The following is a 72,089-nucleotide window of genomic DNA, read 5'->3' on the forward strand; positions in this document are numbered from 1 at the left end:
TAACCGGACCGGGCCGAGTATAAAGATAGTAGTATAAAGAGTTATAAAGGCCGTAAAGGCGAGCTAGGCTTATAGTAGTACCGCTTCGATACTTTAACTAGATATTAAAAGCGCCTTTAATACTATCCCTTACTCCCGTCTCCTTAAGGTACTTAAAAGGAAAGGCTTCCCCTAGTAGCTTATTACCCTAATCGATAGCTTTCTCTAAGACTATATAGCTTAGGTATTACTTAATAATACAATAGCCCCCCCCGCGGTACCTTTACGAGGGTATACTATAAGGCTCCCTAATCTCCCCTATCCTTTTCATCCTTTATATATCTACCCTTGATAAGGAGCTAGAAAGGGTTCTTAAAATAATAGTAGTATGTTTTACTAAGAACACGAATATTATTACCTTTAGTACAATAAAATTATAGACGCAGTACCGCTTAGCTACTATATAGCGAACTTAAACTACGAGATAGCGAGCAGATTATAATTCGAACTAGCTAAGTATATCTATATCCTTTTTACGAAGTTACGCTAACCCTCCTATACCCCGCTCCCCCTTAGTATTATTTCGGTGCCGGTAACGGAGGCGATAAGGCTCCTAGGCGTTTAGTTTAATAGGAAACTTAATTTCCGGCGATACGCTAAAAAGGTAAAAAGCCGACTAACTACCTAAATATACGCCCTTTTAAGACTTAGTACGGTAATATAGAGGTATAGCTTCGCGGATATAAGAGGATTATACCTTATAGTAATAAGACTAGTAGTTACCTATTACGCCTTAACTGTTTATAAGATAGGGGCCGGCCCCCGGTATAGCCCTATAGCGGTATTTATAGCGGTATAGAACCGATACCTCCGATTATTAGCCGTAGTCTATAGGGCTATACCGGTTAGAGTCCTCGAAAAAGAGACCTTTATCCCCTCCCTTAACATATACTTCTTAAGCCTAAGCGCCCGAAAGATCCTCCGGATATAGGAAAAGGGGACTAAAAATAAGATATTAGCCCGAGTATACGCTATAGCGAGAGCCCTAGCGATACCGAATCGGTATTATAGGACCTAAGCTACCCTTATATGGATAGTATAGCTTACAGCCCTATTAACCTAGGCCGGAACATTACCCTTAAGGAAGGCCCTTATAAGGGAATGGGGTTAAGTCTAGACGGAAGCATAGCGGCCCTATATTTACGTTATAGCGGTACCGAGCCGCCTCCTCATATAATACGCCCTCCGGAAATATAAAAGACTCCTTAAGCTATAAAGCTCCGTACTTACTTAGATTAGATTAAAAAGACTAGGCCTATAAGCTTTCCTAGCTAAAGCGAGGGTACCGGGCTTTTGAATATCGCGGTGCCCTTACCGCGATAAAGGGGCAGAAATAGCAGAGTATATAATACTCTAATACTAGGACATAACCGAGGATAAGCGTAGGGAGCTTTTTAGGGCTATAGAGAGATTGCTCACGATTAAAGGGGATCTATATAACGTACTAGACTATAATATACAAGCTGGGGTAATAGCTAAGTGGTTTCTATACTAGAAGAGACTTAATAACTTCTGCCTTACCCTTAAAGTTATAAAAGCCTATAAGAGCGTGGTAGTACCGTAGCGGGAAAAAGGTAATTTAATAGTCCGGTTTAGTATTAAATAGGGGCTCTATAACCCGGGACCCCGGCGGTATTAAAGCGTTACTAGCCGAAGCCCTTTACTCCTTACTAGAGGTATCCCCCCTTGGAGGCGCTAACACCGCTCTTAATATACTTAAGGCCCTAGAACTAGATAGCTATACTATTACCGCGGAGGCGCTATAGCGAAATCGAAGAGGGACTATATACGTGATAGTCTATTAGAATACCTAGTATACCCTTTATATAACGAGTTTGGCAAAGAATATTCTATAGAATTACCTTTACCGATAAGGTGCCGCTATAGCCGTGACGAGAAGGTACCGCCCGAGCGATGGCCTGTTTAAAGGATAAAGCCGCCCTGTTTAGGCACTCCTTAGCTTATAAGCTATTAGTACGGTACTACGACGATATCGAAAAGAGACTACTTACCGTAATAATATTACCGTTACCGATAGCCTTTACTAATAGGTAAAGACTATAAACGTCTATAAGACGTTATGTTACGGCCAGCAGACCTAACATGCACTAAGGATATACTGGTGTGTAACGTACTGGGGCGGTCAGCGCACTAGGGCGTAACCAGAAGATGACTCAGGATAATATCACGTGCTAAGTCACGTGATGGATAACCGGTATAGTGTGCACCCGCATAGGGAACCTATTAGTATAGGAGGATCACTAAGATCACCAGGGGTCACTTAGTCCGAGAAGTGATCCGGCATAATCCCGAACCAGGAGATTACCAGGACACCCGTGATCCCGTAGATATATATGCCAGCATATCCTAGGTCTTACTTCTATTAGAGAACAAGACATCGATTAATCTAAGTCTTCACCTAGACTATTAGTCTACGCTCGACTTTACCTTATAAAGAAGACGCCTAGTCTTTACGACGTAACTACGACTAGATACTACGAATGATAGTTACTGCTCTTTAGTTAATATCCTCTTCTTATTTTAAACTAAAACCCCGACACTAGTCCCCTATCGTCCGCTATACTATAGAGGACCGGAAGCCGTCGTAATATTTTGATTGATCCTGTTCGGTAAGCTGACCTTGATAGCTAATAAGTAGTACGCCCGAAGCAGAAGCTACTCCGCCTAAGGAAGAAGAAGTCACTTTATCTAAAGAAGAATTATCGTCTAAAGAATCTAGTTCCTCTAACGAAGAGGAAGGACTAGAATAACCTTAATAAGACGACGAAGTAGCTAGTAACCACTCTTCTAATATATCGAATAATAACCGTACCACGAACGCTATAAGTACCGCGACGCCTACCACTACCATTAAAGGAAGTAACGACCTTTAGTAGATTCGCGATATAATTACTTAGCTTTAGGGGGAGAATACGACCCTAAGAGCTTAGTTAAACTATCCTGGAATCGGGGCTAAGTATAGATACCCTATACCCCCTAAGTATAATAAGACTTAGGGATAGCTTTAGAGCTTTATTACTTAGCTTAGAGGCTACCTCCTATTCTACTAGGATAGTATCCGTATAGAAGAAACTAAGGTACTTTATACCGCGGTACTCCTTATAGGAGATACGCACGAATAGTTCGAGTCTATCTATAAAGACTACCTAGAGAATATAGGAATAGAGATCCTAAGGAAGCCCGGGACCACGGTAATTTTCGAGAACTTCGATATATTTATCGAGAGACTTAACGCTATCTTCGGCTAGCCCGATAAGGAATAAGTCGTGGCCGAATAACTAAGCTAGCTATGTTAGACTAAATTAGCTACGGACTATACTACGAGATTCTAGTAAATCTCGTTAAGACTTAGCTACCTGGATAAGCCCCTTATAGATCGGTATTATTAAGGATTTAAGGAAGAAGTAAAGGATAAACTATACCGATTAGACCGACCTAAGATATTTAGCGAATATACCGTGATAGTAATTCGTATCGATAACCGGAACTATAAACGATACCGTTAGAAGAAGTATTAAATAAGCGTTCTGTTCTATATGGCTAATTCGAAAAAGAAATAATTATACCCACGCTAGTTCAGAAACACCTTATATAGATACTATAGTAGACTTATAAAGCTCGATAATATTAACCGATAGAGCGATAAGCAGGGTAAAAGGGATATAACGAAAGTTAAGTGTTATAACTATAATAGGCTAGGTTACTACGCACGCGACTATTATAAGCCTAAGAAAGAACGACCGTAACGATAAGTAAATACGATTAAGAAAGAAAGACCCTAGAAGGAAATTAACGCTATTAGATATCTGGAAATTTATAGGGACGAAATACTATATATTAACCTCTATTAGGTAACCTGCTACGATAACTATTATCTAGTATACTAATTAGGGAAAGACGGAGCTAGGTATTACCCTAAAAGACCCTAGAAGATACTCGCTATAGTATCTAGTAACGAGTACGATAACGATTATAGCCTTAAGATCCCCGACTAGGATAAGGATAAACCAGCTTTATAAACTATCGCAGAAATCCTTTAAAAATACGGATAGACGAAAGAAGAAGCTAAGAGGCAGAAGTAGATCTTAGAAATCCAGAAGGAAGGAGATCGTACCCGAGGGAGAATCGCTAAACTCGAAGAGTAGGATTAGGAAACGGAGTCCGACAAAACCCTGGATAATAACACGAACTTCTAGTGTTAACCTATAAAAGTAGCCGACCCGATTAAGGAGGAAACTATCTAGCTACGGATACTCGACCAGCTTACGGAAGAACCCCTTAGACAGACCTACTAAGTTCGTTTCACTAAACTTAACTTCGATAACGCCTATTATAGGATACCCACGAACACTAGCGGGGAATAGCAGCAAACTGCATATTAGCGACCTCACCGCGCTTAGGAAAACCAAGACACTCTTACCGACCTAATAACAAGCCTACGAGGATCGGATAATTAACCACCTAGGTATAACTACTACGGGTACTGGTTAGATAAATATAATACTATTAGCTACGTAGCATACGCTTCTAAGAAAATCCGATAACTAGAATAAGACTAAGGAGCTTAGGAGTTATATTTCTAGACCCTTAATAAGCGCCTACGATAGATAGAACGGCTTTTAATCTAGTACGGGTTCTTAGATAAGGAAATATCCCTCGAATACCGAGCTAAATAGGCAAAAAACTAAGAGTATACTATCGCTAGGAGTATACGAGAGGTACTCGATAGATATACTCTATAACACGTAGTAGTATAGGGCACTATTATATTAAAATACGACTTAATAAACACGAGATAAACGCACGATTAAATATAGGCGTAGCAGGAAACTTTATCTTACCGGTAGCCGTGAGAAAGTTCTCTATTCCCTGGGTTAGAAAACACCTAGAAGAGGAGTATAAGATTACTCCGTATACGAGAAAGAACTAGTCCCACGAAGAAGTTATTATTAACTAGGAGACTATACACCTTTAGGTTAAAATCCAGAATAAGACTAGAATAATAAAGTTCGATATATACGATATAGGTTATAAGGATATTATCCTTAGCGAACTATAGTTTAACGAATAGAATCCCGATATAGACTAGAAGCTTAGCTAGCTCCGGTGGAGATTAGAGAGTAAGTAGGACACTATAAAGGAAACCTTACCTAATCCCGATATCCGTCGAAAATAGTAGAAAGACTTACCGACGAAGGAGCCTTAGGGAGACTTAGATAGCCGCTAGAAGTCAGGGACTAAGGCGAAGGAAGTACGAAAGACTTTAAGATAGCAGCGATAGTATAACCACTAACACGTAACTAATATTATTAAAGGAATCTACTAGATCGTCTAAGCAGAAAAAGGACTAGTAATAAGTAATCACGATAGACTTACTAAGGTATTACTAGAATACCGTAAATACGGAAAACTATTTACTAAAAATCTAGAAACCGGATTACCGAAACACCGATACTATAATTATAAGATACCCCTAAAGGAAGGGATATACCTAAAATTCTTCCTAATTTACGGGCTAAACTAGAAGGAATTAGATACCTTAGAAGAATATCTTGAAGAGATACTAGCAAAAGGCTATATTAGAGTATTATAGTTACTAGCAGGATACCCGATCCTATTTATACTAAAAAAAACGGTAAACTACGACTATATATTAATTATTAATAACTTAACGATATAACTATTAAGAACCGCTACCTATTACCTCTTATCTTAGAAATACGAGATTAGCTAGTTAGAGCATAATAGTTCACGGCACTTAACTTAAAAGGAGCCTATAACTTAATTAGGATTAAGGAAGGAGAAGAGTAGAAGATAGCGTTTCGGACGAAGCGAGGATATTTCGAGTACCTCGTTATGCCTTTTAGACTAATAAATACGCCGGTATCGTTCTAAACACTTATAAACGATATCCTAAGGAAGTATCTAGATTACTTTATTATAGTATACCTAGATAATATCCTAATCTTCTCTAAGATACTCGAAGAATACTAATAACACGTTTATATAATCCTATAACTCCTATAAAACACCGACCTATTAGTCGAACTAGAAAAAGTTTAATTCTACACGTAAAAAGTTAACTTTTTAGGTTATACGATATAACCTAATAAGATCTATATAGATAAGGCGAAAGTCTAATACGTCTCTAAGTGGCTATAACCCTAGAACGTTCGCGATATTTAGTCCTTTCTCGGACTTATAAACTATTATCGACGATTTATTAAGGATTATAGTAAGATTACTATCCCCTTAACTAAAGTAACTAAAAAGGGACTCGACTTCGAATAGAACAAAAGAATAGAAGAAGTATTCTAAGCTCTTAAAGGAAGGGTTACTAGCGAACCTATCTTAGTAATACTAGACCCCGATAAAGAATACGAACTCGAAACAGATATATCCGACTAGGCTCTAGGAGTATAACTCGGACAGCGCGACGTAGAAGGAAGACTATACCCTATAGCCTTTATATCCAAGAAACTCAGTAGACCAGAACTTAACTATCAGATCCACGACAAAGAGCTAATAGCTATCATCAAAGCCTTTAAAGAATAGAGACCGTATCTGTCAGGGATAAGACACCCGGTATAGGTCTACACGGATTATAAGAACCTCGCGTAATTCACTACTACTAAGGTTCTTAATAAACGACAGATCCGATAAGTAAAATTCCTAGCCGAATTTAATTTCTATATTTAGTATATAAAAGGGAGCGAAAATAGTCACGCAGACGCACTTAGCCGACTAGAGACACCTAACGAATCACCTAAACCGTAAGCTATACTCTAATAGGAAGGAGAAGTTCTTACTCTAAAGGACAGAGAGGTAAATAGCATTAATCGGATAACCGATACTATATTTAAAGAAGCGCACGCCTCGCCGATACATAGATATCAAGGAATTTATAAAATATACCACCGAGTACGCTAATAATACGGCTACACAGGAACTAAAGAACGAGTTAGGGACTTCGTTCGTAACTACGATATTTACTAGAAAGTAAAGAGTAGCCGATATAAACCTTACGGACTACTAAAACCACTACTAGTAGTAGACGAACTATAGAAATCGATTATAATAGACTTCGTGATAGGATTTCTAGTATCTAAAGATCTAGTAATAGGAACCGCCTATAATAGTATATTCGTGATTATCGACCGATTCACGAAATACACTCTTTATATTCTATATATTAAAAACACTATAGTAGAAGAACTAGTAAGTATCTTTATCGACCGCCTAATTAGGGATCACGGCGCACCGAATAAAATTATCACGGACAGAGATAAGCTCTTTACTAGTAACTTCTAGAAAGCAGTTATAAGCCAGCTAGGAATAAAATATAAGTATTCGATAGCGTTTTACCTTATAACGGACGGATAAACCGAAATTATAAACTAAGTCCTAGAATAGTACCTACGATACCACGTAGGGTACGAATAAGATAATTAGGTATAATACCTACTACTTATATAGTTTATATATAATAGCTCGTTAAACGAGTTAATAAAGAAAACACCGTTTAAAGTAAATTACGGATATATACTAATAGTATTTAGAAAACCTTTAGAAGGACTAGACGCACTAAGAGCGATAAAAACAGTTGAAAATATAAAAAAACTACACGAAGAACTACGAACCGACCTGGAGATAGTCAGAACACGAATAAGCAGGTACGCGAATTAATCAAGGATTAAGGGACCAACCCTTTCAAGGGGGGACCACGTCTACCTTATTCGAAAAAACATTAAGATATAATAACCAAGCGAGAAATTAGATTTTAAAAAATTAGTACTATTTAAAATCCTAGAGAAAAAGTCAGATATAAACTATATTCTATTATTACCTCCGATAATAAGGATATATAATAATTTCTATATTTCACTACTTAAACTAGCACTAAAAAACGTAAAAATAATATAAGACACGATCGTGGTTAATACTAGCGACGTGTATAAAGCAGAACGAATCCTCGATTACCGAGAGACGCTAGATAGCACCGAATATTTTATAAAATAGAAAAACTACGACCACGGCGATAATATATAGGAACCTAAAGAAAACCTGATTAATTATAAGTAACTCCTAAAATAATACCGATAGAACACTATTAGGACCTAGAACCGGACGCCGTAGTCTACGTAAAATTAATATCCAGAAAATCACCTATATCCTGCGATAGGATCAGATTCCAGTCAATCATATTAACCGCACCCGCCACCCGCGTATCGACTACCGCTTCGGACTCCTCGCGATCCGCCGCCTCCAAAGCATTAAGGGACTTAAGGCCACGGGCCACTATAGTTATACCCTTAGAACGAAGAGACTCCCTCTAATAACGGATTCGGGCTAGACGGGCTAAAGACTTAGAAGCCTCTTTCTATGCCTTCTCTAACGCGCGATAAGTAGATAGAAGGGAAGCCTCGGTCACCTCCTCCTCCGCTTTAAGACGCTTTATTTTCTTATTAATACGTGTTACTAGGGAGAGCGGTTAGTAAGAAGAAACGGCTCGCGGAGAATAGGAAGACACCCACGAGAAGATAAAGGGATACCTAAACTATCGTATAAGCGACCACGACGAATATATTCCTTATAATAAGAGATACTCTCGATTATAAGGCACCGGAGGCCTTTCGACTCGTAAAAGGAATAAGGCATAACTTCTACTCCAGAAAACTTAATAGTACACGATAACTTAATTCGATACTACGTCTTATGAGAAAGCTACGACTTCTATATACGACCGGACATAATAATTAGCTATAAGAGAAAAGAAGAAAACCCGGGGTAAGCGACTTATTTATACGACCGCTAGGATAGCGCTTAGAAGGGGGAAGGTAATATTACGGCTAGTAGACCTAATATACACTAAGGATATACTAGTATATAACGTATTAGGGCGGTTAGCGTACTAAGGCGTAACTAAAAGATAACTTAGGATAATATTATATACTAAGTCACGTAATAGATAACCGGTATAGTGTATACCCGCATAGGGAACCTATTAGTATAGGAGGATCACTAAGATCACCAGGGGTCACTTAGTCCGAGAAGTGATCCGGCGTAATCCCGAACCAGGAGATCACCAGGATACCCGTGATCCCGTAGATATATATACCAGCATATCCTAGGTCTTGCTTCTATTAGAGAATAAGACATCGATCAATCTAAGTCTTCACCTGGACCATTAGTCTACGCTCGACTCTACCTTATAAAGAAGACGCCTAGTCTTTACGACGCAACTACGACCAGACACTACGAACGATAGTTACTGCTCTTTAGTTGATATCCTCTTCTTATTTTAAACTAAAACCCCGACGCCAGTCCCCTATCGTCCGCTATACTATAGAGGACCGGAAGCCGTCGTAATACGTTATTACTATTTCTTAGTAGCGGGGGGGATTTATCGACTAGGTAGAGTACCTCGATAAACTAGTAGTAGCTTAATAGTATAGGGACGACTTATATCCTTATAGGAGTATCGGCTATTAGCGTACTAAAAATAAGTAGTACTAGTGTTTATAGTATTAGTATAAGCTTTAATGTTATCGGGGTAGGTCCCTAGACGCTTACTATAATATAAGTAACTGCCCTATATTAGCCGCCACGATATTACTTCGGCACTACTAGGGTATATATACGGTATAACACGAACGGTGCCTTAATTATAGCGGCGATTATTACTATTAGGAGAAGGTATTTACGTCTATTAGTACGTTACTACTATAGCGCTACCACGATATAGGGATACTTATATTACGATAATGCTAGCGAATGATATAGTAATTCTTATTGCTATTACTATTATACCACCTAGTTAGCCCCGCGCTACTATAACGCCACCCACGAACTATAGACTATATACCAGAATTATGTAGGAGAATTATAAAGTGAGAAGTGAGAAGTGAGAACTAGAGATTGCTCTTAATTAGTACGACGCCGTGATAGTAGGCCTGCGAGACCGTAGGCAGGAACGTAATAAGGAATACCTATAATAAGCTCTATAGCGTTATAGGAAGAAAAAAGGAAAAAACTCTCTATTAACTATTTACTAGTCTTTACGGATATAGGCGGAGCCCTACCCTCCCTGCCTGCTACCGGATATAGTAGGCACCCCCCTCCCCCCCCCTATAAGGGAGGCAGGAACGCCTACCCTACCTTTTCTCCTTATTAATTAAATAGAAGGAATAATAGGTATAATCCCCGGGGATATAGGGAGGCCGGAGATAGCGTGCTATGGCCGCTATACGGCGGAGATACTACGGTACCTTTCTAGCCCCGCCCCCTTACTAATAACCGGCCTAGGCTAACCCGAACTATAGCCTACTATCTTTCCTGTTGGCTATTAGCCTAGAGGTGTAATCCAGATATATAGAAGGGACGAACCGAGGCTATATGGGCCCCGTAGTGGCACTACTCTAATTAAGGACGCGTATAGAGGTTTTCCCCGGGACCTCGAGTTTTCCCCTCTATAGCTACCCGAGAAGGACCGTATAGTCTAAACTAGGCTCTTATAGTAGATTAGATAAGATAACAGAGTAAGAATAATAATAATAATAATAATTACTAAATATATATATAAAACGGCTATAAATATATATATTATGGAAGTAATTAGGTTTATAGGTTATATAGCTATATACTATAGTATAAAGTCTCCCGAAAAACGCCGTAAAAAGACGAAAAACGGGCCTAGACGGTAGTACTACTACGAATAAAGCAGGCTACTAAGAGTAGTCGGAAAACAAAGCAGGCTAGCTTTAGTGTATGATAAGTCCTGTCCAGGTAAATCCCTGGCCAGCCAGTATTATTGGACCTAGGGCTTCTAGGGTCTAAAAGAGCGACCTTTACTCTAGTATATAAGGGTAGAATAAAGATATCTTCTACTAAACTAAAGGGGGACCGCGCCGAGGGTATATCCCTCGGCCGGCCCGGTCTAACTATAACCCGAGTATCTATACTATGCTATTCCTGTGTATAGTCCGGGCGCTATACGTTCCCTATCCGTACGGATAGTGCTAGAGCTATACATCCTTTATCCGCGCTAATAACGCCCGTGCTATTCGCTCTATAGCAGAGCGGATAGTGCCTACGCTATCCCCATTAAAGGCGTATTATATACCCCGGGCGATAAAAGCCCTACGTCCCGCGGGCGTTAACCTACACGGAATCGATAACGTAAGGCGCGTAGACTCCTATATTTTAGGAAGGCGGCGCCGCCTAGTTATAACCTAGTAACTATGGGCGGCGATAATGATTATAGTAATATAATAAATTACGCTAACTACGCTAATTACTACTCCATATACTAAGATAAACAAGGGGGAAATAAATTACTAGGTAATAATAAGCAGTAAACTAGGAGAGTTAAGAGAGAGAAAAAAGTAAATAAGAGAAAGGACGCTAACTAACCGAATATATCCTCTCGGCGTATCCTTACGCCCGTGCCTAAATACTTATCCTAAACCACTATATAAAGACCCTAGTACTTGAACTACACGCCGAACTTAAAGTACTTTATAATACCCTATTAGGCGATCGCCGTTTTCCTCTATTATCTAGCCTTCGCTAGTTGGATCTTAGTAACCTTTACCGGCTACGGGTTAGTATCTAGGAAACCCTAATATAATACCTCGCGATTAAGGATAATAGCTATATTATCCTCTATAAGGCTAGCTTTTTTATCCTTAATTATTAGCTATAAGATTGTATAAAAGACTATAATACCCTTTTTACTATAGGAGTTATAGTAGCGCGCTATTACTATAAACCGCCGAATAACCACCTCGGCGAGGTCCGTATTATTAATATACCGTTTTACTAAATATTCGCGCTTATTATCTTCTAGCGCGCCGAGTACGTCTAACTTAGCGAGGTATACTAGCTTACCTATATACTAAAAGCCTATAAGTAAGCTTAGCTTAGCGGTATTCTAAATATTATAGTTAACTATATACTCGTTAATAAACGCGGCCGCCTAGATAACGACTAGGAGCGGTAGCATAGTAGTATAGGAGCGCTAGTTAAGCTTACCGAATATCTAATCTCTGTACGCGAACTCGGTAAACTATACTAGCTAGGAGGGGTCGCTTAGGCTAATCGCGAAGCTCTTCGCGGCCTAGGTATATAGCACCTTAAGGCTAGACCGGGCAAATATTTATTTAGCTAGAGGCGTTAATATATAACCCTAATAAGGGTATTTAGTGCCCGTAAAAGGTAAGGAGGCGTTAGCGGTGCTTAGAATAGCGCTAAGTCGGAGCCCGGCGAGGATATTAGCTACGCTATAGATACCTAGCGCGGGGGTAGTCTATAGTGATTATAGGAAAGCTTAAATATTAGCCGCCCGAGGTTTAATATTAGCCGCGTAGTCGCTTATCTTACCGATAAAATCGGCGCCGCTAATCTTATTACCCTATAGTATTTCTAGGGAGTTAGTTAGTCTAAGGCTTAGGGATACTAGTCTATAGACTATATATAGGATATGGACGGGTACTATAATATTATGTAGCTATAGGGGAGGGGTGCTAAGGATTAGCGTCTAAGTAATTACCGTGATATTGCACGGTAGCGGGGAGCCTAAGGGTATAACTATAGAACCTAAACGGCGGTTAGTAGGGGGATAAGGGAGGAACTAGCCGTTTATAGCCTTAGGGGCGTTATAATAAGCTATAGTAAGGTACTACTCGAATATTTAGAAATACTAAGGCTAATTAGCGATATCGATATTATTATCTAGTAGAAAATACGGTTAAGGGTATAAAGCGACGATTTATCGCGCGACGTCTACGGCGATAGTATACTCTATTTCCTCGGTTAGGGTAAAGACTATATAGCGGAGGCGATGGTTAAGGGAGTTATCGTATCCAGCGTTAACGGCTTACTAGCGATACCTTACTATAATGCTTTTATTATCACGTTGCTACTATTTCAACACAAAACTAGTAGATTATAGCCCTATAATAATATAGTTCTTCTTACTAAATAGAGTAAGGGCTTTAAAGTAACCGTTTAATATAAGTCCCTTACCCGATTTTCCCTTAGTAAAGTACCGGGAGAACTCCTACTAGAACTCTTAGTCCTTAGATCGATATACCCCGGATAGGTATTCTATGATATAGTATAAGGGTATACTAGGTATAAATAAGGGGAGATAGATAGGGAAAAGAGAAAAAAAGCGAAATATAGTATATATATAATACTATAAGAGACTAGAGGGGGAGATAGGGTTTAAACTACGGGTAATCGGTATTATATAAATAAGTTAGGAAAACACGATACGGCCTAGAGTATTCGCGATAGTAAGAGATAGGGAAAGGCTACCTAGAATATTAGGTATAAGAAGAATTTTATAGTCGGTTAAGTAAGCGGGCTAATCTAGTAGAATATCGCGGTTCGTGTTATTTTTATTATTCCGCTCTGTTTTTTTTCGTATACCTACCGTTTGAAGATTAGATAATAACCCTTATACCTTCCCTCGCCCGAGTCTAAGGCTATTCGCTATATATAGATAATGTATAGTTACCTTGGGTAAATCGGGTAACTCGGGTTCTTTATCCGGTACCTAATAAGGCCGCGAGGCTATACTCGAGCCCCTTAAAGCTTCTTTGCCCTGAGTATTCCTTAACCTATCTATTTCTTTACTATCCCCTAGCTCCAGGGTTTTATATAGCGTTATTCCCTTCGCCGTGGCTTATAGTATCTCTAAGGCCCTTTATCGTGCTTTAAAGGCTTTAACTATTTCCGGTATATCTATCGCCTACTTCGGTATCTATATATTCTATTAACTAAGCTATCCCTTTTATCGAATTAGATACTCGGTACGGGGCTTACCGCGGCCTTTTCGAGTAGTTCTTTTATCTAGGATAGCGTTGATTTTATAGTACTTATACGGATCTCGCTATTTATACCCGTTATTATCCGGGTCGTTAAGGCGAACTAGACCGCTATTAACTTCCCGGCCCATGAATAGATCTAAGCCCGGTTCCTTCGCTAGCTAAATGTAGGTAATACTAATAACGGGGTGGATATTAAGCGTAGCGGGTAGATCTAAACGATATACAAGAGGTAAGACCTACTCCTTAACCTTAAATAGACCTATTTATTACTAATCGAGTTTAGTAGATAGCTTACCGGGTAACGAGCATCCTTAGCCGAGCTTTACGAATATAAAATCCCCCGGTATAAACCGGATACTACGGTATATCGTATTATATAAACGCTTTATATATATTTAAGCTAATACGATAAATAACTTAGTGTTTTCCTAAAATGTGTCCAAAGTAAATGACGGGTTAGCGTCTCTGATTATATTAAGGGGGCTATTAGTTCGGATACCGTATAGTAGTTTATTTAGCGAGTAGCCTAGGACTTCGCTAAAGGCGTTATTTAGATTAAACTATAGCGTAATAATTCCCTTTATCTATAGAATATCTGGGTAAGTAGCGAGAAATATACGAATAGCGATCTTAACCGTTTAGTTCTTTTATTCTAATAGCCTATCCGTCTACGGGTACTACGTTATTAAAAACCTAAGTAATATACTAGCTTTCTAAAATACAGTCTAGAAGACTAAAAGAAACTTAGGGTTATAATCCGAGATAATACCTTTAGGGATACCCTAGTTCCCGAGCTAAAGGAATTAAAAGAGAATATAAGCCTAGTTATCCGCCGTATAGGTACTATAACCAGGGATAAGAAGGGTAGCCTGTATAAATTTATTTATTATTATAAGGAGGGAGTCGAATAAAAGGAACCCCTCCCTTTACTAAGAAGAACCGGCTAAGGGTACTTTAAGTAAGCCGATCATAAAGTGTATAATAATAATATAGAATAGTATAGGGGGAGTTATAATTAGCTATATTTCGATAAACGGGCGTTAACGATTAGTCTAATTAGTAGCGTATATTAAGTACTTAGCGATATAAGACTTAATTTTTTTATAGAGCCTAGGAATAGCGAATCGGCTAACTAACTCATACTAGGTTCTTTTAATACCGAAGTAATAGCGCTTATTATAGGCGGCCTAGATAAACTCCTAATATAGGGAGAATAGTGTATAGAGATAACGCTTCCCGATTTATTCTAGATAGTAAAGGAGGCTATTATCTAACTTAAAGGGGATCTTAACCGGCGAATTATAGTTCCGTAGCTAGGTAAGGATAAGTCCTGATTAGTATCGTTAGCGTAACTATCGCTACTTCTTTATTATAAGTCGGCGTTTATCTTAAGCTTAGAGAAGTAATAAATAGCCTAATCGCGCTAAATCCGTTTTAGCTCGCTATCGTCTTCCGCTTCCGGAGGGTCTATTATACATAGCCGTAAAAGGGTATTAGCTACGATATTTATTTTACCGGGGATACACTAATAGTCTAACTAAAACTAACTAAGGAACTCCGAGGAGAGGATAAGCTTTATATTTAGCCGGGTCTTATTAATACTAGATAGCGTGGTCGACTTAATAATCCTAAAATAGCAGTATAATCCGTGAGAATAACGGTCGGATTATAACGGGCAGACTAAATAATAGTTCGGGTCTTATAAATAGCCTATACTAAGTAGGCGACCTTTAGTTTAGTCGGCTAGTATTTTCACTCGGTAGCGTTTAGACCCTTACTAATATAGAGTACCGGGCGAATAAGGGTCTTACTAATAATACCCTTAGCTAGCTATTTAGCTTTATCGATAAGCTAGAATAGTATAGCTAAGAACACGTACTCCTTAAAGGCGTTTAGGTAGATAAAGAGAATCGTCCCTAGGTTATAGTAGAAAAGGTAGATATTAGAGGTAAGAGCGTCCGTAACGTCCTTAAATAACGCCGATTCTTCGGCCAGAAGTTCGAATACCGTATATTTAGTATAGGCCTTATACGCTTACCCCTTATCCTTACCGAGTTAATACGCTTTAGTAAGTAGAGTAATCTTCTATTATTAAAGGGAGGCGATTTAGTAGGCGAACCTCGGGATAAGGTACTATAACTATCTAGTTATACTAATCTATTACTTAAGCGATTAGAGCGATATTAGAGAGCGGATCTTCTATAAGATGTTAGTGCGTTCCTTTATATTAGAGAGGCCTAATATATCGACCTTAAATCCTAGAAGCTAGACTAATAGGTAGCCGATAAAGGATTTACCCAGGGAGATAGAGATCCGCTTTTAATTAAATAGCGATAAAATAATCTTTAGATACTAGGCGTATTCTTTTTCGGTGTTAGAGGCTATAACAATATCGGTAGTAAAGGCGGTAGCGAATATCTTATACGGTTAAAGTAGCTTATCTATATAGTGTTAGATATAGACTAATAAATTGCGGAAGCCTATAAGCGTAACCTTCGAATATTCTTATCCCCGATATAAAATAATAGTAAATCTTTTACGATACGGCTTATATACTAGGAATTAGTAGAAGAAGGCTTAGGCGTTAATAACGGAGATAAACTTTTTCCCCTAAAGGCGGCGGATTACCGTATCTTATAATGGTATCGGGTACGTGTTATAAATAATGACTTTATTTAGGGTATAGAGATTAACTACTATCCGGCCTTTATATCTCCCGTTCATGTTTCGCTATATAATAAATACTAGGGCTCTTAATAGTATAGGCTATATCGGCTACTCTATTTATCCTTACTTATAGCATTGATTAAGGGTTTTATCTAAGAACTTTTAGTCGTTATAACTAAGGGGGTATAGCTTCTAGCTAATCTTCTAATTATACTATCCGTTAACTAAAAGGACCTTTATAAATTCTTCGGGAGGTATATTAATAACGCCTTAGTCGGTCTAAACCTTCGGATACTTCTTAACGATCCAATTAAAGCGGCTTACGGAGTAGTTACTATATCGGTAAATTATTACTCCCTTCTTAGTAATCTTTATAGGGGCGTTTAGGCTTTTAGCGATACCTAGCTTACCTTAAGGCGTAATATACCCACGGAAGATATCCCCTTTACCCTTAGTAGGCGGTTCCTCCTCTATACGCCTAAACAGGATATCTTAAGCGTTATCACGGTTAGTATACTAATAGCCATCCGCGTAGAATAGCTTTATATAGCTTAGCTTAGTACCTTATACGATAACTAATAGTTGGTCGTTAGCGTTAAATATAAGTATTATAGCTTAGTCGTTAAGGATATAGTTCGGGGAGCCTTCTATGTCTAGGAAAAGCTCTAGGGAGTTAAGGCTAATATCGGGTTTATTAATCGGTATAAACCTATACGCGTATATATGTATTTATCTAAGTGAAGTTTGTGATACTTTATAGGGATATCTAACTATACGGAAAAAGCAGTGGAAATAAGGGTGGATACATAGGAGCGAGGTACTCCACACGTCTAATATCATGTAGTTTATCACACCTCGATAAGGTGGCTATGGGCATCTGACAAAAGGAGAGGCGTCTTCGCCTAATATACTAGCGGTTATAATAATTCTATTAGTATACTATATACCTAGTTAGTCTTAGTACACGTAGTTCGTGATAGCGACTACTAGTATACTACGTATTTATTTAATTTTAGTATATATACTTCGTACCATTAAGGGCGGCTACGCCTAGTACGCTAGCGTTCGCTAGGATAGTATATACCTGTTTAGTCTTAGTATATATAGTCCGCGCTAGGCGGCGGTATATAAACCTTACCTAAAAGCTTAGTTACTACTATTTAATAAGCCCTATCTAGGTAAATCCCCTGCTAGCTAGTACTATTAGACCTAGGGCTTCTAGGGTTTAAAAGGGCGACTTTTACCCTAGTATATAAGAGTAGAATAAAGATATCTTATACTAAACTAAGGGAGGACCGCGCTAAGGGTATATCCCTTGGCCGGTCCGGTCTAACTATAAGCCGATTATCTATACTACACTATTCCCGCGTATAGTCCGGGCGCTATATATTCCCTATCTGTACGGATAGTGCCAGAGCTATATATCCTCTATCCGCGCGAATAGCGCCCGCGCTATTCGCTCTATAGCAGAGCGGATAGTACTTACGCTATCCCTATTAGAGGCGTATTAGTGTAGTATTAGATTGTATAACTTAATTCGTCATATCCTAAACCTGGCTATAAAGAGGCCTAGGAGCTAACCCTAATTAGAACTATAATATATATTAGCTATCTAGGTAGACTTTACTAAAAGACTCTCTTAACGTAATAGAATATTAGTAATATCCTTCCAATTATAGTAATCGACTATTAATAAATCGCGCTATCCCTTAATAGCGATTTTATTTCTATCACGATTATGCAGACGGGGCGAACCGGGGCCATGTCGGCCCCGCAGCGGCACCACTCTAACCAAGGACGAGTATAGAGGTTTTTCCCGGGATCCCGGGTTTTCCCCTCTATAGCCACCCGAGAAGGACCGTATAGTCTAAACTAGGCTCCTATAGATTAGATCGGATAGCGGAGTAAGAATAATAATAATAATAATAATAATAATAATTATTACTATCACGATATTAAGTCCTTTCTCTAGCGATCTTAGTAAGCTTAGTAAGTAAGAGCTCGTTTAGCTAATAGTATAGCGGGCATTACCGACTATCCTAGAAAGCTAAGAATATAGCTCCTTTAATAATGATAAAGGCGAAGATACTCTTATTAACGGCTCTAGTGATATATAGGAAAGGATAGTTACCGATGCCCGAGCCGTTTAGCACTCTTTAAGCAATCGTCGTGGTTATACAGACAAGACGGCTTATATTCTATTAAGTTCTTATTAAAGGCGTGGGTTCAGGATCTAAGATAAGCTTACTACTTTACCGATACTCTTAGGGATAAGTATATAAAAGCCTTCCGCTAAACCCTATAACGAACTAGTATATTTATTATCTTTAAGGATATTAATTACGATATAAGAGACGCTTGTTCTTAATATAATACTCTAATCTTATAAAAAGAGCTAGATAATCTAACAACTAAGAACTCCTTTACTAACTTTAAGTCTCTTAACCATAACTATAATATATCCAATATTAGTCCCGTCTATAATAAGTCCTAACTTTATAGTCGTCTTTAGTAGGCCTAGCCCTTACTTACGTTATAAGCTCCTTGCCTAGTTCGATCCCTCTTATAGCTACTCTAAAATCAAGGCGACAGGATAGAGGATATACAGCGGGTTTAGAATACTACTAGGGATATAAGTAAAGCCTTAATCTACCGTATTATTAGTATCTTATTACGTGCATATACATGTAAAATATACTAATTTTTAAGATAGGTCCTTAGCTTATATATACTCCCTAATAGTATATCTCGACGCGTTATTAACTCTATAATAAGGCTAAACGTATGTATATTATATATCTATCTTAATAAGAAACTAAACGATATATCTAAATAGACTAAGGTATATTATATCCCTCTAGGTGTATATCTTACATCTTTATAAGAAAATACGTATAGTTACTGTTTTATAACACGTAGGAAGATATTAAGTATATAGCTTATAATCCCGACTCTATTATTATATACGATAACTTTAATTTTATAAACCGTATATAGGACCTTACTAGCAGTAAGCAGGATCACTTCGTTAACCTAATAACCTCGCTATTAGTAAGCTGCCTACGCTTATACGGTCCGATTATATAGCGCTAATTCAATCTTTAATATCGCTTCACGAAGGCTATAACGCTTAAACTCCTCTGTAGGAAGCCGACAATTAATAGGGCGTCTCGATATTTTATATCTCTCGCCCTCTCTAAGTAGTTTACTTAACTATAGCTACCTACTTACCCTACAATTGTTGTAGTGGATTACGGTGATAGTCATATATTCAACTTAGCCCTATCTTTCAAAATATGGGTACTATTAAAGGTATATATAATCTATATAAAGAGCTTTGAAAGAAGAGATTGCAGTTTAAGCCCGGTAAGCGTATAGTTCCTCTATATAGTGGTGAGAAGACTATCGTATCTATCTATCGTATTAAATAGTCCTAGATTAATGTATCGGATCCGTGGGAGAGGAAGGACTAGATACTTACTATTCTAGCATTTTTCTATATTAAACTTAACTATATCCAGATACTATTTAGGATATTCTAGGGCACCGAAGACTACTATATTTAGTCTAATACTACTATATCTTCCGATATTCAGTTCTTTAACAGGTCTAAGTCTATTATTTAAAGGGAGATAAAATACTATTAAGCTCTACTAGGTCTCTTATATAGATTCAGGGCCCAGGCCCTATCGTATATTATTACTAAACTACGGGATCTTAGCCTTAATCCTCCTACTAGCCCGCTATACTATATTAATACCGTTTAAGAGGCGATAATACGACTTATAGTAAAAACCCCCGATAAGCTTAACTATATCCTAGACCGTATCTAGTACAAGGTCTTTACTATTAATAGTTAGACTAGCGAGAGCGCTTAATATTCTAATAGGTCCATTAACGTCGAGTATAGGAGTTATTATCGGTTAATATGGAGTGTCGAAGTACTCTTACTACTATACGAGGCTATTCGTAACGGTGATTACGGCCTTCTCAGTGGATATTATTCTATAGTTACTAGTTATATTCTAGGGTAGGAAGTTACCTAATTATAGCCCTAAGATACTTTATTATATATAACTTCTTTAGGTCTCCGATAACTATACCCGTAAGGTAATACTTAAGAGTAGTATAATCCGCTACGTAACGGCTAATAGCGAGTATAAGAGTATCGATTTACTCCTCGAGTATATTAACGCCACGTATATATTAGATATCATGTATTATATTTATTATTTATTTATTATTTATTACTCTGCTCTCGCTTAGCTAAGCTAGGCTAGCTACCTAGGTAATAGTCCTTCTCTATTTTTCGAGGGGAAACCGTTAATAGATAAAAACCCCTGCGCTTTTATTATATATGGAAGTTCTATTATAGGTGGCCGCTACGGTATTACTCCGCGGCCCCGTTCTTATCGCTATTCGAAAACCGGATCTTACCTCCGGGCTAGTAGCTAATACGGGTTAGCTAGTTAGTTTAGTAGGTGCCGTGTCGGGTTATACACGCCTTTAATACGCTATTGCCACGGTTACTCGCCGCCGTCCTTTCCTTTATTCCGGATCCAGCGAGGTTATTCTCCCCTCGCCGTGGCACCCTTTATGCCCTCCCTCTCTTCTATAGGGGAGGGGGCGCGCCTACCCCCCCCCCCCCCCCCCTTTACTGCTTCCATTATTTATTATTTATTCCTAAGCCTTTTTTATATACCTCCTATTTATAGTAGCCTTTATTTAGTTATATACCTCTATTACTTGCGCTATATAGGCTCTCCGGGGTAGGCGCTATAGTATAGGCTAGGCGTGGCTACTATTCCCTAGAAGGTATAGTAACTTATAGAGCTAATCTACCGCTCCCTTTTCTTATAAACCTCCCTCTTTTCCTTTATTTTCCTCCTTTCCTTTTTTCCTCCTTTAAGCTATTATTCTTAAGGTAAGTTTTACGTGGTCGGTACGGTATAAGTACGGCCCTAGAACTCCTGTACGGGATCCCTTAGTACTATTCGACTATAGTATAGGGGATTTAACTTGGTCCCGGGTTATACCGTCCTCGTGCTACCCCCGCTCCGCCCCCGTAACGCCCGCCTTAGTCTAACTCTCCTACACCTTTAAATACCTAGTAATAAGACCTCTATCGCTAAAAGGGGAGCCGGTTCCGGCGCCTATACGGGTAAAGGACAGGCTACCCCCTAGCCCTTAGCTATAAGTCCCCCGCTTTATTATCGTTATGCCCGCTTTACGCTCCTAATTTATATCATACCCCGGTATAGTCTATACCCACTACTCGCTTATCTCCTTATACGTTATGCGTCATATTTCTAGCACGTAACTACTAAGCGCCTCACTACTAGAATCCCCCCGGTAAATAGTCTTATTATATTCCTATTACGCTCCCGCTACGCCCCCGCTCCGTGCCGTATCTACTAACCCGACCTAGGGGCGGGCGCTTATTACGTTAAATATATTAATAGTAATTATAATAGCCACGACTATACCCCGGTTCATCCCCGCTATGTCTTTATTACGTCTTTACTCCGCTAATCCTCCTATTAGATCCCCCCCCCCTATTATAACGCCGCTAATACGCTTATCGCTACCGCCGCCGCCGCCCGCGCCACGCTAACGCCCTTTATAGGTTTTCCCTTTCTCCGTTATACCGTGTACGTTATGTCCTTATTACTAATCCTATCGTAGTATATCCGTAAGTATTAGCAGGCCGCTACCCGCTAAACCCGCGCCCTCTAGGCGTACCGCGCTACCCTCCGCTAGGCTAATAGTATTAGTATAGTCGTGATCGCCGCCGCCGCGCCTACGTACAGTTATAGTAGATACACTTATAATGGCGAGATACTAAAGGCTATCCTCGCCTACCTTATAAGTTACCGCGCCTCCCCCGTATTAACCCCGCTACTAATATATATTATAGGGTATCCTTATCCCTTTATCGGGAGGCCCTACTACCTTTACTACTAGAGATAAGGGTAAGGGTAAGGATAAGGTTATCCTAGTAGATAATAGAGTAATTAGCTCCGACGATAATAATAATAAATCCGATAAGTATATAGATAATAAGGAGTAAATAAAGAGGTCGTAGCGCGACTATACCATGGCCGTATAGCGGTTATTAATAAACATCTTACTCTCCCTTTACTTATCCTCTTCGTAGCTATCCTTACCTCCTTATATACATACCCGAGGTTTTAGCGCTACAGGGGCTTTATTACGCCTCTAATTCTAGTTATCGTGCTACTCGGAAGTCCGGGAGGCGCCCGGTTTATAAGAACCACTTCGCGACCTTCCCCGCGGTCTCCCTACTCCGCAGCGCTAAGAGCTGGTCCTGTTTTATTAATAGGCGCGCGCCTATATCGGCCGCGAGGCGCTCTTATATCTCCCCTAATATATCCCGGCACTATAATATAATATATTCCACTATCTCCGGGCCTTTATTAGCGCATTAGTAGCATACCGTCGCCGTATCTAGCACGCCTTTTATAAAAAGAAAATAATAAAGGCCTATTTTCTTTATTCGGATCTATTTAAGGATAGAACTCTATAGTTTTATAAGGCCCTTATATTTCCTAAGCGCTACGCGGTTAAACTAAGGCGTCCACGTTACGGCCACGCTACTATATTAGCGTAATAAGGTATACTTCTACTAGTACGCCTATTCCTCTTAAAGGTATTAGGCTAGTTCCCTCCTAAGGTGCTAGGACTCGATTTCCTACTTCTATGCCCCCTAGGACCTTAGGTAAGGCCTAACCCCTCCCCTATATCTTCTACGCTATATAGCCGCTTTAGCTACTTTGTATACCTAAAGTATCGTTTACTTTATCTAAATACCCTTTACCCGTAGTATTACTTACGCGGTTATGATATTATAGTATAAGTTAAGTGGGGGGGGCCCTCCTTTTATCTTTACTACCTTCATAGCTATAGCCGGATACGCGCTAGTGATAATATATAAGTATTATGTCTACTTACTAGTTAGTCTCTTTAGTACTCTGCTTAGCTTCTCCCCTTTTCCTATTGGCGTGTAGAAGGCCGGGGCTATATAAATTATAGCACTGCGGACTATTATTTAGTATAGTTTATATATATCCCCGATATAGTAGCCCTATACTAACGCTATAAGGCATATAAGAGCGTATTTCTAGGTAAGGAGTTTAGCTTTAAGTTTCCGGATATAGGGGCGGAATATAAGCTTTTAGTCGAGGATAACCCCTAGGACCTTTATCTCTTTAACTTACAGCGCCGGTACGCCTTCAAGGCGTAGCTAGAGTGGTAACGGGTCGCGTTTTCTCGTAAAGTAGAGGAGCTTATATTTCCGGGGCTTGAATTATAGTCCGCTCCTTTATAACTAGCTCTAGTAGATTTACTATACTTATTTAAGGTACGTCCGTAGCGCGGCTATATTATATCCGAAGGCTATAATACTCGTATTATCGGTAAATCCGATTACTATAACCTGCGGTATCTGGATTAATTCCTAGTAAAGCGTCCTAATAAAGAGTATAAAGAGGATTAAGGAAAGGAGTAACCCTTAGGGGACTCCCGCCTAGATATTTACCTAGTACGACGTATCGCCGTTAAAGCATAGGCGTACCCTGCGCGCTATAAGGTATAACTAGGTCTATTTCGTGACTTAGTCCGGGAAACTATACTAAACGAGGATTTTAAGGAGTTTCTAGTATAGTACTATATTAAATACGCCCTGGATATTAAGCTTTAATTATATTACGGCCCCGTCGTGTTCCTACACGGCGTATACTCCCTCTATAATAGCCCTAACCGCTATCGTTATATTATAGTATCTTCTATTACCTATTTATCCGGTAGGGAGGAGTTAGTACTCCTCCGCTATAGTCGCGATTCTCCTTCTTATTATCTTTTTAAGGACTTTCTTAGTAACGCTTAGGAGTATTATCGGTTATTACCCTAAGGCTATTATATAGACTTCTTTTAGTTTACCCGGTTTCTTAAGTATTACTACCTTTATATTACGGTATTATTATAGGAAATATACGGCCTTAAGGCTCGCAAAGAAGAGTTATACTAATCGCTTATAGAGTAGTTAGCTATAGGCGAGTAAGAATCTATTTAGTAGGCCGTCCTCTCCGGGTACCTTCTATTTTACTATTTATTATATAACCTACTAAACCTCTTTTTCCGTGACCTCTTACGTGAGTAGTATTTTCTCCGCCCTCGGCGCGCCGCCGATACGCCTATGTTTTAAAGGGTATAGTAGGGGGAAGAATTTTATTATAAGGATTATCGCTTTTCTGTTATATACTATCGTAACCGGTCCGCCCGCGCCGCGCTATAAGGGCGGGATAGATAAGAGGTCTAGGGGTAGGTAGCCTACCGTTCGGGCCTAGTATTATAGTATCTAAAGGCTTCTCTAGTCTACTACCGTTATATTAACGGCGCTATACTAGCTCTTCCGCTTCTTTATCCTAACTAGTATATTACGGTATTTTTCTGCCTTTTTAAGTTTATCCTACCTACCGTGTAACCTCCGCCTATCATAGCGCTATATAAGCGTTATTACCTCCTTATTCGCCTTTACTATTTCCTGCGTTTACTATAGCGGTTTATCGCGGAAGGCGGTTAATTCACGTCGCGGCGCCGTAATATCCGCGATATTAATAAGGTCCTATAGTATCTAGCCTACAATATAATCGGTTACTTCCGGGGTAAGGGGTATTTCTTTATAGTCTAGCCTCTAAGCCTGTCTTTAGGCCGCTTCGTAGTCTAGCTTCCTCTACCTTTACCCTTTACTAGTAGTACGCTAGTATAGCTACGTTATATCGATATTAATTACCTAAGCTATATAGTCTAAGCCTATTAGGTCTAGGTTATCCCCTTAATATATATAGGATAGGTCCGCTAAAACCTAAGTAAGGTTAAGTGTACTATATTATTAATTAGTATCGGCTAAGGTCCTAGTAATATATTCTTTCGGGGTTATAAGGTTAAGTTACTACTAGTACGCGAGTATAATAAGGTCTTCTAATTATCTTTTATATCTATTATATCCGTCCTAAAAAGTGTTTTTGAGGTTAAAGTCTTTTACTAAGATAGTATGTTACCGCTCCCGTTCCGCCGCGAGACTATATATCGGGGTCTCCTACTCTCCTCCCTTATAGTATAATAAGTATACTACTTATATACTTTTCTCCTCCTATTATATCCCGACTCTAATTATAGCCTAGGCCTAATCTTCGCCCGCGCGCTATATAAACGCAGTGGCCTTATACCGCTTATATATATAGAGCAGGGCACGCCTACTTCCTTATACTATCCTATAACTATATCCCCTTCGGTAAATCAGGTTCTTCCTCTTATATAACCCGGGCTCTATTACCGTAATCACGTTATACCCGCTACGGGTATAGAGCGTTTACTATACTCTATCCCGCTATCCCCCTATATTCTACTAAATAATTCTAATTATTTATCTTAGGCGGCTACGCCGTACTCGCTTTAATCTATAATTATATCTTAGGTATAGCCCTAAGGTAAGGGGTAAGGCTTTATAGGGGCTAAAAGGAGGTAATATTAAAGGCGAGGAACCTCGTAATCGGGTTATTATTCTAAGTAAGCGTAAGGAGGGCGGTATATAATCTAATAAGGATATTCCGTAACCCTAGGGGGCGTCCTTTTTATTTCCTTTTTTTCTTAGGCGGCTCGAAGATTATTATTATTTCCTATAACACCGTAAAGACACTACGCTCCCGCCCCGCCTTATATTTCTCGAGTTAGTTAAGGTCGAATCCCCTTACCCTATTAGTATATACCTCCTTAGTCCGCGCCCTTTCCTTTACTTTATTCGGGCATTTATCGTTAAACGCCGCGTATAGCCCTTTATAAGCGGTATAGCGTTATTTTTTCGGGTCTATCTTAGCCTTATACGCCGCGAAGCCCCCTTAGTACGCTAACTCTACGCTGCTATAATACCCGTATAGCGCTTTTATCGCTTAGTATTAGCTTATTTTATATCCGAAGTTAAGACACTTAAAGCACTATTATAGGGAGATCTCGGGCTTATAAGGTTTACTATTATAGTGTTTATAGTTAAAGAAAAATCCCTCCTTTACTAGTCGCTCTGTATCCTTAGGGCGGGCGACTTTAATAATTAATAACGCTATCCGCGCTACGTTATTCCTCGGTTTCCTAGCCTTAATCCGGGTAATCGCTATATTATTCTATAATCGGAGTTTTTATTACACGGTATCCGGGTTATTAGCTAGGAGCTATACTATTAGTATTTCTTTTACTATAACTTAGTATATTTTCTCTTATATTATAGCTCTTATACTAAATACTCCCTTAACCTAGTTATTCGCGTTCGGTATCTACTACTCGTTCCTATACTTAAGTATAATAATCACGTCGCCGTTTAGGAGTTATCGCGCGGCTATTACGTTTATACGGCGAGCTAACTAATTAACTACCTTAATAATCTCTTATAGGGTTCGGCTTTTAAGGTTAGTCTCGGCGTCTCCGTATCGGATTACTAGTTTTCGGGCGTATCGGGTAGGTATAACCTTTACCGGTGCTATCTTAATACGTTACCGCTACGCGGGCGTACTCCCTACTACTTAGACATAGGTTTTAGGTCTTACTACCCCGAGTAATTCTATTAGTATATCCTTAATCGCTTATTAAATCGTGTCGGTAAGCCCTTTAATCGTAAGGGGGGGTACATCGCTACCGGGTTATTAGCGTAGCGGCTTCCCTATAATAGTCTTGTAATATTACGTTTAGAGGATCTTCTATATAAGTTTAGCGCCTTATCGGCGTTTACCCTATTAGCTAGTAGTCCGGAAATTAGGTATATAGTTTATATAATACGCCTTCGGTACGCCTGCTTAGTGCCTAGGATTTTAGGGGCTCCCCCGGGGCTACGCGCCCCGGGTTAGTTCTAGTTATCGTATTCTAGGCGCTCTAGAGTAGTATACTAGTATCGTGTTAGGTTAGCCCTACGGGCCGCCCTATAGTATATAACCCACCGCGCCCTCTGCAGCCTTGTTACGATATCGGTCTCCGGTGCTTTTAAGGGCGTAGAATCCGAATCCAATATCAGAATTAATTTTATGGATAATACGGCACCTTAAGGTCACTTTTAGCTTGACGATGCTCCTTTTTATTAAGTATTCCAAGAATAGCACCTATAATATTAGCGCTATCTTTAAGAGATTAGCACTAAAGAGTAATTATATCACTGTAATCCGGAAGGCTATTGAGGGACTCTTCTAGTCTAAACCAAAGAGAACTTATATAATAGTTTCTACCACGGTAAATATCGTTAGCTATATAATTAAGTTATATAACGATAGTATAACTACGCTAACTCCATATTATTACAGAGCCTAGGATACCCCTAATATCGTTAAGCGTGGATAGGAGATTCTTATTTAAAAGCTCCCTAACTTTAATAAAGGTTGTCTATACCCTATTAACACAACTCAATATCAGGGCTTTCCCGGTGATACAGGTAATAGGATAAGCGATAAGAGTTATAATAAGGAGATTCATTAGGCTAATATAGACGATAACCTGTTTAGCTCTAATAATAATACTATAGAGGATCGTGTAAACTAAGGCCAGGAGGATTCTCGTGCGAATATAGATATTAGTAGGTAATTATAAACTATTTATATTATACGTATAGTTATAAAGTAGTACTAGGCGGTAGTATATTACTATTCTTAGTCGATACCTTTATAATATCCGATCTATCTTTAATCAAGAAATAATAATAATAACTCGTTAATAATAATAATATTAGTAATAGCACTATCACTACTACCACGATAATTATTATAATAACGGATATATACGATATCCTATTAGATATTATTATTATTCTTCTTCTTCTTCTTCTTACTCTGCTATCCTATTTAATTTATAGGAGCCTAATTTATACTCTATAGCCCTTCTTGGGTAGCTATAAAGGGGAGAACCCGGATCCCGGGGAAAACCTCTATACCTATTTCTAGTTAGAGTAATACTGCGACGGGGTCGATATAACCCCTGTTCGTCCTATCTATATATTTAGATTATATCTCTAGACTAATAGCTAAGAGAGGGGTAGTAGGCTATAGTTCGGGTTAGCCTAGGCTAAGCGTTAGCGGGGGAGCGGAGGCTAAAAGGGTGCCGCGGCGTCTCCACCGTATAGCGGCCACGGCCCGCTATCTTCGGCCTTAACGCGAAAGTCCCATCGATTTAAACGCCTATAAAGCAAAAAGCCTACGCCTCCGAGGATAAATACAATGCCCTACTTTAAACCCCTTTCCTAGTACTCTCTACTACCGCCACTAACACCCCTAAAGCCCCTGTATTTACAAGCCCTTCGGGGGACCTAAGCCCCTCTTACCCTTCTAACGGCCCCTAGAGCCTGGCTAGATCACGCAGTAAGGGCCTTGGAAGACCGTGTGAGTAGCCTAGCCTTTAGGCTATAGGACTATATCGCGCGACATTTAGAGCCGCTAAAGGGAAGGCCCCTAGACCTAATAGAATAGGCTTAAGACCGATCTAATAGGCCTCTAAGGCTATTCTCGGGTCCTTTTTACAGGTCTACTTAGCGTTCTTTTCCGCAGGGCACCACCCTACCTACTAGAAAAAAGCCCTTAGGGTTATTCTACAGAAGCCAGGAAAGAAGGACTATTTAGATCCTAAGTCTTATAGGATTATAGCCCTTCTACACTACCTAGGTAAAGTCCTTGAACGGGTTATAGCTACTAGGCTTAGCTTTCTAGCTAGTACCCGCGACGAATTACTACACTCTAGTCAAATAGGGGGTAGAAAATAACGCTCTGCTATCGATACGGCCCTTCTCCTCCTTCACTATATCGAGAAGTAGCGTAAATCACGCCGAGATTCTATTATTTCTACGCTGTTTTTAGATATTAAAGGGGCCTTCGAAAATATCGCCCGTCTCCAGCTACTTAGGACTATTTAAGAACTTTAACTACCCCCTAACCTAGTTAAATAGGTAGCCTTTTTTATAGAAATAGGCGTATCTAACTAGCCTTTAAGGGGCAGGTTTAGCAGCCGACCCCCCTAAATATAGGGGTTCTATAAGGCTCCCCGGTTTCCCCTATCCTATTCCTAATTTATATTAGAAAGGTTATAGCGGGACCGGGTTTCGGGGGCTTTAGCTCTTCTATATCGACGATTTCTAGCTATCCATAGCGTTTACGTCGACTAGGCAAAACTATAAGACCCTGGAAAAAGCCGTAGCCGCCCTTTTCGACACAGTAAAAGTTAACTAAGTCCTTTTCGACCACCGAAAAACAGAGCTTATTCACTTCTATCGAAGACGCTCTATATAAGACGCCCCTATTACTATAGGGGGGCACCTAGTTAAACCTATACTAGATACTATTAGGTGGCTAGGGGTCTCGTTTAATCCTAAGCTATGCCTTGAACCCTATATTGAAAAACGCCTAAACTTAGCTTTAGGGGCCCTAAATGGATTATATAGGCTAGCTAGCTCGTAGAGGAGCCTTTCTTTTACGGCTCTATAGAAGCTATATATAGCGTATATTGCCTTGTTAGCTGATTTTGGCTCGTAGCTGTGGTAGGACCCTAAATCACCGAGAAAGTACCTTGTAGACCGCCAAGAACGCCTATTGTACAGCGCTTTAGTTAGGGGCCTAGGTGCTTTTAGGAAGGCCCCTTTACGGCCTTTAGAACTTAAAGCAGCAGTCCCCCCAGCGGTGGTTCTGTTAACTAGGTCTAATAGACTTTATATCTTTAGGACCTTAAAATTCCTACCGAACTACACTATTAAACGCTAGCTTCTAGCGAGCGAAAACGACGAAGATCTCGCCCGGTTAAGGAACCTACTACCTACCACACAGCTCTATAAGCTAGGCCTAGAAATAATGGCTTTAGTAGGGCAGTCTTAGGATATCGAGGGGCTTTCGGCTAGGTAGGAGGCCTCCTAGGCTTCGGAACATATAGCGGACCTAAAATCCTTTTTCCCTCTTAAAGACCGGCCTAAAATAGCTACCGACCCTAGACCTGGCCCCGAAACCCTCGACTAAAAAATAGCCCACCTCGAAGCCCTCGCTGAAATACAATATAACCTAGGCGAATAGACCGCTGTTTTCTATACCCACGGCTCCCTAGGCTACCCTACTAGGCCCCTTATAGGACCCTCGCAGGCTATAGCGACTATAATATAGTAGACTATTACTGGAAGGCCCTATAAAGCTATAGGCTTTAACCTAGAGACCGCTACTAAAGTCGCGGACGCTGAATTATACGCTATTCTTTAGGCCCTCTACGCTGCCCTAGAGTAGACCCCTAGGCCCTTAGAGTGCTATGTTTTTAGCGATTTATAAATGGCTATTTAGAAGCTTTAGCGCACCTTATAGTGGACTAGAGAAGCTAAAGCCCTTATCACACGTCTTAGATAACTAGGCACTTCGGTTTCTGTGTGGTAATACCCCTTGGGCGTAGGGATAAAGGGGAATAAACTAGCAGATAACGTGGCTAAAGGGGCGTTAAACCCCGAAAAGGCTACTATATCTATTAGTTTAGTTATCCTTAGCCATCTTAAACGCCGCGTAAATAAAGCCCTTATTCAAGACTAGAAGCCCCTATAGAACGAGGAAGAGGAGGCAGGAAAAGAAAGTAAATCAGTGTGCTTAGGCCGTCTTTATAGGTACTTAGTCCGCGATAACCTCCATTTCTTTTGAAAACCATTACTAATATAAAGCCTAGGTGGGTTATGTCGGCTTTTATTTAGTTAAAAACCGGCTTCAGCTACCTAAAATCCCACTAAAAAAGGGCCTATAATAGCATAGATAACCGCTATTCCTGTTCCGGCTCCCCTATACATGACGTAGCATACCTTATTCTTTCCTGCCCTTTATATAAAAACGAACGAAGAGCTCTGCGGGAAGCCCTAGTAGGCCTACCGCTATCTCTGCCGCTATTATCTGGTACTAAAAGAGGTATATAGGCTTTAGAGGCCTATCTGTTAGCTACTAAAATAGCCTCGGCGGAGTAGTATAAGGCGCAAACCTTGATTTCTACTATCTAGTTCTATTACTTTGGTTGTTATCTTTTTAGATCTATTAGACAGATTATTACGGAGGATTTCCTTTGTTTAGTACCGAGTAATACTCTATGATCTTCGTAATATCTTCACGACCGCACTAGCTATAAGGGCATATATCTAGCCTTGCATACTAGTAGGCGGGCGTAGTACAAGGGATCTTATAGATCTTATAAGGCCTCCTTATCGCAGGGGGTATAGCCTTTACGGATATATCACTATAAGAGCGCTTCGTATTAGTGTCTTTATTATTATTAGTAGTAATAGTATCCTTTATATCGGGGAGGTGCCCGAGAGTATTACAGGTGTCTCTGCTAACTCTAGGCTTTATAGTAGCTTAAAGGCGTTTTATATTATTATGAATAGCCCTTAGAGCCTTTACGAAGTCCTTGATTATTAGTTCGTTTTTGATAATCTTATCGTAGTTATTTACTAGTAATCTTGTTATAGTTATTTACTAGGTAGTTATTACTTTATGCCGGGGCGATAGGCCTAACGGCTCTTAATATATTTTTAACCTAGTAGACTACGTTTAATAGTGTGAACGACTGGTCATAGGTCGTGGCACTAAATAAGGTCGTAATAATAGATTATCTAGAACTAAGGAAGGAAGAAGGAAAAGGAGAAAAGTCTATAGTGCTAGGCTAGCTATAAGGTAGCGATAACTTAGCGATATAGGTCCGTTGACTAAGCGCGTGGTTAGGAAGATCCGGAGTATAGCCGGATCCTCTATATCGGGGTTAACCCGTAATATTATCCCCCCCCTCTCCCTCCGGGGGTTATATAACCGCGCGTTACCGTTATAGTTTAGCTCCCCCTTACGTCGCGGTGATAAAGGAATAGTCGCGTCTCTTTATCTTACCTCGCCCTTACCTCGATATTAAAGAAATCTAAGGTAGTTAGAGGTTATTCGAGACGGCTGCTTTTATTAGCGATAATAACGAGAACGCCCCTATAAGACTTCCTCCCCCCTAAAAGGTCGTGATAGTATCGCTAACTCTTCTTCTAGAAGTAAGAACCGTATCTTAACGCCTATACAGCGTTCTAGGATACCCTTATAGCTAGGGAAGTAATAATAGCGATATTACCTATAGCTATATATCCCGCGGAGGCTCCCGGTATAGTAATCGCGTTAGCCCCTTCTCCTCCCTAGGAGGTCTAAAAAGCGGTAGCACCATAGTTAGCCTTATTACCTTTTCCTAAGGTTATTAACGAGGTAGCTAAACTAGCCTTACTTCCTCCGGTAACGGAGGTTATTAGCGAGGTGGTTATGCTAGTCTTTTCTCCTCCCTTAAAGGTTATAGAAAAGATAGTGTTAGGACTAAACGTGTCGCCTTTAGAGGAGGTTATTATTAGGGCGGAATAGCTAGCCTTATCTTCTCTTTACGAGGTTATAGATAAGGTGGTAGTTTCGGGCCCGGTCCCTCCTAATATCGTAGCGGAAGAGAACGCCTATCCTACTACTCCTACTCCCTTATTAGGGTCGATATTATCGGATAAAGACTTTAAACGCCTTAGTCTTATAGAGCTAAGGGAGTATACTCGGCTATTTAGGGAGATACTCGTACTCGGTTACGCTAATATCGTAATCTCCGAATTCTAATAATACACGGAGCGTAGGCGGGCTTTTACGCCTACGGGTATAACTATCGCTAACGCGGTTATAATCCCCGATAACGGCAACGATAAAAACGATAATAAGGTTAAGGAGATAGACTCCGACCTATAACGGGGCGATAAGGGTAAGACTTTTGCGGAAGTCGATAATCTCAAGGATAGCGATTTCGAGGCTAAGGATATTAATCTAGGCTTATATTAAGCATGGCTAAGGCGCGGGGCTTATCCGGCCTAAACTAAATCCGACTCTTACTCCCTTTTAATTATCGCAATACGATCGCTTATATATCGGTTCCTATATCGTAATAGCGCGAAGGTATCTAATAGGCTATTATTAGTTACTACTAAGCCGAATTTCCCTTTAAACTCGTTAAGTGCCCGTGTTTACGCTAATAGTTCTAAAGGTTCCTATATAGGCTTATAGTATCCTACCTATTATACTAGTACTTCACGTCTTAATTCCCTACCTCGCCTCTTCGTCCTCGCGTAAAGGATTTCCTTAACCTCCTATTCTTTACTATCGGTTACTTCTGAAATAAGCGGTAATTAAGGGTTATCTACTACCTATCCCGGAAGGGGGTTATCGCCTGCGCGACGTAATAAGTCTATATAGAATCGAGGGTAGATCTACGATAGCACGGTAAGCTCGACTACATATAGGCTAATTACCTTTATAACTCGGTATTTACGATAGAGTTAGTCAAGCTTTCGCGATAGTCGCGGAGTCGAATAGTTAGCTAACAATAGCTAGACTAAGTCGTTAACCTTAAAACGCTTAGCCGGTATACGATATTAATTAGTAGACTCTTTATTCCTAAGCTACGTCGACACGATTATAGCCTAGGCGAACTCAGTCGTTTTCTATAAACGGCGTAGTAGGTTATAGGCCGCTAATACTCTAGGTTCCGAAAGGGGCTTTTTGGTTATCTGGATCGGATCGATATAGTAGCTATACTCTAAGAAGAAGGGACTAAACCCCGTCGCGGAGCTTTTACGGTTATTTAGGGCTAGTTATACTACGGGTAGTAGGCGATCCTAGTCCTCCTAAGCGTAATAGATAAAGGCTTATAAATAAGCTTATACTTCTTAGTTTATACGCTTTATTACTCTATCAGTCTAGGGGTAGTATGCTATACTAAGCTTACGCGATATTCGTGTAAGCTCGTGAAAGTGCTTCTAGAACCTACTTATTTAGTTTAAGCCTCGGTCGCTAATAATCGACCTAGGTATTCCGTGGAACCGGAAATAATAGTATAGGAACTATTCCACGTAAGCTTCGGCTTTTATTATCTTTATCGCTTTTAATATTACCGCCTTAGTTAGACGGTCTATAATAACCTAAAAGTAGCGCGCCTTTTTCTCACCGGCTAGTAGTACGTCTATTATAAAATCTATTAATAGATCGCTCCGTATTTATTCTAGTACCGGGAGGGGGCGTAAAAGGCCTTATTTTATATTTCTCTATATATACCCCTTTCCGTAGACGTCGTAGTTCCGGATAAATTATCGGATATCCTTATTTATCCTCGGCTAGAAGAAGCGACGCGCTACTAAGGCGATAGTGTTTTCGTGTCCGGGGTATCCTCCGATTACTAAATCGTAAATTAACTAGATAATCCTCCCTTATAACGTTAACCCTTTAATAGACCCGGGCACTTAAATTCGGTCGCGGAATAATAGTAACCTAGTCATAAAGACTAAGTACTCGGCTATTTATACCTTTAATTCTAATAATAGTAGGAACTATTATTCTTCTTTAGCGACCGTAGATAAGGCTCCTCGATATTATTCGTCGGTCATAAGCGTCTTATCTTATAATCGCTATAGCTCTTAGTCCGCCTCGAAGATCGATTAACCGCTATTAATATAGCGAATACTAGGTAGAATCGCGGTATCGGGAATTAATTAAATATAATAAAATTATTCCCGTTCGTCCGTTATATTTTAGGGCTTATCTTACTATCGACGCGAGAGGGCGGCCGCTATCGTGTTATCCTTTCCCTTCCGATACTTAAGTACGAAGTCGAACTATATAAGCTCGCCGGCCTATTAGCTTTATCGCTTAGTAAGCGTTCGCTTTATTATAAAGTATTTAAGGGCCTTATAGTCGGACAGGACTATAAAGTACCTATAACTAATAAGCTTACCCGCTATATCGTTAAATAACTTATAATCGCTAGTATTTCCTTATCGTGGATTAGGTAGTTATATTCCGCTTTATTAAGTTTATAAGAGTAGTATATAACCACGTAGCGATTTCCGTCCGCGTTTTTTTATATTAGGCTACCCCTAAGGGTAAACCCCGAGTAATCCGTCTTAATAAATATCTTATTTACTAGGTCCTACTATCGTAGTATCGGTCCTTCTTAGAACCTCGCCTTTAGTTCGCGAAAGGCCGCTTTTTCCTTAGGACCCTATTAAAAGGTATAGTCTTTCTTAATTAATACTATTAACGGGGCTAAAATCCCTAAAAAATCCTTAATAAAATTCGGTAATAATTTATAAACCCTAAAAAGCGTCGCACGCCCTTAACCGTTATAGGCGCTTCTTACTCGCGAATAGCTCGTAACTTCTCTAGGTTATAAGACACGCTTTTCCCCGCGGTAATTATAAATCCTAGGTACTTCACGGTCTTTACGCTAAACTTATACTTTAACGGATTTAGGTTTAGGCCGGCGTCCGTGAGTACGCGGAGTACCTACTTTACCTTCGGCTTATAATTAGCCCGACTCCTACTAGAGTAGACTAGGATATTATCGATATAAGCGGTGATAAAGTCGTCTAGGAAGCGCTATAGTATCTTATTAATATATCGTTAAAAAGTCGCGGGAGCCTTACTTAGGCCGAATAGGCAGATAAGCTATTCGAAGAGCCTAAACCGAGTTCGGAACGCGGTCTTATATTCGTGTCCTAGGGCTATCCTAATCTTATAGAAAGCGGCGATTATATTAAGCTTTATAAACCACTTTACTTAGCTTAGGTTCTATAGCGTCTTAGCGATTAGGGGAAGTAGGTAACGGTCTTACTTAGTAATCGCGTTTAACGCTTAATAGTCGTAATAAAATTAAAGTCCTCCACCTAGCTTTCTTATAAAGAGGATAGGAGCCGTGGCTTCCGAACTACTAGCATGGATAAATCCTTTATCTATTAGGTCGGTAAGTGTTTTCCGTAGTACTAAGAGTTCTTCTCTTAATATATTATAGAGCGGCCTTTAGGGAAGCGATAATTCCTTACCGTCGCTTCCGGGTATAAGGTTTACCTCGTAGTCGACTCTTAATCGGTATAGCGGTAATTAATTAGCCTTATCGGGCGCGAATAAGTCGCCGAATTCTCGTAGTAACTCTTCGGGTATAAAGTCCTTCGGGTCTATTAGTTATTTCTTATATAAGGCTTTTTCGATATCCCTTAGGCTTACTCCTTAGATTAAGACTTCCTTACCCTTCCGTTATAGTCGTTAAATAATACCCGCGAATATAGATCCCGTAACTAAATAAGCGTCGCGGATAGTTTATACTCCGGTAGGTTCCTTTTCGTGATAAAGTCGTATATTTAATCCGGCTACTCCGTAGTAAAGCCGTTTATCTTTAGCGTAATATATTATATCGTTTTATTTTATCTAAGCTTCCCGAGGAATACGTTTTAGTTAAGCCCGGGCACTATATATACGAATATCCTCTACGGGTAACCGCTAATCTTAAGCTTATAGACGGCGATCCCCGCGCTATTAATAGTCCTAATAGCTTCCAAGAAGCTATTTAGTAGTCGATTCGTCTTATCGACTAACGGTAATCAGAGTCTTTAGGTAAACTATTTACTTATAACGGTATAATAGTTATAACTAGTATTAATAAGGGCGAGGATACGCCGTTTATTTACTCTAACTACTATAAGCGCCGGGTTACTACTAGCACGTATTTTAAACGCCTCTTACTCCCGCCGTATCATGGCTATCGGCTCTAACGCCTATTTTCGCGTTAGAGCTACTCTTTTTCTAAGTCATCCTCGCTAGTCGACTCGTCCCCGCTCTTATCGCGATCTTTCGTGCGAGTCTCCTTAACCTTCCGGACCGTGTCTTAGTTTTCCTTTAGCTTCTTATAGTTCCGAGCGATATACCCCTTTTTATTATAGTTATACTATATCCGAGTCTCTTACTTCGCCTTCATATCGCTAATACGGTTTACTCCGCCTATCTTTATATCGTTATCGGTATCCTTCTTCGCGGTTATATAGTCTTAAGCTTATTTATCGTAGTTTCGTTTAAACTAATAGCCTTTAAGTTTCCTAATAATCTTTTACACACCGTTAACCTACGTGGGATAATAGTTAGTGGGGATTCGGGCGGAGATAAGTTTATCCCTAAATGACGAAATAATCGCTCCTTCGAGGAATAAGATCTATACGGTGGCTTCCTATTTAGTATTACCCGTAAAGGCGATCTATCTTTCAAAACGGGGTAAGAAGGCGGTAAACGATTTATCGGTTTATTAATAAATCGTGCGTAAGGCTTAGGCGGCCCGTGATTATTCTATAGAGTTAAGGTAAATACGATTAAGATATGCTATAAAGTCGTTAGGATCTATAAGCTTACCCGGCCTATCGTTTTTATAGAAGGCCGATACGACCTATTATACTTTAGGCCCTAGGTAATTATAGATCGTATACTAAGCTCGTATATTATTCTAGAATAAGTCGCTATTAATTATAAGCTTTTACCGTATCGCGTAGGCCCACGCGCTATAGTATACTCGCTTCTCTAAGAACTTCGCCGGGCTATTAACGGTCTTACGGGGTATCGCCGTTAAGGTCGGGGCGACTATTATTATTATCGGCTATAGCGTAGGCGATAAAACCGGTAATAGGGTAGACTCTATTAGTGTAAGGATTATCGGGGTCTATAAGGGAGCCGGGATATTCAGGTTAAGCGGTATTAGGTTCTACGGGGTAGGCGATCCTAGGAGCCGGGCTATAAGCTATTCGACTAACTAGCGTTATCGCTCGTCGGCTTTTTCTCTCGCGCGTTATCGGTCTATAAACTAGCGTATTTCCGAGTAGTATTTTTATATCGGACCGAGCCTTAAGTTAATATCGGTATATTATTTATAGAGAGGGCCTAGCCTTACGTTTAGGGCTCGGTCGTTTTCTTCGAACTATTAGTTCATCTACTCTACGACTTATTTAATTCTAATAGGTTATTAGGCGGTAGCGTTAGGATCCTAATCTATCGCTAATATAGCGCGTGGGTATCGCTAAGTTCTAGATATATAAACGACTGGTTATAGGTCGTGGCACTAAGTAAGGTCGTAATAATAGATTATCTAGAATTAAGGAAGGAAAAAGGAAAAGGAGAAAAGTCTATAGCGCTAGGCTAGCTATAAGGTAGCGATAACTTAGCGATATAGGTCTGTTAACTAAGCGCGCAGTCAGGAAGATCCGGAGTATAGCCGGATCCTCTATATCGGAGTCAACCCGTAATAAATAGCCCTAAAACGTCTCTATATTTACAGTATATTATCGCTCTTTTCCAGCTTATAACCCACGTGTTTATATCCTTAGGTATCGCCTTTATAGGCGAGATATGCTATTAATATAGAATTGGGGCTTTCTTACGGAGGTTTATAGAGGTTAGTCCTGTTTACTGGTAGAGGAGGGCTACCTACTTCCACGGCTTATGTATATCTTTGTTATTTAGCTACGCGAGGAGGTTATATAATATAGTGCAGATTATCGCTAAGATATATAAGGGCCCTTGTTAAGATCCTTCTGCTATGCGTTATAGTCGTTCTTTTCCTCGCGATATACGTGGCGGTCTTATAAATAACGCAGGCGCCCTTTATCGGAGACATTAGGAATAAATATAAGGGTAGTCTTTATCGGTGGTTCCTTCGTTACGGTCGTAGCCTTCTTATACGCGGTTATCTTCTTCTTTATACCAGCGGCGGTGGTAGTAGCGGTAGTAGCGGTAGTATTGGCATCCGGCGCGATAGGGTCTTAGCCTAAGAGATCGGTGGCGTTATCGCCCCCTATCATGATAGTAGAAGATGAAGTAGCCTCCTTAGCCTTAAGGTTAACGATAAGGGCTTTATATTTCCGAATATCGGGCGGCGAAGACTTACATAGCAAGTAGGCGTCGGCCTCCTTATCGCTTAGCCTTAGATTAAGATAGTCATCCTAGCAGGTGGCAGATTTGCCGCGTATTATGTGCTCCCACGGTGCCTAATCCCTCTAGTTAACGAGGGTGGTGATAGCCTTCTATTCGGCATCAGATACGTTAGAAGATATCTTTGCTTATTTATAAATCGATTAATTAATAGGTAGGTAGGTTTATTAATAGCTTAATTGCTCTAATTAGGTTGGTAGTAGTTATTTAAGAGTGCTTAGAAACGTGATTACGTTTATAGTAGAATAGAGTAGCATTTTAATATATCGTTTAGGCGTTATAAACCGGGCTTATAACTATCGCACGTTAAATAGCACTTTATATAATAATTATAGTGATAATCCTGATAGAGCAGAAAGCTCGTGTGTGTGTATTATGCTAAGTTATATCTGCGTGAGTCTCTTATGCCCTTAATCTGGGTGGTAGAGACTCTATTATGGGTACTATGTTATTTAGATTCTATCCGGTCTTTCCCGATATCTACTGAGGTCCAAAGCCCTTAGTCAGGCATAGTCCTATACCTATATGATATTTTGCCGGTTAAGTTATTCTAGGTTATGAATTAGGAGGTTTTTAGTCCGTTATTTCTCACTATAGCGGCCTGGCTAGGAGGCTCTTAAAAGGTAGAAAATAAGAATAAATAAAGTTAAGACTCTTAATTATCGAATACAATAACTGTAAAGAGTGAATATAATAAAAAGGGTTAGATTAAGAGGTTCTACAATTAATTACATTAAAGCCGTAAGACGCTGTATAAACCTATAGTTATAGAAGGCAGAATTAATACCCGACAATCCTACGTATATCCACCTTCTATGCCTAAACGCGTAATCGGCCGTCAGGTTATTTAACACCGAGGGAGGTCTATAGGACACTAAGCTTATAATAAGTCAGACTACTATATTCCGGCCACTCGCCTACTTTAGCCTACTTAACCAGGACGACTTACCTTAAAAACAAATCTATTTTCATCTATAACGAAGTTATTCTAGTTGGAATTCTATATATATAGATTTAAGTCTAGCCTTATACCCCTTAGGTAATATGCTAATTAGCTTAATTAACGCCTCCTCCCTCTATCGTGCCCTTATAATTACCTTTTTTTTAGTCTTTCTAGATCTAATTATACTTTTAACTAACTAAGCTAAAACTAACTTTCTACTATTAAAACGTCTTTTATATCTAATACCTTTAGTGCCTTCGTAAATAACCGCGAAGTATAATGGGTAATAGTATACGGGGTTTTTCGGCTAGAAGATAGCTCTCCCTATATCTCCCGGAGATTCTACGAACCCTAAGGCGTTACCTATTATTTTAGGCTAGTGCTAGCCTATTCTAAAGGAGTTATTAAGCGGTTACGGGAATTCTTACATAAGAGCTATAGGCTTAGAACTATATTATATAATTAACCGGCTATTACCCTAATACCCGTTATCCTACTTTAATATTCTTCGTAATAATAGCGTCTTTTCGTGCCTTACCGTAATAGGCGAGGAAATCCTACTGCCTAATTAGCGCACTATTAATAAGATATAATAGTTTCGCGAGGTATTTATAATAGGATACCTTAAAAGGCCTGAACACGGATACATTAAGCGGCTGGGTAATTTATAATAAATAAGGAGGTAAAAATAAAAGGAGGATATTACTCTAGTAATATTCCTATAAGAACTCCTCGGAGAAGTAGCTACTATAGCTATCTAGTAATAGTAGACGTGGTGAACCTGCTATATCTGCCTTTACTTTAGTATTAGCGTTACATATCTTTTTAAGCTACTTTACGGCTATTTTATTAGAGGTTTAACCGTTTTTAAAGGTAGTACAGCGCTAGCTATTTTAGTTATCTAGACCTTTAGAAAACTATTACTATTAGACTAACTTTCCTTTAAAGGTAATAAGCGGAGGTAAGGATTAGCCCTTAATAAAGATATACTTAATAATTAAGGTCTAGATCTAGGTACTAGGCGTTTTAACGTAAATACTCCTCCTCTCCACGTGCCCTACTATTAGTCTATTTATTCCTTACTTCTTTTATATCCCTATTTTATCTACATTATATCGAAATTATAGTAGAATAGCCTTAATCTTCGGTTACTCCAGTAGGTTAAAGAATTCCTATAAAACTCTAGCTATAACGCTTTTAGGATAGCAGCCCTTAATTCGTTTACCGTTTATAGGCTTTAAGGGGGGATTCCTAGCTAAAAGGCCAGCTATCTAATATCTCCTTAGAGAATATATATCGTTTTAAGTATATAAGATCTTCTACGCAAATTCCTTAACCTTAATATAGGAGGGTATAAGCCCTAATACGGCCTATACTAATATCTAATTAGTAAGAGATTACTTTTAAATAAGCGTAAGCTATTAAAGATACTTATAGGCGGTTTTCTTAGGTTAGGTATTATTTAAATAATCATAAAGGATGGTTCGAGGGATACCCTAAACGCGTAAAAAGTAGTAGATACTTACGCCCTATCGAATATTGTGGAGAGCGAGTTAAATATTACTTACCGTGTATTTTAGTATAGTAAAATAGAATATATACTTCGATAAGCGATTTTTAATATTATATTAGGATATTGACGTGTTTTCATTCGAAGTAGTGGGTTAGATTAAGGAAAAACAGGTCGGCTAAGGTAGGGGGGTGGCCGGATTAGGGTGATCTGACTTATAACATTATACCTTTGTAATGACAAGGACCCGTGGCAGAAATGCGCATCAGCAGACTCTCCACTGCTGACCTTCACTCCCCGCTTGTTGCGATTTCTCTCTCACTTGGCGAGCAGCAGAGCAGCAGCCATGCATGTGATCAACCTAAATTTGGCTCATCAGTCTTTAAGAACGGATTTGGCTGGAACCAGCGCATAAGGCTTGACTGTTCGGCGGCTGAAGGGTTCAACAGTTCAGACAGTCGTTTTGAAGATTGCTTATCCCCCAGAAGACCAGCCTACCTTATCAAGGTTCATATCTTATTTCGGGCCTTTTGTTTCATATTCATCCCGATCTACTATAGCCTTGCGCCACTTTGAGCTGCCTGCGATGACAATCATCCGACACCGCTGTCGTGGTCTCGGGGAAAATCTCGTCAACTACGGATACGACTCCTTGAAGCCTCGCGCCTTATCAGCACACTGCTTCAATTACTTCTACCACGACTGCCAGCTACCATGAACGATCTTCCGGGCACGCTCAAGTACATACAGTACGAGCATGGGCTTGAAGAACGATATCTTCCCGCCATCCGGTCTCTCATTGCTGGAGACTTGAGCGAGCCATATAGTATCTATGTGTACAGGTACTTCCTCTGTCAATGGGGCCATCTCTGCTTCATGGCATGTGACCATTTCCGGCGGCGTCTGTCCTTCCCGTGTCTGGACCGCGAATATGCTAACTAGCGATCGTTGCCCAGGCATTGGATCCCGCTGATGCTTCCCTGATCGGTGTTATTATATGCAAACTCGAAGTCCATTCGTCGCATTCGCCTCCAACGCGTCGAGGTTACATAGCCATGTTGGCAGTGGCGTCGCCCTACCGCGGCAAGGGCATCGCGACAGCCCTTGTCAAGAAGGCCATTGATGCTATGGCGCAGAGGAAGGCGGATGAGATCGTGCTTGAGACCGAGGAGACGAACGTGCCAGCCATGCGGCTTTATGAGAGGTTGGGTTTCCTTCGGTCGAAGAAACTTCACAGGTACTACCTGAACGGCAACAGTGCATATCGGCTTGTCCTGTTGCTTAAGTCCATTGATCCGGATGCCCTTATTGAAGATTCTGAGGAATAGATTTTTCAACCATAAACGGCGTGATCAACACTCATGCACCTTAGGGACAACGATGTGACGACCCGGCTCGGGAGAATTTGTGGGCTATCTAGCATCGCAACCAGACCATGTGCCTCGAGGGATTGGACCCGCCTGGGCATACCCATGCCCATCACAGTACGACAGAACACACTTATATCACCTCTCACCACCAGGGGCACGTCTTTGAACCCCACTTGGCACTTTCATGAACCCTTATGTTGGATGGAAAACACGGAATGCACGCCCCGGCAGTTTGTAATGTTGAGTCTCACGAAGGTCCCTGACCCAAAGCAGTTGGAACCACCACCCTAGAGCTACTTCTTCTGATGTCCAAGGAGCTGTACAATGAGGCTCTGAGCTGCCAGGGGTTCCCACTGGCAATCCCAAGATATGTAAAGGCGTCTGCGACGTTAGTACATACGTCCCCTTGCTGGATGGACTGGACGATGCATGGTAGAATAATACCAACCTGGCTTGTAGAAGATGGCAGGTCCATTAGCGTTGGCAATTCCTAGCTCCTGAAGTCGTTCCAAGACCCGAGCAACATCTTCCAGGTCATTGAAATCGGCCGTGTATACACAGATGAGCCGGTGCGCGCGCTCTCCATCGGCCGGCCTCGGAGCTACCTTGGCCGCTATACCTAGCTCGTTGTTGGCCGTGGCTTTGGCTACTACACCCCATACCCCATTCACTTCCTGGCGTGGGCAAAATAGCATCCACTGCCAAAATCTAGTCAGCTTCGAAGCCATAAGCGTCCTTGGTTTTCCGGAGTGGGGTGTTTCTATTTCTTGTACCTTGCCTGCCTGGACCCTACATTTATGAGCGAGCGTTAGAATGTCGGTAACGGCGTGCCTCTTCTCCTCCCTGATCCCTTTCTGAATTCTGCTGGGTGGCTGTGCTGTGTTCCTCGCTGCCTCCGTGAACGTCCTGAGCAGGTGCAACCTCTCTGCCCCACCCTCTATCAGACTGGCCAGCTGGGTGCCTTCCTCTTCAGGAGCTTCGTCCTCGTTGCCTCTGGAGGTTTGGTTCTGTGCTTCGTCATTGTTTTTCCGCCGAACGGAGGGGTTACAGATGTAGATCCAAGGACATGCGGAGGTGGCCTCCGTTGTGGCGGGTGGAAGACGAACTAAAAAGTCCTCAACTGTCTCTGCAAACTGCCACGCGTACGACACCCCGGCATATGGATTATAGAGCTCGGGGTAATTTGACGGCACAATCCCGTGCAGTAAGGGCTGGCGCACGCGGTTGGCGGCTTGTCGATCCCGTTGCCATTTCGCAGTGTCAAAAGTGCGCACTCTATTGCGCAGCCTCGCAACCACATCTTCACTCCCTATAGCATAACTAGAGTCAGTTCTAATCAGTGTTTATTGTACCTCCGCAGTACAAACATGCCGTAAAAGTCAGACTCGGACTCGTCCATGGAGATCGGCTCCATGGCTGGCGAAATTAGCCTGGAATGTGTGTTAGACTGTTTTAGTGTAATTGGTGCGATGCGAAATCAACATGGGCCGATATGAGGAAAGAAATCCCGGTTACTGGATCTGGCTTGTAAGACGTCTTTTCAAGTCAACATCAACATGGATGGAGCTTGGCTCCATTCCGACCGAGCCAGACCAGAGAGAATGCTGCTGTTTCAAGCACTCAAGGGTGCTAGACGACCTGTATTCAGCAGTTCAGGAATCGAGGGGAAGAAAGAAATGTGATTGTATCCAGGGGACGAGCTCAGATACCGAACGCGATGTTCTTCGCTTCACAATGCACATTTATTACAGTGAGGTACCTTAGTCAGTTGGGTGAGGAAACATTACCGGCTACCTGAACCAGGAAGGGTACTTTGGGGTTAAGATAAGGTACCTTAAGGTAGTGTAGGCATGAGGCTCTTATTAGGGACCTCACTTAGCAGGCGCTAGCTGATCGCCTCCTCACATAGCTTCTTTGTCTACCTACCTCCCTATCTCGGCCTCACTCAGTCGGAGCCTTCTTATCATATAATAATCATCTCTCAGAAATGAGCAGTCAGGGCAATGTTGTGACCTCAAGGCAGTCGCTCAAACTTGACTTGCCTCCCAGTTGCATTGAATTCTGCCCCGCCCACCCGAGATATTTCATCGTCGGAACATATAACCTTCAAAGAGACGAGCCGCAGGCAAACACAAACTCCGATTCATCTGACGATCAAAGCCTCTCCGATGAAACCTCACAACGCAACCAAAAACAAACTCGCAGCGGAACGCTGGTAATCTTTGAAGTTGACAGTGAAGGGACTATGTATTTTTTGGCTTTCTTGTCTCCTGGTTTCCGCTGAGCCAGTGGTGCTGTGGTTTTCCGGTCTGTTGCTAACCTGAGGGGTTATAGATCTGAGAAACAGGTTGCATCGCAACCTTCCGCTGTTCTAGACTTACATTTTTGTCCTCTGCCGGGGTGGCAAGACATTCTCGCTGTGGTCTCGAGTACTGGAACGTTGGCGATATTTCGGCTGGACCCTGAAACAAACGCATCGTCTCCATTACAGCACTTAGCTACGAGCACCATCTCCGATGTTCCAGAAGGCGTCCTGTTTCTCTCGTGTGCATGGCACCCAGGGCAGCCTAACATCATTGCTATTACCACCTCAACAGGCGAAGTGCGCCTGGTATTGCTGGACGACGCCCGGAAGATCGCCGATGGGGGCCATGGAGCTTTGATCACTCACACATTGGAAGCCTGGACGGTGGCTTTCGCGCCTCTTTCTATGGACTTGCCATCCGCTGGTGATGTTCACAGTGCGGTTACAGTCTTCTCTGGAGGGGACGATTCGGCGCTTCGTTACACGTCTCTGGGGAGCGCCGATGTTGAACCCGATAGACCCGTCTTCCAAGCTCTACACCCTCCCATCAAGATGGGCGGACACGAGGCCGGTGTTACAGCCATACTACCCACGTCGTGTCAACTGAAAGACGGTGCGCATGTGGTTATCACAGGGAGCTACGATGACTATATACGTGTTTCTGCCATTCAACCTCTGAATTCGGTATTGGGAACTCGCAGGCCGCGATGCCTCGCCGAATTGTATCTTGGCGGTGGCGTATGGCGGCTGAAGTTGATAATGACAGAAACAGAACAAGATATCTGGAAGGCGACCATCTTGGCATCATGCATGCATGCTGGGGCGAGAATTGCCAAGGTGGTTGGATCGCTGGATGGTGAAAACTGGACTGCAACGGTGCTCTCCCGCTTTGAGGAACACCAAAGCATGAATTATGGGAGTGACTTCCTCCCCGGGACGGGCAATGATATTCTTGTCTGCGTCTCGACAAGTTTCTATGACAGACTTCTTTGTCTTTGGGAGTCGACCTTGGACTGAAAGATAACTAGAACGTTATACTTAAATAGACGATATGAATGACATCTTCGCATCGTACCTACGAGCGTGAGCATAGCCAGTTCTTTCATTTTGCTAGTTTAGGCCGGAATAATTGCGTCTATCCGTATACGAGCAGTAAAGGTATTTCAGCTGGTCAGAATCCAACCCCTTATAAAATACCTTCCACATAATAGATGATACTTGTCGCACTGAAAACACGTGAACCTGTTTTCTGTATTTCTATTTGTTAGTACTAGACCCATATTCCTCGTTGGAAAAGGGGTAGATATATTTAGAACACCTATACCTTCCTAATATTCCTTTCCTTTATAAAACGAATATAATTATATATCTATTATATCTCTACTCCGGCCGGATCACACGCCCGTTAATCTAATAGTTATAAGCCCGGGTAATAGCAGTAACTACTAACTTCCTGCTAATCTATTATCTACGTTTATATTTATATATACTTCCGTTGCTAATTAAGGAGTATCTATATACCCAACTCTCTCGTATAAAAAAGCTCTTATTCGCTAAACCCCTACTATAAACTATATCCACGAAGCTTATAGTTACCGCTGAAGCGCTTAGTATCCCGTGACTAGAGTCTACTAGGTAATAGGCCGATTAGATCTTTTATATTAAGTCACACACGCAGGGTATAAAGGTCTAGGCCTTACTTAACCCTAATAGGCCGGAGTAGCTAGATAACTAACCCGAGTACGTTATACCTATATCTATTAACTAGCTACGCGAAAAATATACTTAGGTTATTAACAGGGAGTAGACCCCTCCTACTATATCGGAACTAATTAAGCTCGCTAAATTAAAAGGCTATAAGGTTATGGCTCGTAATTAAAAGCTTATCCGATTAATAAAGGCGCTTAATAAAACTGATTATATACTTAAAGCGACTATTAAGACCTCTGCCTATGAATAAGCCGTTAAGGAAGTAATTAAGAAGTACCCTAGTTATAAAAAGGGGAAATAAAACCGTTACTTCACGATACGATAAGTAATAAAGGAATTAAAGAAATATTTTACTCCTAGCTTACTATTTTTAGCTAAGGAAGTTCGTTAAGTATACAATAAGCATTTATAGGATACCCGAAAAGCTAACACGAAAGTAGTAGTATAGTATATAGAGTAGAATACTCTTATCCAGCGTTATCGTTAAAGTAAACGACGTTAAGGGTTCTATAGCTATCTATAACTTCTTTATTATAGTTAGGTAGCGTTTTACCCTGACTTAAGTAAAGGCTAAGATCCACGAAGTAATCCGAAAGGAGAATAAGGATAAAGTAATTAAGGATATCCTAATATATAGCCGCGAATTTAACGCGAGTATAAGCGCTCCTAGTCTTAATAGAACTAGGCACGGCGTTTACGCTACCCTAGGCGATCGCTCCGATAAACGTAACGATAATAGTAAAAAAGGGAAGAACGGTAAGGGTAAGGGGTATAAATACCCCTATAATAGAACCTATTCATAGAAGCCGGAGCTCTATAATAGAGTAGAGTATACTCTTATAGGTAAATACAAGTAATAGCTATCCGTGTAGATAAGCGATAATTATATCGAATAAATCCGGAAAAGGCTATACTAATAAAAGTAGAAAAGTCTACGAGAAACCCTATTAAAGAAGGGATAGGAAAGCGCCGGTAAGAGTAGCGATAAGGGGGACGGATACCCCTTAAAGGTTATTATAAATATCTTAGACCTAACCCTTATTTAGAATATAGGGGAAGTTGCTAGTATCTATATCGCGTTACGATCCGGTGCTTACCCGCTCTTATATAGTACCTTCTTAGATAACTACGGCGTAACTTACTTATTTAATTTAATTAACCTGCTTATTTCCGGATCTTTTATTAAGATAGACGGTACTATTAAATCTAGTACCACGGAATTCCTTATTATTAGTAAAGGCAAACGAATCTTTAAGGGCCTTCTTAATAGACTATTAGGTACTCCGAAAGTCGACTTAGAGCTTAACGATATCGTTATAGTAGAAGGATTTCACACGAATATTATCTTAGAAGCTCTATTATACAAGGTTAGGATCTAGTATTCGGGATATAACTGCTTATTACGATACAGAACGGCGGATAATAGCGTGGTTCTATTAAAATTGTTACGACGCTTTAATATAACTATTCTTTAGTATAAGCTAATTTTATCTTCTTTTTCTTACCCGTATATTTAACTAATCCTATAAGGCATAATTCCCGTAAGCTATAATTATATCTATATACTAGTAGTAGCTATCGATCGACCGATAAAGGCGCCGCTTCTAAAGCTATTTCGACTATCTTAAGATTCCCCCTATCCACGTGGTAACGAAAAGAGGCTATAGCACCTAAGGGCTAGCTACCTAGGACTAGAAGCTCTTCGAGCACTAGTCCGTAACGCCCGGAATATATTAATATAAGGCACTAAGCGGATCAAGTATAAGACCTATACTTAAATATAGGCTTATTAGGTTATATCTCGTCGACTATTAGATTACCGCTCGCCTAGGCTATTCTAGCGTATCTATTAGGACCTATAGGAATTACCGGAGAGTTATAACGGTATACTTTATCTCCATATTATTAAGGAGGAGTATAGCGGTTAGATTTATATACTACCTTTAGCGTTAAAAAACAGCGTTATAGTCTACAACGCCCTTAAAGCGTTTGAAAGATAGGTTACGTATTAGTCTAACCTCTACGTCTATAAGATACGGAGTAATAATAAGCCTTTAATTATTTATATAGCAGGGGATTTTTAAACCTAGCTATAGGCGCGCACGAAGGGTATCGATATAGAGATTGCGTCTTTATATACCTATAAACCGAATAGCGTTATCGAGAGGGCTAGCTAAGCTATCGTTATAAAGTCTAACACTATACTAAATAGCGTAGGTCTTCTAGGTTTTATATAGCCGGAGAGCATAAAAGCAGCGGCGTAACTTTATAATATAAGTCTATTATAGTGCCTATGTTAGAAGTCTCTAATAGAGGTACTAGACTTATAGTTTAAAAAACACGCGCCGCTTAAGATAAGAGAGTATTCCGCTAATCTACGGCTAGACTAGAGTGGTACTTATGCCTACGGTTACCGCGCCTATCCTTTAGACAGGAATAGGGAGGCTGGAAAGAAGAAAAATATATATAAGATTTAACCTAGGGGCTATATTAAGTATCTTATAGGATACGTTGCCTATAATATCTATAAGATATAGATCCCGTAGCTTCAGAAGGTTATAACGACGCGTAACGTGTAGTTTAATAAGCGGTTATTTTATAACTCGAAGTTTAAAGAAGCAGAATAGATTATAGAGACGGAGACGAGGAAGTAGCTTATAACCTACGAAGACTATAAAGATAAAGATACCGAATTTATCCTATAAGCAGAACGGCCCGCCGGCCTATTTAGTAGCGTACCTTCTAAAAATTGAGTAGAGTCTACGGGTTTAGACTCGGGGGTAGAATATTAGGTGCCCCTGCCTAGGAGATAAAGGCCGGGTACACGATAGGACTATAACGGGTTCCTGTATAGACGAGACCGGGGTTCCGTCTTAACGTGGCCGCGGCTACCCTAGGCCGATACTACTATACAGGGCCGTGGCCTAGGCTTAGGCGTAGATATCTGTTTACGATATCCGTTTAACTATACTAGTATTAGCCTAGGAGTATATAGTGCTTGTATAGTGCCCCCTCCTTAGTATAGAGAGGGCAGCGATTATTCTGATTCTTTAGGACTACCTATGTTCGGACTAGCCGTGACCACCACTTAATCCACGCCTATTCTCTTTTTAGACCCTCTCGCTACTACCTTCTCGCTCCTTATAACTACCTATCTAATATAGGAGTAGCTAGTACTATTCTAGAGGCGCCAGAACTACTAGATACTAATATAACTACTAATAGTAACGATAGGCTACCCGAACCGCCCGCGCTAATAGGACTCTAGACCCTATACACTATACCTAATCCGCCGAGCCGGAATAACCAGGCCTAAGGCACCGGGCTATAGCTATAACAGGAGGAACTCTTAATTAAGCTATTATCTATATATAGTACGGTATCCGAAAGAGACGCTAGTATTAACACGCTAGAGCTATATATACTAGATCTTAATATAGATAATCTGGAGCACTAAGGAGGAGCGAAGGATACGTAGACTAAGGTATAGGAACTAGCTACTCCTAATCCAGGTCATAATATTAACTAGCCCTCTATATATAGATCTCTAACTAACGACGCTAAGATAACTATATACTAATACAAGCAGAGTATATAGGTTAAGGATATAATAAGGGTTAGCGCCCGAATTATAGATCGACGTGCTTAGGACAAGACTATTCGGCTTAATCCACGGACGTACACGGTAGAGCTAGATATACCCTTAACGTATACGTTCTTCCTATCTAATTAATAAAAGGTACGCGATAAGCAGGTATAAAGGCTCCTATCCTTTTACTTAGTGATATTCGGAGTAGCCGATATAAAAATACAAGCCCGTTTAAAAGCCACGGAGGATTTAACACCGAAATCCTTATTTAACGGCAGGGTCTATCGCGACCACCTAAAGGCTATACTAAGGCAAAACAGAAAGCTTTATAACTATCCTATATGCGAATAGTTTAAAGAAGCGGCGTAGAAAAAGGGTAATAAGCTAATTAAGAAACGCACGTGGAGGGAAATTAATAGGGTAGCGGCGAAGTCTAAGCCTTTTCTACTTAAATAGATATTTACCTATAAGTTCGACTAAGGCGTGTATCTTAAGAGATATAAGGTAAGGCTATATATCTAAGGGGATCTCTAGGAGAGCTTAATAATTAAGGAATCCTACGCAGTAACGCTTACTACGAGGTCTTCTTATAGTATTATAGCTTTAGCTACTTAATTTAACCTAGAGATTAAGTAACTAGATATCGTTAAAGCCTTTATGAACGCTAAGAGGAATAGAATAGATACGCCCATTATATACGAGCTTCTAGATAGATTTAAGTAGCTAGATAAATGCTTAGAGCTTAATAAAGCACTCTACGGCTTATAAGGTTTACCTCGATTATAGTTCTAGACCTTCGTAGCAATATTATCAGATCTAGGGATAAAGGCTAGTAAAGAAAAGCTCTGCCTCTTTTATATAGCGGCTTAAGACACGTTTATTATCTTCTTTATAGACGATATCCTCGTCTTATTGTATAAGAACACGCCTATAAACGCCCTTAGGATTATTAACGGTATTAGAAAGAGGTTCGAAGAATTAGAAAAAGGTAACGCAGAATAGTTCCTAGAGATTAAGATTAAGCGAGATCGCCCCGGCGTAAGGTTCTGCTAAGTCACGACTTATATATTAAGAAGATCGTATCTAGATTTAATCTAGACGCTACTGATATATACCTAGTAATTCCTGTTCCTATTATAGAATACCGGAAAAGAGAAGACGAAGCCACGGCTTAAGAGGTTAAACCGTACGAGGAAAAGATCGGATCGTTACTATATATAGTAGTAATAATACCTCCTAATATAGCTTTTACGGTATCTATTCTTTCCCGCTTTCTTAGAGACCCTTCCCCGGAGTATTATAAGGCGGCGGACTAAGCTATCCATTACTTATATATAACTATGGACCTCTTAATTTAATACGGATTAAGTACTGGTTTATAGGCTATAGTAATCGCGAGCGACACCTCTTTTACTAATGATATCGATATACGACGATCTTTATAAGGCTATCTTATTAGCTTATTTAGAGGTCTAGTAATATAAAAAGTAACGAGGTAAGTAACCGTTACTACGTCTATAACCGAAGCAGAGCTACTCGCTCTAGAGTAAGTCGCGAAGGAAATAATAGGATTAAAGCGCCTATTCGTAGAGATACGCTTTAATCCCGAATCCCCCTAGGATATTAATTACGATAACACTTCAATAATTAGGCTTATAGTGGAAGACGGCTATAGGATCAAAACACGGCTTAGATATATAGATATTTAGCGCTTATAGGCTTAATAGGAGCACGGTAAAGGAACCTTTAGGGTGGTTTATTTAGCTACGAGCCTTATACCGGTAGACGGATTAACGAAGGGGCTCCCGCGATAAAAGTTCGAAATCTTCCGCGTATATCTTAATATAAGGAGTGCACGAAGGGGGTAGACCGGAGAAGTTAACGTTAAAAGTCAGGCGCTAGAGGCGTACCGTATAATGGCGGTATAGTAAAATTAGGCAAAAAGCAAAGATAGTATCGTTCTATAGTACTAGTCTAAACGCCTAAGCTAAAAGCTAATCCCTAAAAGCCAAAAGCAAAGACTAAAAATAACGACCGGCGAACCTAAAAGTAACTACAATGCTCTATGTAGAGTATCCGGAGTAACGGTTTATTTAATTCTATCTACTATAACCGAACCACTATTAATAATAACGCTATTTCCCGGCGTAATAACTTACTCCTAAGGGGCTCCGGAAGCTCTTAAAATAAGCCTAAAAACTAGGCTCGGCGGAGCCCTCTTCCCCGGGCGCAGGGATATACTTAAGATCTTTTTCTTTAAAAAAGTGCTTAGTATCATCCTCCTCTAGATATTTAATCGCTTATTTCATATATTACTTTAATTTCATTAAGAACTACGCCGGAATTATTAGCCGGAGCCTTAAGATTAAGAAAAGAGACTTAAAACACGTACCTTACGATCTTTATTATCGGAACCAGGGCTAGGTGCTATCTTACGGACCAACACGGTATTAACTAGTATTTTAATTAAAGGAATTATACTATAATAACTAAGGAATAGTTACTAGCGGAAGCATACCGGAGCACGGATTCTTAATCCGGATTTAAACCGGAGCCTTTATCCACGGCCGTAACTCTTAATAACTAAGGTGTAGGAACTTATATTTACGAGCAGGCATAATTTCTACTATAACAGTTACGGTAGCGCGTAGAACGACCCTTAATAGTAACACAGGTCTTAAACAAGCTTTATTTACCAGAATAAATACCCTTTACACACTGTATATATGGGGGATCGAACGGCACGGCGATAAAATCGGGGTTAGGCGGCTTAGTGGATTTTTTAGTTAGTTTCTTAGGAGTCTGCTACTCTATTAGTAACCGGAGATTTACGACCACGAACGAAAGCATAAAGCTACGGGACCGGAGCACGTATATTAGGCTTTAGGGCGGCACCTTTCTTAGTTATGCTAGTAGGCTTAGTTAAACTAGCAGTAGTAACCTTAGCACTGGACGCACGAGTTAAGGGGGCCTAAAAACCACTATCAGTATCTATATTAAATGTCAGGGCTCCGGTAACTTACTATAGAGCGTTTAAGGGACCAAAAGCGGCTATTTAAGGAGGGAAGAGAAGACAAATGTCCGAAAATTAGGCGAGACACGAAATCCACGAAAAGACGCTAGAAAAAGATCGCAGTTATAGGAGGGAAAAGAAGGCTACGAAGAGCCTAAAACCCCTTGTATTTATATCCGGCACCTCCCCTATCTACTAATTACTTTAAATAGCACATTCCTTTATTATTTACTACTACTATTATGATTCTTTCTTATTTTATAGCTTCCTTACCTGCCTTTTAACTCGACTTTAAAGGATACGTAACTGCTTTTTGAGGCTATTCTAAGATTAACTATAAGGCGCCGGTAAGGTTAGACTAAGTAGTTAGTAAGCTAATCAGGGTATAGTAATTAGGGGGTATATCGCACTCAAAATATATAAGCCTGTTTTCTGTGTTTCTATTAGTTAGTACTAGACCTATATTCCTTGTTAGAAAAGGGGTAGATGTATTTAGAATACCCATACCTTCCTGTTATTCCTTTCCTTTATAAAACGAATACAATCACATATCTATTATATCTCTGCTCCGGCCGGATCACACGCCCGTTAATCCAACAATACTTACCCTTTACTTAGAATAGTGTTACTTCGTATCGCACGTTAAATAGCACTTGTATGATTAACTTAGTAGAGCAGAAATCTCGTGTGTGTATATTATATTAAGTTATATCTATAAGAGTCTCTTATGCCCTTAATTTAGGTGGTAAAGACTCTGTTATAGGTACTATGTTATTTGGACTCTATCCGGTCTTTTCCGGTATCCGCCCCTGTTATATCCGAAGCCCTTAGTTATAGCGTGGATCCCCCCTAGATCCCTTATAGACTATATCGTGGTCTATATACCTATACAACACACCCCCTTAGTTAAGGTAGGTCTTCTTAGGTCAACTAACTAATTAGAGGCTTCGGTTTAAACCAAACGCTCTTAACTTTTCTATCTTAAAATTAATAGTTAAGGGAAAACGCCCTCGTAAAAGGGATCTAAATCCGCCCTATTTAACCGTTTAATTTAAATCTATCTTAATTAGTTCCTTAATCATGATTAGCCGGATCTACTTAATCGGATCTATATCTATCGGATCTATTACGCCCTCGGGGGCCCTTATCGTCGCTGCGGCTTTAGCGCGTTCGATCTTTTCGTGCAGTTATTTTCACTACTCGATATAATCCTTTTAATCCGTTAAATTAAGCTATTACTATAGTCTTTTAATCCCTGCCTCCGGTAATGCCTTCGTTAAGCCGTCTACGATTATATCCTTCGTGTTAATGTACGTGATCTTAAAGAGGCCTTACTATACTGATTAGCGCGCTTACTAGTTATAAATATCGATATACCGTAGCCTTATTCGTAGGCGTTATGCCCTCTTATTAATAAGGTTAATAGTCTGCTAATTATCGTAGTATAGCTGTAGTTATTATTAATCTAACCGAAGCTTTAAATCTCTTAATATCCGACTAATAAATAACGTCTCCTTAGTGGCCTCTATAAGAGCGAGTAGTTCTAACTCTGTTCATAACGTTATAACTATCGGTTAGTTACCCGCCTTGTAGTTAATAGTACTGCCGAAGAGCTTTATCGCATATCCTTAGGAGCTTTTACGGTCTGGATTATCCCCGAAGGACGTGTCGTTTATAGTTAAGAAGAGTCTATCCCCGATAAATTCTAGTTAGTAGTGTCTTATATAGTATAGGAATAGTAGCACTTATTAAGCCCTTTTAAGGTGGTTAAAGGAGGGGTTAACGTTATATTAGGAAAGCTTCGAATAGGCGAACACGATATCGGGTCTTATTATAATAGCGGTATATAGGAACGCTATAAGAAACGCGCGCGCGGGATCTTCCTGGGATATTAAAGGCATGGGAAACGGTTTAAACCTCGTAGTAGTAAACCATAAAGTGTCCGTAGTAATAACGGTAGCCTCTCCTATAATAATAGCGGTAGCGTTTTCCTCGCCGGTAATAATAACGGTATTATCGCCTTTACCCGTAGTAATAGCAGTAGTATAGTCTATAGTAATAGTATCGGCCTCTCTTATAGTAATAGCGACGGCCTCGCCTTTGTCATAGTACTAGCGGTAGCGTCGCCTTTACCCGTAGTAATAGCGGTGGTGTTAGAGTTTTCCGACTCGAGATCTAATACGTTTATAGCTATACCCCTTAATAGTAGCCTATTCGCGGTCTTATTAGATTAGGTGATACGGATAGATTATAGATATTCCCCGATTTCCTTAGCGGAAGCTATAGCTTATAGCGTTTTAATCCTACCGTTAAATATCTTATCTTTATTAAAGACCACGTCTGTCGTGGTAATAATATCCGTTAGGTGTATTAGCTAGATACAGAAGCTATTCGAGGATTAGTATCTAACGTGCTAATCGATCTATGCCTTTGATTTTAGCCTTTATAGGCGGTTCCTTTTAGCTTAGGTATCCCGCGTTTTTATAAAGGCTTTATAGCCGTATACTTATAGGTGCGTAAGGTTAGGTTAACGGCCGCGTAGGCCTTCGTATAGCGTCTTCTAGTCATTAATATATTACAGCGTCCTGTTATATAAATACATAGCAGTCTTAAAAATCTTAGGCTAGATAGATATAGACAGATTAGCTTAAATCCTTATAGCTCTCGCCCTTCTCTTAACGATACCTTTAATCTGTTCCATAACGCCGTTTTAATCCTATGAATATAGTGCTAACGGCTGGCCTTTTACCCCCTTAGCAGCGAGGAAAGTAACGACTTCTGGGTGCTGAAATACCTTAGAATCGGCCCGTAGGACGCGTGGCTTAGCGTCGAATTAGGTCTTAAGCAGGGTAAAGACGTCTTTCAATGCGTGCAGGATAGAGTCTTAGTCTCTTTTCTATAGGTAGTAATCCTATATCTAACCTATATACACGTCTATAACGAATATAATAGACTTATATAGGCCGCCTGCTAATAACTTCGCCTTTTTTAGATAGTGAAAATTAATAGCTAGGGCCTCTCCGGGCTTTAACGGGTTAAAGGATAGTATCCGCCGGATCTATATAGGCACTTACGATTACCTATACGCCTTATAGTCCGTTATATGTAGTCCCTTTATCTTTACCCTCTAAGTAGCATCAATAATCTTTATAAGAGCGTTAGTGCTATAATAGATAAGGCGTTTTTACTACCATTATACTATAGTCTTCTACGGTTGCCGCGGTTATCGTGATCTTCTATACGGATTATCGCGGGGGTGCCTTACCGAGACCGTAAATGTAGTAATAGCCATGGCTTCGGCGCGCTCGATTATACACTGGCTATGGATATTAAGTAGCTTATGGATAGGCCGGTTATCGGCAGAGCTAATAATAGTATTATTTACGGTATTCTAGCGGTAGCCTTATAGGCGTAGCTAGTATTCCGAGATAATATTAGGAACGAACTCCTTATAGTATATAATATTATAAAGACGTAATAGCCTTTTTATTCCCGATAGGGATTATATACGTAGCTTAACGTCTCCGTATCCGAGGATAGAAGCCTTATAAGTACCCACCTAAAAGGATGAAGATAAAGTATTAGTAGGTGGTCTAATAGTCGTAAAACGGCCTTAATTATTAAAGATATAGATTAATAATCCTGAGTCTAGGATCGCGTAGTATAAGAGCGCTCTAGCTTAGTTAATAGAAAGCGATACCCCCTAGTCTTATTATAATCTTAATAGTATCGTTATATAATAGCGCGCCACCCCTTAGGTTAAGTAGGCGCCTAGTCTCCCCGTCGTAGTGATAGATAGGTGTTTATAAACTATTATAGTAGGCGTAGTATTATAGAGTTAATTTTCCTGGACTTCCTTTATCTTATTAGCGGTGATAGCCCCTAAGGCTTCCCACCTTTTCTGTATCGCGGTATCTACGCGGCTTTTACAACTGTGATTATATATCTTCTTTTCCGTAACCTTCGTAACATCTTCACGGCCACGCTAGGTATATGGATATATATCCGGCCTCACGTACTAATAGGCGGCGGTAGTATAGGTGTTCTTATATATCTTATAGGGCCTCCTTATTACGGGAGAGATAGCCTTTACGGATATATTACTATTGTCACCGGATGAAGACGTAGTGGCACCAGATCGTCAAGACAAAGATCAGATAAAGAGGTTAGTCTAGCAAAACCACGATACATAACCAAAATATAACTAACACCGCTATAACCTTTAGCGAAAAAGTAGATCGGTAGTCACTACACTAATCAGGGTAACGTAAGTTAAACTGGAAAGATACCTTAAACGTGGAATAAGTAATTATAAAAGAGGATAATAATTAAAGAATCGTCCCTTAATAGGGATATCTAGAGCCTATCCTTAATATATATATAGGAGGCGGATCCCGTAGCCTTAAAAAGGGGGTGGGGGGGTTATATAACCGGCTACCGATACCATACTAACGCCGTAACTACACGGTTATAATATAGCCCTAGTTATCTTGTTTACGCCCTTATAGGGTAGATAACTCCTAAAAATAAGTAAATATAAGTAAATAAACTAAGTAAAGAGCTATCGTATACCCTTATTTCTCTAATCACCCTATGCTCTATATATACTAAGTTAGGGATCCTCTTAGTTCTAGTTCCTCCTTATATACCGTTCTCTTACTATCTTTGCTACCCGTATCTTTAAGATATCGTTTATCTAATCCTCTATATATACCTTTACTTACGCTTTCGTAAAGTCCTCCCTCTAACTATATAGTCAGGCTTATTAGCCTTCCTAGTCTCTTAATTAGCGGTAGCCTTATATACCTCCTATTTAATCCCCGCGTTATAGCGGAGCTATCCTTCCTAAGGTACTACTCGAGGCGGTAGTAGATATAGCACGCTATTAGCCACTATATCTTAGAGGCTAGCTCGGTACGGGTTACTAAAGGACTTAACCTATTCTTCCTTAGTGTATAGGCTTAGCCTAATAGGACTAACACGCTTAGCTAAAGGCCGTATATCTACGAGTCTATAGTAGAGAAGGTAATAAGATATCTTAGTGCCTTTAGCCTTGTACTTTACCTCCTCTTCCTATTTATCTTAGATATTATAACTCCTTTTCTTTAAAGCGGTAAAGGGCTTAAGCGCCTTTAGAGTCTTTAGAGTCTTAGGTACTTTTAGTATCTTCGGGGGTAGCGTTTTCTTAATAGTCGGCGGCGACTACTTTACTACTTTCTTACTTTTAGGCGTCTAGAGCTTAAGACTACTAAGACCCGCGTTATCGATGTTACTACTACTATCGGATAATATTAAGGGGTCCTAGAAACTGTAGCCTAACGTGTTAGTACGGTCTATAATCTCGGGATTAAGGGAACTAGTAAGGTTAATAGACTCTTCCTTAACTTTAGACGTCTTAGGAGTCTTAGGACCCTTAGGCGGGTTAACCGGTATCTATTTCTTAGTCTTATTAATAGGCTAGAATCTAGTCGTTTTAAGGGCCTTAGGAGGCGGCGTCGCGGGTTTTATAGCTAGCTTTATATAGTGACTAAAGCCGGAAAGTTTACTAATATAAATCACCTAGCCTTCTTTAATATACGAAGTATATTCCCTTATATTATTCCCGTAATAACGGCCTTAAGTAAATCTATAAATCTTAGAGCTTTAAGAGAATAAGTATCCCTCTTAGACCAAAGCTTTAATTTATTCTATAATAAAGAGACTATATAAGTAACCGTCTAGCTATATAGGACTAGGGATAATATAAAACTTTTTAGCTATACTATTAACGGGTTCCTTAGGAGCTTTAATAGAAATTATGTATAATATCGTAAGACGTGTAACTGTAAGGAGGCGTTATTCTCCTTTACCGTTAGACGATATACTATTATACCTATATATAATATAAGTCTTCTAATTGATAATCAGGCTAATAGAATAGTTACCGTTAATATAGTAGAGTATAGGGATACAGCGGCTAGTTTTAGTACGCTACCGCACCTTATCGGAGAGAGTTATAAACTCCGCCTTACCCTTAATATCTATTCCCTAGTACGGAATCTTATTAAGGAATACCGTAGGCCTTAAATCCCCTTACCTACGGCTAACCATCGCGCTTATTACTTCTTCTATAATACTCTTCTCTTACTACTTATCGGCCTTAATATCTTTACGTAGCCGGTAGGCCGATATTAAGATAAAACGGACCCTAAGATATCCTTCGCTATATAAGACTATTAGAGGCGATTATAATACGGCGATCCCTATGGCCTCTACGTTTAACCCGTTATTCTTATGCTTATCTAGGAGTCCCTAAACTATCTACTAGCCGTTCTTTAAGATAGCTCTAAACCTAGTATAAAAGGCTTCGTTATCTATAGCCTTAAAAAGGCGGTACGGTAAACCGCTTACTAGGAATACCTATCTACTCTTCTTAGGGTTATACTCCTTATACGGCCTAGTGCTTAGTTTAATAGCGGTTCGTCTTTTAGGTTAAACGCTCTTATTTAGGTCTAAGCCCTGAGACGCGGTGACCTAGTAGTCCACTAAGTTATTAGACGCTATAGCGTTAATGCTTACGGGTTCTAGCGTCCACGGTTACTTATATTACCCTGATTAGGGTCTTTAGTAATAGCTCTTTATAAAAAAAAGAGAAAAAGGGGGGAGGGAGGGGCGTTAGGGAGATAGGGAGGTTAAAATAGTGAAAAGGAGTAAAAATAATAGAGAAAAGATAGGTAAGCCGGAGTCTATAAGGATATATCGAAGGGGAAGATTAGGATTAAGGCTAAAAACGGTTATATTTATCCTCTAAGGGCGTCTCTTAAAGGTTCTCTCCATAAAGTAAGAGTCCTTAGCTTATAACTATAGCACGAATAGTCTTTTAGTCGTTAAAGGAGGTTATTTCCTAGGTTATAATAAAGACGCTCTTTGTAAATCAGAAAGAGGGTGCTAAATTAGGAAATCGACGTTAGAAACGCTTACTATAATTGGCTAACTGGCTTTAGCGCTTACTGTGATTAGCTAGCAAATATCGGATAAGGCTCTTCGTTTATTAGGTAGTCGGCGGAGTCGTGATTCTATAATAAAGGGAAATAAAAGGAGGCAGCTATAAATAGCTATAAAGGCAGGTTAAATAGTCGTGATTACTTTATTAATAACGCCTCCTCCAACTTATAGAAGCTATAAGCCGTGCCGTTAATACCTTTACTTACTAGTCTTTTAAATATAAAAGTTATAGGGTCCCCGGCTCTATATTCTTCTTCTTTTAAGTAACCGTATTACTTCTTTAGATATCTTTTAGATAGCACTATAACTTCTTAACTTCTTAACTTCTTAACTTCTTAACTTCTTAACTTCTTAACTTCTTAACTTCTTAACTTCTTAACTTCTTAACTGCTTAAATATATACTATAGCCTTTAAGTATATAATTAGAATATTAAATAAGGCGGAGCCGTTAAACGTAAGAAGGCTATTAGTAGGTAAAAGTCCGTTAAGCCGATTCCGTGGTTTTAGCCTAAGACACGTCTAATAAAGGGTACTCCTAATAAGTATAACGTTTAGGTAATACCTATAGATATAACTATAAGTTTTCCTTCCCTATTTCTCGTGGTTACCCTAATTAGGGGATACTAACTTTAATATTAAGGTTAATACCTATATCGGTTAATTCGAAGTGGCTAGTAAGGGCGGCGTTTCGTATATCGATCATAACCTCCTATCTTCGGTTATCGATTTAAATACTCGGCTTACGGTTATAAACCGGTTTTAGAATACCTTATTAAATATTACTAACCGGGACGTAGAATAGGCTCTATTTAGGGAGATACACGACTTCTTTAAGACGCCCTTATTCCGCTATCGTATCTTCGTGGTTAAGGACCTCGCGGGTCCCTAAAAAGAGTATATTATAAAGGTTATAATAAGGCCTTACGCTATTAGGGCACTTATCGTGCAGGTATATAGCGTAGTTAAGAAGGTACTCTGCTAGTGCTACGAAGAAGGCTAGATAGCTATAATAGATCGGGTTAATAATAAGATTATATACTTATTCTATAAGTATATCTCCCTACCGTAGAATCCACGCTTCCCCGACTACGCTAACTATTTATTCTATAAGTCTAATTACACGTTCCGGGATAATAGCCTTTATAAGAAGTTCTAATAGGCTAAGTATACGATTAGCTAGCCCGATAATAATTACCCCGGCTTTAAACACTATAATCCCCTCCCTATGGATAAGTTAGTGCTACCTTAGTCTTTCTATAACGATAAATAGCACATGATCTACTCGCCTTAGACTAGCGTCTTCCTAGCTAATATAACCGCTATAGGTCACGAAATTATATATTAGATACGCTAGGTTTATAGAGGTAAGACTCTTAAAGCTTATAATAGCTTACGTAGACTTATCTTAATACTCCTAGCTTAATATAGGAAGACCGTGGACGGGTATTATAATATTATTCGTAAGGCTAAGGAGGTGCCTAACCGGGAGAAAATAGTTATTTACTAGACTATTCCGCTCGCTAAAAGGCCTTATATCTAGCGCCGGGTTTCCGAGAAATACGGCCCGGAGGAAGGTAACTATAAAAACGACCCTAACCCAGAAACTAAGTTACTTACTTAATAGAGTATTTTATAATTAGGGGAATAGGTAGTAAGGATAGGTATATAGTTTACTAGGTAGCTCATAGGGAAAAGAATTAGATAGTTAATTATCTAAATAATATAACTCTAATACATAAACGGGATTTCTAAGAAGCGACGTTTTCTAGTAACCAGGGCTTTTACTCTTTTCGCGAGGACTTCATAATAGGTCCGATTAGGGGAATAGGTAATAAAGTTAGGAGGGGGGAAAGGTATAAAAGGAGGTCTTCTTCGTGGTTTATCTTCTTCTCTTTTTCCTTCTCTTTATAGTAATCCGTTTTCTACTCTATATAAGTGGATTCCATAGGCCTAATAAAGCCCTTATAAGAAGAATAAGATTTATAGGTAGCGGCCGGTAGTCGCTTAATTAGGCTAATAAAGCCAGGGAATCCCCGGATTTTCCGGTTTTCGTTATTATTATCGCTATCATCGTCGTGATATTACCCTTTTCTTTTATAGGGGGTTTTCTAGCGGGGCTCTTAACGCCGTTAACTTAGTGTTTTAAACTTACCCTTCTAGTAATAGGTATAGTGTTAGTCTTTTCTTTCCGGATAAGGAACTTACGTATAGTAGGTTTAAGGGTAATATATGTATAGGCGTAGTTAGGGGAATAGGGGTATAATATTAGTATTAGAGAGAGCGATTAGTAATAGAGATTAGGAAAAGGGGCTTTATATAGTAGGAGGGGGGGGGGGACTTTTATACTTCTAAAATCAGGCCTTTAAGATTAACGTAATAACTTAATAAGTTACTAGTACTAGGGTTAGTAAAGGAGGGATTTACGGTTTATAGCTTCTAGCCTTTAACGGTATTTCTCTTAATTATATTATACCCTTTGTAACCGTCCCTATACTAGTTATTCCCGATTATAACTCCCTTCCGTAGAATAGGCAGCTTATATTAAACCAGGTGTAATTTAGCTTAGGTCCGATAAATTATACAGTGATTAGGGGAATAGAAGTAAAGAATTCGAAATTATTATAAAAGAAACCTATACGTATTATAGAAAAGAGTATATATATATAGTGTATCTCTATAATATCTCTATAGTTAAGCTTACTTATAAATATAATAAAAGTTAAATATTCGGAAAAGTCTTTTAGTCGGGAAAATAAGTCTAGATAGCTTTATAGTGTTTCTAATTAGGGTAATAAAGGTAAAAGTTTAAAATAGAAACGGACTAAGGTAGTGGTTAAGAAGATTATTTATAGGCTTATGCCCTTTATACTAGCGTATATCGCGATTATAGGTAGAGAAAAGACTTAGCTTTATTTACCCTCGGCCCTAAGACTACGCGCTAGCCTCCTAACGAGTATAGGCTTTAAAAATAAAAGAAATTAGGGAAAGTAATAATAAGGAGTATAATATAGCTCGCTAGTATAATCCTCGTACTTACTCGGGCTAAAATCTAGGCGCTATAGAATCTATACCTTAATAGTACTAAACTCCCTTACCTTTTTTAACTCTTCCTTTAGCTTCTTATAATACTCCCCTAATAACTCTTTTAGTCTCTTAGAGCGGCGTGAAAGACCGTTAATAGTATAATTAGGGGAACTAATATTATCCTTAGCTCTAATATCTTCCTTAGGGTCCTCGCTAGGTAAACAGGGTGCTTCGGTAACTTCTTCGGTAATAAGCGCTCCTCGAGCAGGGTATATACTCCTAAGCTCCTCGCAGTAATCTTAATTAAGTATAGTGTAGTCCTTAGGCTCCTAATACCTATTATCGTTTTAGATAAACTTCTTTAAGCGGTTAGCGGTAAAAGTAGTCCCTTTTAGTTCTTCCCTAGTAAGAGTCTTAAGGATAAAGGACTTATTATCGTGATTAGCCTTCCGAATACGATATAGGCCGTTTTATCGGTAGTCGAGCTTAGCCTTACGGCTTATATCGATAGCTTTCTTAGTATTATAAACCAGTATAAGATCCTTAACTTATAGCCTTTGCTTACAGAGTACCCGGGTATAGCTAGCGTTAATGTAGGCTATCTATCACCCTCGTTATTTAGTAATTATAGTATTAGTAGTGTATCGGTCGGTATTAAGCTAGGTCAAAGCCCTTAACCGAAGCATTATCTTATCCTCAGGGGTTTCAACGCGGCCCTAGTTTAGTACTCTCTAGGTTAGGCAGGTCGTCTTAATTAGGGTAATAGCCTTATAGCCGTGCAGAAAGAAAAAAGGGGTACGGCTAGTAGAAGCTCTTACCGTTATATGGTTAGCGAAAAGGACTATCGGGAGGATCTCGTAAAGGGCTTTAGGGTAAAGCTTTAACTAGATAGATAAAGCGTAGGTAATGGCCTTATACCCTACCGTATCAAGGCTATTAGCGCGGGGGTAATAGGCTAAGGCGACCTTTCGAGTAGTCCTATAATAACGGTTTAGCTCGATTATATAACCCTTATTCTCGGGACCTCTATCTATAAGGAGGATTATATAAAGCCTATACCTATAGATTATATCTTTTTATAGAAATAAGGTAATAACGTTAAACGTATTCTTCTTTAGTAGTTAAGCCTTAACCTAACCTATAAATATATAGCGGGCCTTTATAAGATACTACCGTTAAAGATATTAAATGTTTAGGCTAACCTAGGTAAAAGGGAGGGCGGTTTCGGGCAGGCTTATTAAGATTAGGGGGTCCTCCTAGGAACGGCTATAGCGGGCCTAATATCCGGAATAGGACTTAATAAATCTCTAAACGCTCTTATAGATACTATCCTAGAAGTAGTTAGCGGTAAGGCCATAATAAGTCCCTTACCTTCCTCGGTATCCGCATTTATTATAGGCTCTCCTAATTAGGTTAACCTAGGTATCCTTATCCTTTATCTAGCGTTTAGGGGTCGAATCGGCCTTAGTTACTCGGGTCTATAATAGTCTATCCTTAAGGAATACACAGGTAGCCTTATCTTTAACTCTATAGGCTTCCTTAGGATCTATTCCTCTAGGCACGCGAAAGGTTATTAAAAAGGTAGCTACTTATCGGGAAAACTAACTCCAGGTAAAGTCCTTACCGAGGATATTATTAGCTAGGGTAGGGTCGTCGAACTACTTCTCGGCTTCCGTAAGGAAGATTCTATTATCCACGATGTTATTTAGGTCTCCCTTAGTATTATTATTAGTCTAATTAAAGAGTATTCCGGGTATCCGGGAAAATCTATTAGCTATAGTATTCTTAGATCCTTTAATATACTTAATATCGAAGTCGAAGAGCCGGATCTAGGTAAGCTATCGGATAATTAGGGTATTAGGGAGGTTAGTAGTAGATCCTTTTAACTAGGATAGGAGGGCTTAGGTATCGGTCTTAAGGATATAGTAAACCCTATAAGGGTAGTTACGTAGGCGTCGAAGGGTCTTTAGAACTCCCCTTATCTCTAGCTTACTAGTATTATAAACCCTTTCCGTAGGAGACTAATAACCGCTTTCGTATTATACCACGGCTCTTTTATCCTTAACGTACTAACGGAGGATTCTACCCTATCTATCTATACTAGCGTCGACGATAACGTAGATAACTCCTACGCCTTTACCGTACTAAATAGTAATTAGGATAGGGGTAGTAATAAGGGCTTTCTTAAGGGCGTTTATACCGTGTTATTAAGGCTCCTCCTACTTAAACGTAGTATTCTTCCGTAGTAGGTCGGTTAGGGGTCTAGCGATAATAGCGAACTTATAAATCTAGACTCGGTAAAAGGTAGTAAGCCCGAGGAATAAACGGATATTAAAGACTATACTATACCTTTCCTACTCTTAGACCTTCGAGATCTTAGTCTATTTAGGGGAACGACTATTAGTACTGTAGACGTAGCCTATAATAGTAGCTACTTTTTAATACTACTAGCTTTTAATACCTATACTAATACCTTTAGCTAGCTTTACGTTAAGAAGTATTTTATTAATATTAACGATATACTCGGCTATAAAACGGCGAATTCTAGACCTAATTAGGGTATCCTTATAGGTGGTTATCGGTCCTTTTACTACGATATTATTAATAGAGGGCCTATAATACTAGGGAATAAGGTCGTAAAGTATATGGGTTATAATACGTATAAACTAGGCCACTAAATTAGTAGCCCCTTAAGGAAGGGTATATATCCTAAAGAGCCTAATAATAGTCGTAAGGGTAGTTAGATCTTAAGATTCTTCGTTAAGGGTAACCTAATCGTAGCCGGAGAAAAGGTCTAAGAGGGATATAAGCTTATATATAGCGAAATCCTCGGAGAACTTATTAGCCCTAAATAGTATAAAGGTATCTTAAAGAGTTATTACGTTAATCTTAGTAGCCGAGTTAATAAGCCGTATATAACCGTCCTTCGTCTTAACTAAGAACTAGGGGTTATAATAGGCTACGTGGCTCTCCTCGATTATGCCTTTCTTAAGGCGGTCCTTTATTATCTATATAACTATAGACTCTAAAGCCTTAGGGATAGGGATCCCCTTCGCCTACCACGCCTTATAAGGAACCGTCCGGATCTCCTATAAAGGGTCTACCTATTCGTTAAGGCGGCCGTACTTAGTCTAATTCTATATAATAGCTACCTCGCGGTTTAGGAGGACCTTTATTAGAACCTCCTATTACTTAGGGGTTAAGTGGTTAACGGTTTTTAGGATAGCGTTAAGTCTTTCGGGTATAAGGCGCGAATAAGCTATAATTTTAGAAAACTTTAGTATAAGTAGGCTAATAAACCGCTCGTCTTCTAGCTCCTAATCTTACTCTTTAATTTCTACGAGGATATTCTTCTTCTAGTAAGGGTCTCTATTAAGGATACTTCTATTAAACGGAATATCGTTAAGAGGGTAAACCTTAAGAGCCTTAGGCTTTTATATAGTAAAGACGCCTCCGAGATTAGGGCGATAGTATACTTCTTTAATAAGATTCTAGAATTTCCTCCTTTGTAGGTACTATAGCCTTTTTATCGTAACCGCGGCTATACTAGTAATATTATCCTCCTCTTTTTTTAGAGCCTCGAGCGCTCTTATCTAGGAATTATCCTACGTTATCCGGTCCTTCCGAAAATATAAGACTAAGAGGCTATTAGGGTAATTAGGCTAATAATAGTATAGAAAAGTCGAAAAAGATAAATAGTTAGTATAAATTAGGTTTTAATCATATAATCGTAGTTATTATATAGGGAGCCTCCGCGGTACACCTCTTATATCCCCGGCCCTAATTTCGTGGTAAAGCTCTTAAGGCTATATAAGTTCTCTGTATTAAGGGCTTTACCTCCTCTATAAATAGGAAGGCGACTAAAGTAGTAGTATCCTTATAATCTAAATAAAAGAAAATATCGCCGTCGCCCTTCTCCTTCTCCTCCTTTATCTCCTCCTCCTTTTTCGCCCCCTAATCGGGTAAACTATTAGTCTTATTATTACTCGATATTAAGGTAGCGGCCCCGGACTAACTATAAGGGACGCCGTCCTCCGCTTAGTATCCGATACTCTAATCGATTAAATCCTCCTTCTCTCGGCGCTTCTCCTCCTTTTTAAACTTAGGCTAGCCCTATCTATAAGGGCGGTTATCGACCTATTCCCTATTAACGATGAGGACGATAATATGGGTATCCCTATAGGTAAAGTCAATATCGATCTATTTATCCCTATAAGTAAAAAAGGCGTGACTATCGAGTAAAAACGGCAGGCTATAGAGTATTCCAGGTCCTATCCCCTTAATCACTATAAAATAGACCTTCCCGTACTAGTCCCCGACCTAGAGGTGCTTTTCTAGATAGCGTATATAGTTTACTCTACTTATATCATTAATTCCCTTAATCGCGATATTACTTTTCCCTATACGGCCCCGTAATCCTAGCTTCTCTGTAAGATCTAGCCGGATAATATTAAAGACGGCTCCTATATCGATAACTACGTAGAAATAATCCTTTATAAGGTAGGCCTTAGCTATTCGCTTAGTTAGGCTAACCCGTAATATTATATACTTAGCGTCAATAGTAAAAGGCTTTAGTTTATTAATTATCGGGGCGGGCGTGATAGATAGGGTATTATTAGGCGTAGGGGCTATAGTCGTGATATTCGTAAACTATATAGGGCGTTCGGGTCTAAGGGGTAAGGAGTCTATAAATAAAGCCTTTTTAGGGGTTAAGTGGATAACGTTATAAGGCTTTACTTAGCTACTAATCGACCGTAGTATCTATCTCCTTATAGTCCGCGAGGATAGCTTTATTAGTAGAGAGGAGGTAAACTATAGGAATCTTAACCTCTATCTTTAAAAAGTGCTTTAGGCTTTTCTCGCGGACCTTTTATATAACGGCCTCCTAGTTAAATAAATTAAGGGTATCTTTCTAAGCTAAGGCCCGCGAGGCAGGCAGGGTCGTAATTAAGATAGTAGCGGGTCTAAATATAGGGGCTATCGAATTAGGGGCTAGTCCGTCTTCTATATCGGCGTCGTTAACTATTTCTATAACACTTTAGGAGCTTTCCGGAACCGATAAGGTCTATTAAATAGCTTAATCAGGGGAACTAGTTATTTTTAGCGTGGGTTTACTAATTCTCCCGCTTCTAGTAATACAAAAAGGGTCCTAAGGGTCGGTTAAAGTATATTAAGATATAGACGTAGTATATACTCTAATAATAATAAAATTAATAGATCCCGTGACCTTGGTAACTCTTAAGGCTTAAGTGGCTTAGTTAGCCTAACCACTCTAACTAGCCTACTACTTCTATACCTACTTAGCTACGTACTTAATTATAAGCCTATTAGTCTCCTTAGTCTTATCAGGGAGAGTAGCGGGCGAAAAGGTCTGAATATACAGGTCTATAAGCTCTTTAAATCGGCTATAGAGCTTAGTGGCTAGTTAATATAATATAAGGCGTCGGTATAGCTAGTACTCGTTAACCCATAGCTCGCCCTTTAGGCAGGCTACTTAGGTACCGGTTTAATCTATTACTAAATACTCGGGGAACTACTACTTAACTAGGTTATAGGCGTTATCGTGGATTATGATAGGGTAGTTATCTCCCCGATATCCTTTTTAGCCGTAATAGTAGTAGTGAGCTAGTAGGGGCTAGCTATTATTCTATGCTCCTCTTTACTATCCTAAGCGGGTCCTATATTACTAGATTAGGCGGTTATCGTTATATCGGTTATAATATCTAGGGCGGGGTCCTCCGTAGTAGATCTCCTCGGTATACTAAGTATTATTAGGCTAGTAAACGGCACTATTAGCCTAATTAGGGGTAGCGAAATACACTAAAATAGTTATCGTAGGCTAAGGGGCGTGCTTAAGGACGGTGTAAAAGGCGTTTTTTAGATTAGACTTTATAGCGAAGAGGGCTTAGACCTTTTCCGTGCCTATCCTCTTAGATAGGGCGAGTACTTAGACAGTAATACCCTTAACGCCTTTAGCTCTATTATAGATAAGGGAAATAGTATACTTCTCGAGGAGATCGGCGAGCTTATCTATATCCGATTAAGAGGCTATAAACTTCTAAACTATAGTAGGCCGCCTTAAGATTATAGGCTAGAAAGTAGTACTATTAGACTAATTAGACTTAGCTATAGGTAGTATAGCGTCCCCGTCTATAGGCTTACCCTCCGTTTCCTAGATATCCGTAGACTAATCGTGTAGTAGATCCGAAAGCAGCCTATAGCTCTTAACTATCTTTCTTAAGTCGGTGCCTCGGATCTTAAGCTTATTAGCGATAAATATATAAGTATCCCTATACAGAATAGTAAGGACGATACCGTAAAGCTTTGAGTCCTCGATATAAGTGCCTGAAACCCGCTCTGCTTTAGCCTTCTAGATCGTGATTTATTATAGTAAGTCCCTAACCTAATAAACGCTATTAATCTTATACGTCTTATATTTTACTTAAAGCTAATAAACCTCTTTAACTAAGCGTTCGACGGCGGGATAAATAGCCGTGTCTATATATAGGTTAATATAGGTAATATTATTAGCTTTACTAAGGCGGTTAAGCCTAGTATAGTTATCGTATTACTAAAAGAATATAAAGAGGGACTTACTACTAAAGCGGGGAGCTTTAGTAGCGAGGGGATTTAGGGGTACTCTTAACGTAGTAGTAGTAAGAGGTAGGGCTTTAACGACCTCGGCGATAGTGGTTTCTTGGTCACGGCTTATTAGGGCTTATAATAGCTTAATTAGGTTTTTAGAGGTGGTAGGGGGCTACTAGCGCTTAGGGGTAGTAGGAGTAGGAGTATTCGAAGGGGGCTAGGTAGTAATAGTAGGCTAGGTAAGGGTAGTATTAGGGGTAGTTATCGAAATAGTAGTCGGAGCCGCGGCAGACGTAGTAGTCGGCCTAGGAGCGGGCGGAGGTAAGGCCGTAGCCCCGATATCGTGGTTCCCCTAATTAGGGGTAGTAGAAATAGCGGGCGTAAGAATAGGGGGAATAGCTGGTAAGAGAGCCTTATTATCGGAGTCGCTAATAACGATAACGGGGTTAGGCTCGCTATACTAAGTCTAAGTATCTATAGTATTTTAGGTATAAATACGAGGGGGTAGGCGAATAATAATAATAGGGTTAAGGCGTTTAGGGAAAGGCTTTTGGAACTAAAATTTTAGCGAGAAGATCCTATAAGTATTCTAGATACTAGTTAGGTTAGTATATATATTATCTTATCTTAATAAGAATAATAAAGTCTTTAATAAGAGGGTAGTAGCGGTCCTAGATTTCGCTCCGTGATATTTATCTTCGGGGTGTAGCTTTTCTAACTTACTTTAAAGTAAGAGGCCCTCTACGATTACGAGATTACTTATTAGTAAAAGGGCGATACTCACGGATATTAATATTAGTAATATTACGCGCTAAGCCTTACGAAGAAGTATTATAACTTACTTATAGGGTCCGTAAAGGTCTTTACTAGACTATCGGGTCCTTATATAAGGTATCGTTATTTCGCTTCTATACTCGGTATTAGCTTTTTATTAAGTCTGCAAGGGGTTAGTTACCTTAATTCGGGTAAGCTACTCTTAGCGGTCTTATCTTTTCTTCGCTATCGTGGAAGAGTCTATCTTAATTAGTGGTAGGGGTTATAAGCCCCTTATTAAGTCTATTCTATATCCGGAATCTAATTTTATCGCGATCTAATCGGTTTTTTTCTATTCCAATAATTATTAACTCCGCGGCGGCGGGTCTTGTAATTAAAAGTGCTAAAGGTACTTCCTATCTTACCTATATAGTCGTTTCTTTTTCTAAATCTATTAGGGTAAATCTCCCCTTAGTCTTAAAGCGTTAAATTCTTCCTCGGTCGTTATCTTTACATCCTTTAGGGGTCGTTAACTAATAGTTTATTTAGAAGGGCCGGAACCTCCCTCGAGCGCCTCCGTTACTCTAATCAGGATTAAAACACTTTAGGGACGCCGAATAAATCCGCCTCCGAGCACTATATTATAACTGAATAAAGACGTAGTGGTACTAGATCGTTAAGATAAAGATTAGATAAAGAGGTTAGTCTAGTAAAAACCACGATATATAACTAAAATATAACCAGCACCGCTAGAACCTTTAGCGAAGAAGTAGATCGGTAGTCACTATTCTGATCAGGGTAACGTAAGTTAAACTGGAAAGATACCTCGATCGTTGAATAAGTAATCACAAAAGAGGATAATAATTGAGTTAGTGGTCCCTTACCAGGGATATCCTGCGTGT

The 72,089-nt window shown here is 39.8% G+C and overlaps 3 protein-coding genes across 3 annotated transcripts; 2 read left to right on the plus strand and 1 right to left on the minus strand.

The window, feature by feature from the left end:
• Positions 1–42,567: 42,567 nt before the first annotated feature.
• On the plus strand, positions 42,568–43,181 carry SODALDRAFT_336347 (N-terminal acetyltransferase C complex catalytic subunit MAK3; the record flags this gene model as incomplete). Its single annotated transcript, XM_028612582.1, has 2 exons — positions 42,568–42,732; positions 42,810–43,181. The coding sequence occupies 2 exons, from the start codon at positions 42,568–42,570 to the stop codon at positions 43,179–43,181; spliced, it is 537 nt and encodes a 178-aa protein (XP_028470525.1).
• A 117-nt stretch (positions 43,182–43,298) lies between these two features.
• SODALDRAFT_21913 (DUF1917-domain-containing protein) lies at positions 43,299–44,954 on the minus strand. Its single transcript, XM_028607324.1, has 4 exons — positions 44,595–44,954; positions 43,997–44,532; positions 43,672–43,921; positions 43,299–43,576 (listed from the first exon to the last, which is right to left on the minus strand). The coding sequence occupies exons 1-4, from the start codon at positions 44,635–44,637 to the stop codon at positions 43,416–43,418; spliced, it is 990 nt and encodes a 329-aa protein (XP_028470526.1). The 5' UTR covers positions 44,638–44,954; the 3' UTR covers positions 43,299–43,415.
• Positions 44,955–45,138: 184 nt separating this feature from the next.
• Positions 45,139–46,610, plus strand: SODALDRAFT_326875 (hypothetical protein). Its single transcript, XM_028610286.1, has 2 exons — positions 45,139–45,470; positions 45,558–46,610. Exons 1-2 carry the CDS (start codon positions 45,211–45,213, stop codon positions 46,543–46,545), a joined length of 1,248 nt encoding a protein of 415 aa, XP_028470527.1. The 5' UTR covers positions 45,139–45,210; the 3' UTR covers positions 46,546–46,610.
• Positions 46,611–72,089: the final 25,479 nt, after the last annotated feature.

Source organism: Sodiomyces alkalinus, assembly GCF_003711515.1.
Source record: "Sodiomyces alkalinus F11 unplaced genomic scaffold SODALscaffold_1, whole genome shotgun sequence".
Classification (NCBI taxonomy): domain Eukaryota; kingdom Fungi; phylum Ascomycota; class Sordariomycetes; order Glomerellales; family Plectosphaerellaceae; genus Sodiomyces; species Sodiomyces alkalinus.

Coding starts and splice junctions, on each gene's coding strand:
- SODALDRAFT_21913 (XM_028607324.1), bottom strand. CDS start 44,637: ATGGAGCCGATCTCCATGGACGAGTCCGAGTCTGACTTTTACG. Junction 44,533..44,594: donor GTCCGAGTCTGACTTTTACG/GCATGTTTGTAC, acceptor GTTATGCTATAG/GGAGTGAAGATGTGGTTGCG. Junction 43,922..43,996: donor GTAGGGTCCAGGCAGGCAAG/GTACAAGAAATA, acceptor AGATTTTGGCAG/TGGATGCTATTTTGCCCACG.
- SODALDRAFT_326875 (XM_028610286.1), top strand. CDS start 45,211: ATGAGCAGTCAGGGCAATGTTGTGACCTCAAGGCAGTCGCTCAAACTT. Junction 45,471..45,557: donor GTTGACAGTGAAGGGACTAT/GTATTTTTTGGC, acceptor GAGGGGTTATAG/ATCTGAGAAACAGGTTGCAT.